Here is a 72,089-nt window from a genome sequence, read left to right on the forward strand (position 1 = left end):
ACATGGCTCTGTTTTGCTCCCATGATTCGTTAACAATTCGCCACTCCCTTCTTTGTAACTGGAATTATTGCATACTTGAAGTCTGAGATTATTTCGATTCTCTCACATATGCTACATACCAGGCGGAATTGTTTCTTTATGGTGTCTTCACTCCAACACCGCAATACCTTCGATCGAATGTCATCTGTTCCAAGGACCTTGTGTCGAATTCGCTCTTTCAGTTCTCCATAATCTTATATGAAAGTGAAATAGGGGCGATAAACGCCGTAGTCATACGTAGAATAGGTGAAATTGAAATGTATTACAGAAAGTGCTGGAGATTAGAAGGTTAGGCCGAGTAACTACTGAAGTGGAACGGTATCGAAAAAGAGAGAAAAGAGTTGGGTGACACAACTGAGAAGGGATATGTTGCTAAGACACGTCCCACTATACATAGGATTTGTTTTTGTATAGCTTCAGACTTGAGCAAACACAATTTTTTTTCTTTTTATTTAGACATTTTAGGCTGCAGTTGCAACATCATTAATGTTTTTTTTAATTTTCTTTACATTGAATAACTGGAAAGTTGTGTTTTGCTGTCTACGGCTGTAAAACACTCAGTTTCTAAAAAAAGTATTCACAAGTTTAAAAACAGACAGTTTTTTTATATACAGGATGGGCCAGAAGTCATGATGGGGAAGTATTCAAGAAAATTAACATGAAAGGTGAATCAGGAGGGAAGGCACATGCTTTGAGTGGCGTTAGTGATTATGGACAAAAAAAACTTCATATGGACGTGTCCCATACTCCAAATGGTTTCCGAGATAGAGTACATGTAATGAATGTACTTTGTTAATTATTTACTGCATAATTCAGACATTGTCTTTGTTTACAAATTACTACAGCAGTGAAGAGTGAGCTGAAGCGAACAGTACGATGATGGACACTTGTGGTCTGTCAGGTTGGGAAAATACCCCAGACTGGCCTAAAAGCCTCTCTTCTCTCCAACTATTAGTCCTACAGAAAAAATGGATAGGATCTTTTTCGTAAGAAATTTAATTTATTCTGTGTTTGTACTGCATTACGTTCTCGCTGGGAGATGAGGTTTTCGAGTTATTCAAGACGAACGTACAAAAGTCATATTTCTCAGAAACCACATGCCCATGTAAGTTTTTAGTTCAGAATCACTAATACTGTAAGTAGGCTGTTTATGTTTTCTTATTGGCAACGTTACGTAGCGCTCTGTATGAAAATCACTGGCTGTGCTGTGTGGCTAGTTTGCATTGTTGTCTGCCATTGTAGTGTTGGGCAGCTGGATGTTAACAGCGCGTAGCGTTGGCCAGTTGGAGGTGAGCCGCCAGCAGTGGTGGATGTGGGGAAGTGAGATGGCGGATTTTTAAGAATGGATAATCTGGAGGTGTGTCCATCAGAAACAGTACATTTGTACGAATGGATGTCATGAACTGCTATATATATTATGACTATTAAGGTAAATACATTGTATGTTCTCTATCAAAATCTTCCATTTGCTAACTATGCCTATTAGTAGTTAGTGCCTTCAGTAGTTTGAATCTTTTATTTAGCTGGCAGTAGTGGCGCTCGCTGTATTGCAGTAGTTCGAGTAACGAAGATTTTTGGTGAGGTAAGTGATTTGTGAAAGGTATAGGTTAATGTTAGTCAGGGCCATTCTTTTGTAGGGATTTTTGAAAGCCAGATTGCGTTACGCTAAAAAAAATATTGTGTGCCAGTTTAAGCACAGTCTTGCATAATTTTTCTAAGGGGACGTTTCAATACTATCACCCCTCAAAGCATGTAGCTTGACTCATCCCACGGATTTTCGTGGTTACAAGGATCTGCAACTGTAATACAGTTTGAAAACAATGTTTCTTATCGGTCTTCTGGGTGAGGTCATTCATATTATTACAATGCTGGCGTCACTCCATGAAAATTGGTTGCGTTGTTTTGCTTGTGGTTCTGGCGAATGATACGGCATGTGATCGTATTCTGTGTTAGACCGAGATAACACTGTTGTAATGATTTGTGTCGTAGTAGCGGATACAAGAAGATTCACAGCTGAAGAACATCATCCTCTTACGGTACGGGTGCATGAAAAGAAACGAACGTGTGAGACGTGCGAAGAAATTAGGGGAAATTTTTTTAATCGCTTTAAGAAACTAGACTTAGCGCAGCTAATGTTCATAAAGGCCTTTGCAACTGGGTCTGTGACAGATGCACCACGTAGTGGAAGACCGGAGAAATATGACAACAATAATGAAGTCACTGAACGCCGAAATGCATCATCGCATTGTTCATCAGCAAAATCGACAACCAAGACGGTCGGCGGAGATGAGCATCACCTACATGCGTCGTTGGATGAAGAAATCAGGTCACCGTTCACTTCGAGCTGGCAGCACCAACGAATTAAGTGATAACGATTTTAAGGCGCTACGTGATTCGTGCGAGCAGTTCCCTGCAGCTTTTCCAATATTAGCGGGTCGCCGAAAGGTTATGATGGCAGATGAATGTGCTGTGTACCTTAGCGCCCGGTCTCGAAATGTTTATCTCTGCGTTACAAAAACCCTGAGAATGATCACTACCGAAATGTTGAGCCAGACGAGCAGACACACGTGGCACCAAATCCAACTATGCGCCGAGAATGATGGCAAGCATACATAGATCGAAATACGCTGAGGTGGCACGAGTCATGCGATACCTCCTAATATCTTGTCAGACATCATTTTGCGTGGCGCCGGCTGCTGTGGCCGTGCGGTTCTAGGCGCTTTAGTCCGGAACCGCGTGACTGCTGCCGTCTCAGGTTCGAATCCTGCCTCGGGCGTGGATGTGTGTGTTGTCCTTAGGTTAGTTAGGTTTAAGTAGTTCTGAGTTCTAGGGGACTAATGACTTCCGATGTTAAGTCCCATAGTGCTCAGAGCGATTTGAACCATTTATTTTTTAGATGGCGTAGTGCAGTGACTCTACGTGGCATGGCCTCAACAAGTACGAGGGCAGTTCAATAAGTAATGCAACACATTTTTTTTCTCGGCCAATTTTGGTTGAAAAAACCGGAAATTTCTTGTGGAATATTTTCAAACATTCCCGCTTCGTCTCGTATAGTTTCATTGACTTCCGACAGGTGGCAGCGCTGTACGGAGCTGTTAAAATGGCGTCTGTAACGGATGTGCGTTGCAAACAATGGGCAGTGATCGAGTTTCTTTTGGCGGAAAACCAGGGCATCTCAGATATTCATAGGCGCTTGCAGAATGTCTACGGTGATCTGGCAGTGGACAAAAGCACGGTGAGTCGTTGAGCAAAGCGTGTGTCATCATCGCCGCAATGTCAAGCAAGACTGTCTGATCTCCCGCGTGCGGGCCGGCCGTGCACAGCTGTGACTCCTGCAATGGGGGAGCGTGCGAACACACTCGTTCGAGATGATCGACGGATCACCATCAAACAACTCAGTGCTCAACTTGACATCTCTGTTGGTAGCGCTGTCACAATTGTTCACCAGTTGGGATATTCAAAGGCTTGTTCCCGCTGGGTCCCTCGTTGTCTAACCGAACACCATAAAGAGCAAAGGAGAACCATCTGTGCGGAATTGCTTGCTCGTCATGTGGCTGAGGGTGACAATTTCTTGTCAAAGATTGTTACAGGCGATGAAACATGGGTTCATCACTTCGAACCTGAAACAAAACAGCAATCAATGGAGTGGCGCCACACCCACTCCCCTACCAAGAAAAAGTTTAAAGCCATTCCCTCAGCCGGTAAAGTAATGGTTACAGTCTTCTGGGACGCTGAAGGGGTTATTCTGTTCGATGTCCTTCCCCATGGTCAAACGATCAACTCTGAAGTGTATTGTGCTACTCTTCAGAAATTGGAGAAACGACTTCAGTGTGTTCGTAGGCACAAAAATCTGAACGAACTTCTCCTTCTTCATGACAACGCAAGACCTCACACAAGTCTTCGCACCCGAGAGGAGCTCACAAAACTTCAGTGGACTGTTCTTCCTCATGCACCCTACAGCCCCGATCTCGCATCGTCGGATTTCCATATGTTTGGCCCAATGAAGGACGCAATCCGTGGGAGGCACTACGCGGATGATGAAGAAGTTATTGGTGTAGTACGACGTTGGCTCCGACATCGACCAGTGGAATGGTACCGTGCAGGCATACAGGCCCTCATTTCAAGGTGGCGTAAGGCCGTAGCATTGAATGGAGATTACGTTGAAAAATAGTGTTGTGTAGCTAAAAGATTGGGGAATAACCTGGTGTATTTCAGTGCTGAATAAAACAACCCCTGTTTCAGAAAAAAAATGTGTTGCATTACTTATTGAACTGCCCTCGTAGTTGGAAGTACCCGGCAGAAATACTGAGCCATGTTGGTTATATAGCCGTCCATAACTGTGAAAGTGTTGCCGCTGCAAGATATTGTGCACGAACTGACTTCCCGATGACGTCCCATAAATGTTCAGTGGGATTCGTGTCGGGTGATCTGGGTGGCCAATCCATTCACCTGAACTCTTCAGACTGTTCTTGAAACTAATGGCGAACAATGACCTATGACATGCCACACTGTGATGCATAAAAATTCCATCGTTGTCTGAGAACAAGGTCCATGAATGGTTGCAAATTGCCTCCAAATAGTCGAACATAACTATTTCCAGTCAACGATCGGTTCAGTTGGATCAGAGGGCCCAATGTGCACCATGCAAACAGAGCCCACACCATCATGGAGCCACCAACAGCTTGCACAGTACGCTGTTGACAACTTTGTGCCATAGTTTCTTGTGATCTGCACCACACTCCAGTCCTACCGTCGGCACTTAGCAACTGAAATCAGGATTCATTTGGCCAGGCCACTGTTTTCCAGTTGTCTAGGGTCCAACCGATACGGTCACGAGCCCAGGCTGCCTGTTCTGTATCTTTCCGCCATTGTGTCCATTGTTTCGGTACTCTAGAGCACCGAACGTTCTAGTACTCGAATTAGAGCCCTTGCATTATACAGTATGCATTTCGGAAGCGATACCGTTCGGGACCAGAGAACCGAATCGGTGTTGTCGGTTTGCATCGCGCAAGCCAATCAAAAGCAAGCGGCCGCAGATCCGCGCACGCGCACAGCGCCACGAACACAAACCGGCTAGCAGACGACACAGACGTGCTATTCTTCGAAGTACCGAAAATTGTGTTTACGTTGCCATAACGTTATGGCATAATGCATGACGCCGCATTCCATCGAGCTAACGTGCCCGCCTTCTTCGCTCTTCCCTCCTCCTTAACATTATCAGGCGCAGTATATACATTGCCACGATTCTCAGCTGAAATGCATAGAATTTTTTACAGTTTCCCTGACAGCATGTTTCCTTGCGTGCATAATAACGATAGCGTATTTGCTGTATTCTGCAGATTGTCGTAAAAGCCACATTATGTCATCTTATTCTCATTCACACTGACATCGTCTTTTGCATTTTACGTTTCGGAAAATGAGATAGGAATAGTGTGTAGTACCACATTGTACTAATTCATCTATAAACACACCCGAGCCGGCCGAAGTGGCCGTGCGGTTCTAGGCGCTGCAGTCTGGAACCGAGCGACCGCTACGGTCGCAGGTTCGAATCCTGCCTCGGGCATGGATGTGTGTGATGTCCTTAGGTTAGTTAGGTTTAAGTAGTTCTAAGTTCTAGGCGACTGATGACCTCAGAAGTTAAGTCGCATAGTGCTCAGAGCCATTTGAACCATTTTTGAAACACACCCGAAAAATTGATTCTGAGAGTTTCAAAGAATAAGAAGATAAACGGAATGTGGTTATAACTCGCTCCTAGAGATCCAAATGATTAAGTAGCCCACTTCCCTATATGAAACGTGAAAGATATGGGTCTTAAAAACAAAATTTAAAAAATGCATTTTCGAGAGTTCCTGCAGTTCGTCCAAGTTTATAACACGCATCTCATGAATGGAAATATTTCGTATATGGTGCTACTGTCTAAAAATATTACGGCGGAGGTCTTTCATCTCTGTCTACAGTTGTTGAGGTTCCGATCGCAGATAAATACTTGTGACAAGCAAAATTATGAAGATGACTGCTGCTAGTTATATTCCCAGTAATTTAAGTTGTGCTCTTAGATTCCTGTCTAACCGCATAATCGGAAATCGCTACATATCCAGAAAAAATGGTGAATTACTTCCGACAAGAAAAAATATAAAGGTCACTGTGGGTTGTTTCACTCACAGCAATTTCATCTCCAGCAATTTCATATTTCGTTTTTTAAAGACAAAGAAATCACGAAATCATTACTGAGGAAGTGCGCTGTTACATGTAAGTAATAACGAATATTGCAAAAAATCTTAACTTACACTATTAACAATGTCTCAGAACGTGTTGCATATATGAAGAGGAAAAAAAAAAAATCTTTGACCCATCCGTGCGCGAACCCGAGTCCTTTCGTGTCGTATTCCCGCGCGCTAACCACTTCTTTTTTTTAAATTTCATTTTGTTCGTTTTTTATCCTTGCATCTGCTCGAGGCGGACGTCGCAAGAAAACCCTTTCAGTTCGTCGTTGATCCATTAACTCAGTTTTTTTTTATTACGGAGGGCAGCTAAACCTCTGACCGAACACGCCGTGCCGGCAACCACTTGGCAACACCAAACGACAGAATCATAATGTTCAATTCTTGTGTTATAAGGTAGAGGAACGTAGGCTGACTTCGTTGGCAAACGGTGCTGTGTAAGTTATAAATGCGTGATAGTTTGGAAGGTTTTCAATATCAGGCTTCACATGATTGCTTTCCAATGTTGCTTGGAAGTTGTAAACACGTTTCGATGGTTGCTAACTAAACCATTTGTGGGATAAAGTACACAAAATCACTAGTAACGTCAGTTGACAATCACGTAATATACGTAAGCGGAGTCGATGTCTTGATATTTAATGACCTTTAAACTTTAATTTGCATGAAAATGTTGAGAGAATATTGACCGAAAAGTTTTTATTTTCCTTGGATGTAATCATTCACAGTAACAACCTAACCTAACCGTATTTCTAACAGAGGCAAATAGTCTATTATGAACTCAGTTTCCAACTGGATGCGTCCGCTGGTGATCCTTTAGCAACGCAATCACTAAATCCAGAGCTAAAACCGCTAAATATATTTAAAATAACAAATTATTGTTGTGCATAAACCACTGCTCACCGAGCGACTGCCGGCCGAAGTGGCCGTGCGGTTAAAGGCGCTGCAGTCTGGAATCGCAAGACCGCTACGGTCGCAGGTTCGAATCCTGCCTCGGGCATGGATGTTTGTGATGTCCTTAGGTTAGTTAGGTTTAACTAGTTCTAAGTTCTAGTGGACTAATGACCTCAGCAGTTGAGTCCCATAGTGCTCAGAGACATTTGAACCATTTGAACCGAGCGACAGGGCCACACCGAAATCCAAAACCTCTCGGTACAATTGTCGTAAATCGGTGGGAGGACCGTTCGGTAATAGGTCTCAGAAGCTTACTGAATAGCATATTTTGGTAAGGAACCGAAATTGACGTCACTACCGAGACAAACCTACTACACCGATCGGTATGAACGATACAGAATAGGGCCACAGGAGAGGCGCTGGAGGCGATGTCGTGCTACCATCGGAGGCACGCTCGTCAGTCATCTGTTTCCATAGCCCAATAACGCAAAAGTTCACCTCACTGTCCTGACGAATACGTTAGTTGTACGTGCCAGTGTGATTTCTGTGATTATCCCACGTAGGGCTTGACTGTTAGCACTGACTACTCTACACATGGCGCGAAGGCCGTCGGCCGCTGATTCGCGCGTGGTAAGGGTTAATGTCTGAAATTTGGTGTTCTCGGCACACTCTTGGCACTGTGGATCTCGGAATACTGAATGGAATGTCTCAGTTTAGCTGCAACTACCATTCCACGTTGAAAGTCCGTAAATCCCGTCTTGCGACCATAATCACGTCGAACACATCAGTCACCTGAGTACAAATGACAGCTTCAGCAATACACTGCTCTTTTGTATCTTCTGTAGGCGATACTGTGTATGGCTATCCCACGATTCTTGTCTCCCCAGCGTATCTAAGAAGTATGTAAGAACATTCATTTCTTTATTATTCCATCCTCGCAATTACCTTTTTCTGTTAGTTATAAAATTTCTGCTAGTTGTTCATGTTTCTACCTTTCATGTTTCTTTTTGATTGAATTCAGTAACATTAATCATTTCCGACCCTGACTTTTGGCCTAATCTGTACGCTTTGCTACCACATGCTGTGGTTTTCGTGTTTTGCTGTACGAGTATTTTGCGTTACAGTTGGTTGTCTTTCACAGTTTGTCATCTGCAAACATAGAGAAGTTATTGTAGAAAATTGTTTTGCTCGAAAATATACGACGGTCGTGTGTGTGTGTACAACATGTCTCCAGGAGGAAAAGCAAGTGAGCTTCAAGTACAACTTGAGTATCCAGGAATAATCTGTTAATTTGTTAACTAAGGGAAGTGTATGGTATGAATATTGTAGAAGGAAGCCTGGACACGAATAGAGCAAGCAGATGAAGTGAACATTGTTTTTTGCAGCATATGTGGAGAGATTCTAAACCTCTCAAGGAACACCTGAGTTGTAGCACGTAACTTTAACGCTGGAACCTAAAGACTATTGAAGAGACGGCTCAGTGAGTGAGTGTGTGATTTCTACCGGAGACGGGGACAGTTATGTACGACAGCATCACATGGGGAGAGGGCTTACCTTTTCCGGAACGAGACACGTGTTGTTCTCAGAGGACCTCACACGCACAGCGAGAGGTTGAGCGCTGTAAGGGTGATGAGGTTTCCACTTACCGTGGGAAGTGCTGTTATGAAGGACACCAAGTGCAGTGTCTGCGTTTGACGCCATCAGTCTTCCGAACGCCGCCAGCTCTTGAAGCAACACGCCGCGAGCGAGAGGTGGGGGCGTGCCTTGTAAGAGTAAATCTCGGTACAGGGAACGTGTTTGTCGTGTGAAGTACCCGCGACGTAACAGCCTCGGGCACTCCCTGGGATGAGCCCACCTGGCGGGCAGCGAGACGTATGGCGGACACCGCTCACAAAGCTGTAATTCCCGCCGACTGCCGCGTGTCCAGGCTGTTGATGCAGCCAGGGCTGTAGCGAGAGTTCGCCTGGTCGGTGGCAGAAATGGGGAAAACTGACCAGTTAAAACCGATACTGCTATTTTAGTTCTGAATATCGTGCATTTTTCGGTATTTGTTTGGTCTCTCTCTTTTACAATATGTGATCAAAAGTATCCGGACACCCCCAAAAACATAAGTTTTTCATTTTAGGTGCATTGTGCTGCCACACAGTTTCATATTAATGTGAGTCACGTCTGTGTCATTAAAGAGATCCTTACACAATTGCAATTAAAAGGAATCCTCTTATTGATGAGATTTCCACTCTGCAGCGGAGTGTGCGCTGATATGACACTTCCTGGCAGATTAAAACTGTGTGCCCGACCGACACTCGAACTCGGGACCTTTGCCTTTCGCGGGCAACTGCTCACCATCTGAGCTACCGAAGCACGACTCACGCCCGGCACTCACAGCTGTCTTTCAGGAGTGCTAGTTCTGCAAGGTTCGCAGGAGAGCTTCTGTAAAGTTTGGAAGGCAGGAGACGAGATACTGGCAGAAGTAAAGCTGTGAGTGCCGGGCGTGAGTCGTGCTTCGGTAGCTCAGATGGTAGAGCACTTGCCCGCGAAAGGCAAAGGTCCCGAGTTCGAGTCTCGGTCGGGCACACAGTTTTAATCTGCCAGGAAGTTTCTTTATCCTCACAGTTTCAATGCAAATCACAGTATTACTGTAGCGTCAAGACTTGCTCTACTGTGTGAACAGGTAGTTGCAGTTGCCTGGCTACACAGTAACTCCTTTTGATAAGTGTCGTGGCGTAACAAGCTAGCTACGCCACATTGAGAAGGGAGCCGAAAGGCACGCGTACACACACGCCGACTGGCGTCAAGTCTGGAACAGGATAACTATTGAATGGTAGCAAGAAAAGTACGTAACTGCTTTATACTTAACTTTTAATCTTTGTTGGTTTACAACGTTCTTCTTGAGACATTTATACGATAACTCTCAAAGTAGGTAAGGCTAATGGCGCCTTGCTAGGTCGTAGCCATGGACTTAGCAGAAGGCTATTCTAACTGTCTCTCGGCAAATGAGAGAAGGCTTCGTCCGTATTGTCGCTAGCAATGTCGTCGTACAACTGGGGCGAGTGCTATATCGTATCTCGAGATCTGCCTTGTGGTGGCGCTAGGTCTGCGATCACACAGTGGCGACACGCGGGTCCGACATGTACTAAATGGACCGCGGCCGATTTAAGCTACCACCTAGCAAGTGTGGTGTCTGGCTGTGACACCACAATAAGCAATTGAAAATAAATTGTAAGGGAATTAGCTGCACATCGATTACTTCCAGGTCGATGCAATTAAACATTTGACATAGGGTATGCGATCAAAAGTATCCAGACACCCCCAAAAACACACGTCTTTCATATTAAGTGCATTGTGCTGCCACTTACTTCCAGGTACTCCATATCAGTGACCTCAGTAATTAGACATCCTGAGAGAGCAGAATGGAGCGCTCCGCGAAATTCAAGGACTTCGAACGTCGTGAGGTGATTGGATGTCACTTGTGCCATACGTCTACACGCGAGATATCGACACTCCTAAACATCCATAGGTCCAATGCTTCCGGTGTGATAGTGAAGTAGAAACGTGAACGGACACGTACAGCACAAAAACGTACAAGCCGACCTCGTCTGTTGACTGACAGAGACCGCCGACAGTTGAAGACGGTCGTAATGTGTAATAGGCAGACATCTATCCAGACCATCACACAGCAATTCCAAACTGCATCAGAATCCGCTGCAAGTACAGGGTGTTTCAAAAATGACCGGTATATTTGAAACGGCAATAAAAACTAAACGAGCAGCGGTAGAAATACACCGTTTGTTGCAATATGCTTGGGACAACAGTGCATTTTCAGGCAGACAAACTTTCGAAATTACAGTAGTTACAATTTTCAACAACAGATGGCGCTGCGGTCTGGGAAACTCTATAGTACGATATTTTCCACATATCCACCATGCGTAGCAATAATATGGCGTAGTCTCTGAATGAAATTACCCGAAACCTTTGACAACGTGTCTGGCGGAATGACTTCACATGCAGATGAGATGTACTGCTTCAGCTGTTCAATGGTTTCTGGATTCTGGCGGTACACCTGGTCTTTCAAGTGTCCCCACAGAAAGAAGTCACAGGGGTTCATGTCTGGCGAATAGGGAGGCCAATCCACGCCGCCTCCTGTATGTTTCGAATAGCCCAAAGCAATCACACGATCATCGAAATATTCATTCAGGAAATTAAAGACGTCGGCCGTGCGATGTAGCCGGGCACCATCTTGCATAAACCACGAGGTGTTCGCAGTGTCGTCTAAGGCAGTTTGTACCGCCACAAATTCACGAAGAATGTCCAGGTAGCGTGATGCAGTAATCGTTTCGGATCTGAAAAATGGGCCAATGATTCCTTTGGAAGAAATGGCGGCCCAGACCAGTACTTTTTGAGGATGCAGGGACGATGGGACTGCAACATGGGGCTTTTCGGTTCCCCATATGCGCCAGTTCTGTTTATTGACGAAGCCGTCCAGGTAAAAATAAGCTTCGTCAGTAAACCAAATGCTGCCCACATGCATATCGCCGTCATCAATCCTGTGCACTATATCGTTAGCGAATGTCTCTCGTGCAGCAATGGTAGCGGTGCTGAGGGGTTGCCGCATTTGAATTTTGTATGGATAGAGGTGTAAACTCTGGCGCATGAGACGATACGTGGACGTTGGCGTCATTTGGACCGCAGCTGCAACACGGCGAACGGAAACCCGAGGCCGCCGTTGGATCACTTGCTGCACTAGCTGCGCGTTGCCCTCTGTGGTTGCCGTACGCGGTCGCCCTACCTTTCCAGCACGTTCATCCGTCACGTTCACAGTCCGTTGAAATTTTTCAAACAGATCCTTTATTGTATCGCTTTTCGGTCCTTTGGTTACATTAAACCTCCGTTGAAAACTTCGTCTTGTTGCAACAACACTGTGTTCTAGGCGGTGGAATTCCAACACCAGAAAAATCCTCTGTTCTAAGGAATACACCATGTTGTCTACAGCACACTTGCACGTTGTGAACAGCACACGCTTACAGCAGAAAGACGACGTACAGAATGGCGCACCCACAGACTGCGTTGTCTTCTATATCTTTCACATCACTTGCAGCGCCATCAGTTGTTGAAAATTGTAACTACTGTAATTTAGAAAGTTTGTCCGCCTGAAAATGTACTGTTGTCCCAAGCATATTACAACAAACGGTGTATTTCTATCGCTGCTCGTTTAGTTTTTATTGCCGTTTCAAATATACCGGTCATTTTTGAAACACCCTGTATTATGACAGTTTGGCGGGAGGTGAGAAAACTTCGATTTCATGGTCGCGCGGCTGCTCACAAACCACTCATCACGCTGGTAAATGCCAAACGACGCCTTGCTTGGTGTTACGGAACCTTAACATTGGATGAGTGAACAGTGGAAAAACGTTGTGTGGAATGACGAATCACGATACACAATGTGGCGATCCGATGACACAATCTGAGTATGCCGAATGGCCGAAGAACCAATGCACAGCTGGTGGTCTTGCGGTAGCGTTCTCGCTTTCCGCGTACGGGGTCCCGGGTTCGATTCACGGCAGGGTCGGAGATTTTCTCTTTTTCTCTGCCTCGTGATGACTGGGTGTTATGTGTCTTTCATCATCATTTCATCATCAGTGACTCACAAGTCGCCAAAGTGGCGTCAACTTCCGGCCAATGCCATACGAGAATTTCATTTCATCATCTGAGAGTATATGTAGTGCCAACAGTAAAACTCGGTGGTTTTATGGCGTGCTCGAGTTTTTCATGAAGGGGGCTTGCACCCCTTGTTGTTTTGCGTGGCACTGTCACAGCACAGGCCTACATTGATGTTTTAAGCGCCTCCTTGATTCCCACTGTTGAAGAGAAATTTGGGGATGGCGATTGCATCTTTCAAGATAATCGAGCACCCGTTCATAATGCACGGCCTGTGGCGAAGTGGTTACACGACAATAACATCCCGGTAATGGACTAGCCTGGACAGAGTCCTGACCTGAACCCTATAGAACACCTTTGGGATGTTCTGAAACGCCGACTTCGTGCCAGGCCTCACCGACCGACATCGATACCTCTCTTCAGTGCAGCACTACGTGAAGAATGGGCTGCCATTTTAAATGAAACGGCTACTCACGAGGAAAAATTAATTAATTAACTTGCTTTTTTACTTTTGTCTTTGACAAAGATAAGGCACTTAGTGCGTTAAAAAATTCTCTTTTGAAGTTTTTGCCTAAATGCAAACAATGTAAAATTTTTACCTGTCTAATACAAATAATCTGTGAAAAAATTTGACTATAGATGAAAGTGTTTTCTTCGTGACTGCTGTAAGGAGAGAACAGGTTACGTACAGGATGAGTTGGCGGTCGGAGGTTTCTGCTTCTTCGGTTGTCAGAGAACGCCAGCAAAGTCGGAGAAAACTGCTACAACTCGCGATTAAAACGCCGTCTCCCTTAGCAGCTGCAATATTCACAGTCGCCGGAAGACTGTCTTTCTCTGGAAACACTTTCAGAATGAGAAGGTTGAGCAACAGTGGCAGTATGATATATTCTGACTAACAAACTGGTCGCTTCGGGAACGTCTTGAACACACAAGCTGACGGCGAAATATTGCGCGTCGTACGGACCGATTAGCAGATTCGCCCAGTATTGTTAATTCGCGAAGAAATCACTACGCACTGTACTGCTAAACACATAATAGTCCTATATGAAGGTCCGAGGATTCATCTTCAAATAAAGGTTCGTAAACGGTACTTACCTTCTTTTTTTCCACAAATTCTATTTTTATTCTTGATAATCGCGATTACATGTTGACCTTGTAACCTCCCCACCGTAATTTTATAAGGAATGAAAATGACAATACTCAATACAAATGGGAGCCGAGTGTAACCTCCCCACAAAAATTTGAAAGAAAGAAACACGACAATATTTAATTATCAATGCTAATGGACATTGCGCTAATTGTAACCTCGCCCACAATGAGAGGTATTGAAAATGGCAACAAAAAATGTGAAATTCGCAATCTGACTCAAATATAAATCCTTCAAAAAATTAAAGTCCATTCAGTGACAAAAAATTCAATTAAACCGAAATATCGGTCTTTGGCCCTGTGTAAAACAATCAGAATTAAAGTCTTACCTCAGAATAAATCAATGTCACATATCTGCTCTTGTTGTTGCGCACCGCTTGGAGGAACTGCATTGCAAATAATAATATTCTCTTTTTTTTTTTTTGTAATTCTAGTGAAATTTTTCTTCAAAAGAAGTGGAATGAAATGGGGAGTGCAACGAGATCTTTAGTTCAATAAAAAATTAAATTTGAAAAAATGCTTTTGAAATAAAAATTATTATTGGGGAACTTGTTGGAGAATAATTACAATAAATAAATTTTTACATTATCTAATGATTATATTAATTAATGGTATACCTTATTCCTCATCTTGACCAGTGTTGCCGACCGCCTACATCACACAACCGCACTGGGCTGCTACTACTGACCGACCGCTCTGCATGACGACTACAGACTGAGTACTGCTCTCAACTAGACAGAGCTACAGACTCGCAACGACAGACTAACTGCTACTGACAGACTGAGAACCGCTCGCAACACTCGCGCGGTCAAGCGCATACTCTCTGGTCACAGATGCTACAATGCCTCGCCATCGCTGCTGCGTTACATACGTGTTTCATAACCCTCCACTGGGGGGGCAAAAATTTGGCAGCGATGGTGAGTCATTTGGACTTGCCAATCGCGGCAAAATTTTTCTTTAATTAACAAAATCCTACAACTTACAGAATATTTAAATGTTGTGCACACGCACTAAGTACAAAATATATCAGACAAAGACAAAATGTGAGTACAAAACATAGTAGCAAATCAGAAAAATGTATATACAAATTATTTGACAGATAAAGTGCACAGGCACTGAAAAATTCTTTAGCATATTCATAACAAATAAACAGACTGGCAAAAAATATTATGTTGACAAGTGACATAAGTGTACTCGCATTGGAGTTTAGCGAATCGAAAAATGTATAACCTATGAACATAAATGATGTTACCAAAAAATTTTTCTTTATGTGACAAGAATCAGGATAGGAAAGGGAAGGATTGCATCATGGTTGTAGCACTTTAGATTGCACACAGCTGCTCTGAAAGTCCATATCTTTCCACAGAAGTACAACACCAAGTGACACAACTTGAAGATCTTTTCCCATCAGAATTTATCAGTGTAGCAAAGACACTGAACTGTCGTAGTAATGTTCCATGTTTTCATTTTGGCAGTACATTAGGTACACCAAACAGTGGGACCATAATAACGTCTTCATTGCTCACGGTGGTGGACAGCATGTCGTGTCAACACCACACTCTTACAAGGCACACCAACGTAGAATTAGTGCAAAACCAAATATAGTGCTCCATGATCACTGGGATAAACAGGACAAATGGACATTGCAGTAATTCAGGGTAGTCAGCTTATGAGGTGAAGGACATCAAGTCACATAATATTGACAATTACAGACTTAATTAGTAGTTTGTGGCATTCATAGCCCAGTTATTGAACATTTCTGTACCAAGTATGTAGTATTACAGAAAAATGTTCATTAATTGTTGTACATAGAATCAGTAGCCTTCTTTTCCTGGTTACAAAGCATTATGAAATAATCGCATTCTTTTCAGTTACAGAGTATAATCAAGAATCATTAACCTTCTCCTAATTACAGTTAATTAATCATTTGTCATTCCAATAATCATTAGCCTTTGCCTAATTACAGTTAATTAATCATTTGTCGTTAATTAATCATTTGTCTAATTACAGTTAATTAATCATTTGTCTAATTACCGTTAATTAATCATTTGTCGTTAATTAATCATTTGTCTAATTACAGTTAATTAATTGATCATTTGTCATTTCAATATAGTAAGAATTATTAGCCTTAATTAATTACAAAGCATTATTAAACAGTACCATAGTTAATTAATTATGTGTCATTCCAATCTATTAAGAATCATTAGTCTTTTCCTAATTACAAAGCATTATGAAACAGTCACATTCATTTCCAACAACAAAGTATGGCATCGTTAATTAATCATTTGAAATTCCAATATATTAAGAATTATTAGCCTTCTCCTAATTACAAAGCATTATTAAACAGTCACATTCATTTCAAATTACAAAGTATCAACATTGGAAACAAGAGCTAATCAATGGCATAATTAATAACAATTCGTGGAGTGACATTAATTATTGGCACTCAGTGGCCAGCAAGTATTGAATAAAATCATCATTCAGTATTATTCAGATTATTACGAAGTTATTATTAAAAATCAGTTAATTACAGTCATAGCATTAATAATCATGGGCATTACAAGTACTCATTACAATAAACAGTGTTCCTCATTCAGTAGTATTCAGATCATTACAAAGGCATTATTAAAATCAGTTAATTACAGTCAAATCATTAGTAATCACAAGCATTATAAGTGGTAACATTACAATAAACAGTGTTCCTCCTTCAGTAGTATTCAGACCATTACAAAGTCATTATTAAAATCAGTTAATTACAGGCAAATCATTAATAATCACAGGCATTATACGTAGTATCATTATAATAGACAGTGGCAGTTATTAGCTAGTGACAAAGCATTATTTTGAATATAGTCTCATTAAGAGGTCATTACTCAAGTGACATGCTATTCAGAGTTGATCAGTATTATTCAGAATTATCATAAACTAGTGACATTATGTGGGACTGGTAATACATGTTTTTTGTTAGCAATGCATTGCGTTGGGATCGATAATTAATTGCTGAGGCTTAACACTTTTTGCTTTTGACCTATTGCTGCAAATGAGGATAGGTAACGTCATTCGTCATGAGTCAGCTGTAGCAAGATTATGTAACAAGGCAGTACATGTGATCACATTTATAAATGATAAACACAAATGGGTAAAATACAAAAAAATGCAAGTACTAGAACAGGTATAATAAGTAACAGGTTTAGCAAGTATCATGAAAAGCTTCTCCTGAAAAAAATACAAAATGGATTATTGACCTGAAAGAAGAAACGCACACTATGCTGAAAAGTAGTGAACTTCGAATTAACAGGTAGTGAAATGTGTATAAAAATGTGTTCCATAGCTGTCCTTTCCAAAACTTTCCGTCATCCTACTATGCAATATAACACCTGCTGTCAAAGCAAACTGCAACAAATACTTAAATAACTACATAACATAAATACATAACTTCAACATTATCCTCATCTGTAAAGAAAACTTCATTATCCATATCATCATAACTTCACTATTATCATCATCTGTAAAGAAAAACTTCATTATTCATAATACCATTTCCTTCATCATTATTCATCAGTATTCATTATCATCTGCAAAAAATCACTTCATTACTCATTACATAACTATTCCTTATCTCTAGCATATTTCATCACTAAAACTAAGACGTGTAGTTCTCTCTGACAGCCTGCATCAATCACCTTGTATTCTGAAAGAAAAAATTAGTTAAGACTGCTATTCTTCGATGAGTATAGTATATTCTTGTTAATGCCTGTTAATCCTGATCCATTTACTCTTCCTCATAAAGTTATTGCATCTCCTTTCGTTTATTCCGTAGGTGAAATTCCCATTTCTGTTGAATTTATTTCTTACATACACCATTTCTTTCTGAAATTGATGACAGAGATTAATGTCTTGCATTTAAATCATATACCCACTAAATAATGACTGGTTTATGGTGACACAATTAGCCATACAGCATAACATGACAGAAAACGTAATATGTCAAAAACATTGACAGTGTTCAAAAACAAAATTATACACAGAATAATACAATGCAGCAGCAAAAAAAAATGTGAAACAGTCACGATGTTGAGATGTCATAAGGCAAAAAAAAAAATGTCAAAGTCGACTGGTGTGTGTTATATCTTAACTATTTCATAGTGCATACAAACAAAACTGGAGTACAATCATACACACAAAAAAAAATGGAAAATGTGCACGGTCTGATGTGTAACGACAAGAAAAGCGACCTGCTAACCTTACCTTGCCGGGCACTTGCCAAGAAAAAATACGATAATCATCAGTAATTAGTCACGTGAAATAATTGCATTAGTAAATGACATCATAGTGTGTTGAATCATACAGTGGTTTCACTCAATAAACGGTTTAATGTTTGATATATGGTGATTGCCTTTCGATTTTCTGGTTCTCAAAGTTTCGACGTGTACAACATTGGGGTGAGGGATACTGCGAATCCGATATGGACCTGTGTATAGAAGTTCAAATTTACTGCACTTACCTTTTAATTTGCTGGATAAATAGTATGTACGTACTAGTATCTTCTGTCCAACGTGAAAGTATCGGCGTGTACAAACCTGTTTTTGCTGTCTTCTCCGGCGCTCTGCGGCACGTTTGATGTTCTTCAGCGCAATGTCAATTATTTCGTGGTGTCGTAGGCGACGACTTTTGGGAAATTCTATTAATTCTTTAATTTTGTTCGGTGGTTCAACGTTTTTCAGTATAACAGTCGGAGATAGCATAGTGGATTCATTTGGAATGGAATTAATTACATCTTGGAATGAGAGTATGTGTGTATCCCAATCAATATGTCTTTTGTGGCAGTATATTCGGCCCAGTTTACCAATTTCTTTCATTAATCTTTCACAGGGGTTCGAAGAAGCGTGGTACTTGGATATATAAATCGGAGAAATGTTTCTAGCTCGTAACATGCGTGTCCATACGCTACTACGAAATTGAGATCCATTGTCAGAAATTACTTTTATTACATGCCCTACATGAGATAGAAAATGTTTTACAAATGCATTTGAAACAGTTTTAGCAGTAGCTTTGCGTAACGGAGTGAAAGTAACAAATTTTGAAGTGAGCTCAACAGCGACAAAGATGTAGCAAAAACCTCTGTTAGTTCTCGGAATCGGACCAAAAATATCTACTGCGGCCATGTGTCTTAATTTAACAGGTATAATGGGATATAAAGGAGGAATATGTGAAGTGGTGTCTGATTTAGCTTTCTGGCAAATTTTACAAGACGCTAAAACTCGTCGTATACGTTTCTCCATGTTGGTAAAATAACAGTTCTGTCTCAGTATAAGAAAACATTTTCGTGCTCCGTAATGTGCGTAACTTAAATGAGTGTACCAAATTAGTTTGTTAACCAGTTCGTCAGGAATGCATAATAACCAATTGTTGCTATCAGGATGAGAGCGGCGAAACAGAATGTCATTGCGCACAGTGTAATGGTTCCTAATCGTAACATTATTCCTATCTTGCCAAAGGTGTTTAATTTCTTTCCACACGTTGTCTTTATTTTGCTCTTTTGCTATGTCCTGTAATGACGATGAAATAAAGTTTTCAAATACAACTTGCTGAATGTACATGACACTGAAATTTGTTTTGCAGAAGTTGGTTGCTATGTCTTGCTGATTGTTGCCGAGAGAACGCGATAGTGCGTCTGCTATAACATTTTGCGTACCGGGAATGTGAACAATCGTAAAATTAAATTCCTGTAAATAAAGTTTCCATCTACTTAACCTGTCGTGAGTAAATTTAGCCGAGAGTAAAAATTGTATCGCTCTGTGATCTGTGTAAACTGTGGTATGTCTGCCATAAAGAAAGTGCCTAAATCTCATAAAAGCCCATACAACACATAATGTTTCCAATTCTGTAACGGAGTAATTTCGTTCAGCAGGTGACAAAAATGCGACTTGCAAATGCGATGTTTTTAATTACTATAGAACCGTCTTCTCCGATTTCCTGGAAAATGTGTACGCCTAAAGCGGTGTTGGAACTGTCAGTGGCAATGGAAAAATTTCTGGTGAGATCTGGGTGCGATAATAGTGGAGCATTCAACAGAGCATTTTTCAAATAACATTCTCGTGAGCAAAATTCTGCGTGTCAAAAGTAATGTTTGCGTTACTGTAATATAAGACCTGTACTGTGTCTGGTGAAATTCTGTCGTACGTACTATTATTTACGGGAGGATGCTGTGGCATTTCGACTATTTGAACTGCTCTGTTATTTCTTACTGACGTATTACGCTATCGATGACACCTATTGTCTGTTTCATTCGTGATTATTCGTTGTTGCTGATGTTGTAGCTGCTCATAAGATCGACTGTTATTAAATGTACGCTGAAAATTGTGCTCGTTATTTTTACGTCTGTCATGATAGTAATTTCTATACGGAGCATTGCGATACGAGTTGAAATGGTGTGTTGTCTGGACGTAGTTATTTTTTTGCTGCCATGCGTTACTATTTGTTATACCAGGGACTATACGTGCACGCGGCGAAACATTAAAGTTTGGTTGACCTTGTAGACTGCATTGTTGGTTACGTATGCTAAGCGGCTGACTTTCATGCTGTTGTGGTGAAAAGGTCTATTGTTACCAAAATGTGGTTTGCTATTGCTGATAATTTTACACATACTGATGATTACGATTTTATCTGTTATTAAAATTACAGCGGTAGTTGTCATTACGGGAGTGCCTACTGAAAATTGTTACATTCGGTAAAAGATTTGTCATATCGGGTTTTCATTACAATGTTTCTTAATTCTAGGTAGAGCAATAGTTAAAGAGCAGTTTTGATAGATATAAAGGATAGTAGAAGAAAAGGCAGCAGTGCAGAAAACTAAAGATGAAACAGCACTACTACAGCTCGGGGCCCTATGCTCGCTACGGCACATATTCATTAAAGCGTAATGAATCCCCTGAGGTCATTTACGCACTGCAAATCAATTTTAGCTTTTGCGTTGCAGGAAATGGCGGTAAAATTCCAAAGGCAAATTGTTGTATCCGTGCTAATTCAAGTTTCCTCATTACACGCAACGCTGATGAAAATGCAATAGCAAATTGTCGCATCAGGTTCAAAGCTAGCTTCTGCATTACAGGCAATAGCGGTGAAAGTACAAAAACAAATTGTCGTATATAGCTCAAAGCGTGTACCTGTGTTCTGTCATTATTAAATTCTTTAGATTTTCTTACAAATGCAAACTGCTTATTATCAACATTCTCGTCACTGAATTTGAGAACACGTTCAGGATTGTGTGAAAGTCTGTTTGTCTGTGTCATTTCGGATCTCAAGCTACATAGCTTTTCAGATTTTAAGTCGCGTGGCTTTTCGGATTTTAATTCGCGTAGTCTCTGTAAATTGCTCACATTATACGCGCTGCGTAAGTCTGACAAATGTTTGCAACGTGGCGGGTTCTGTGACGTATTGGTGACTGAAATAATTGTTAATTCTGTTACTTTAATACTTTCGTCAATCTGGTTGTTGTGTCGTTCACTTTTCTCGTCAGCCTCCGTATTCGGAGTGTGTGAAACTTCCACTGACTCCAAATCATCGCGAAACTGTACTGCGTTTTTAGGGCATTGTTCGGTGACTGCATTAATTTCGTGTATCTGTGTTTCGTTCGCCAAACATTGTTCAGTGATTGCATCAATCTTGTCTTTATGTGACTCTGTTGTGCCTACACGTGTGCTACTTAATTCTTGTGCAACAGTGCCAACTTCTTCATTACTGTTATTAGCACAAGTCTTAGTATCCTCACGTAATTGTTCTTTACTGTCCTGACATTGTACGGTAACAGCTGTAATCTGCTCACTAACTTGTTTGTTCTGTTCTTCATGATCGTCTTGTTTTTCGTTTGTGAATTTGAAACTTTTATCAATTATTTCGCTAAGTTGTTTGTAATGGTTGTCGAGAATTTCACTGACTCGTAGTAAAAATGCGATAGCTTGAGCCTCAGTAACATTACCCATTTGTTGTGCCAATACTCTAATTTCATCCTTAGTAACATCACCTACTATATTCTCTGTGCTGTTTAGTGGTGGATCTGGAACTTTCTCGCTTACTGTAACCATTTGGTTATTCTGAGCAGTCGGATGTACACTGTCAGATATTATTTCGGAATTAAATAAATCCGTCGTACTTTCAGTATCCTGTTCATTTTCATTAGACAAATTTGTCTGTACATTACTTGGATTTTCTAAATCGGGTGTGTTAAGCTCGGCAGCGCTCATTACAATAGAGCGTCCCGCGTCATTAATTGTCGTCAAATTAACAGACGAGACAATTGAGTTCGTTTGTTCATCATTAAGGTAAAAGTCATCACTAGTGGTTGGAATGCACTGATTGTTAGTGAACGCAGGATTGTCATCATTACACTGCGTGTCACATGTCCTATCGGTAAAGTCGTTTGAGCCGGTAATTTCGTTCGTAATACCTCGCGATACACTATTCACAGTCTTTCGCGGCATTTTTACAATAGTCACAATTTTTCACAAAATAAATAAGCACAATGCAAAAGCAATACACAAATGCAACAGAGCAACAAATTGCCGTTGACCTGTGGAAAGAAAGTCACAAGATTAGTAAAAGCGTTGCGCCAAATCCTAATTATACTTAAGCAAATAAGAGCAGATATCTGACTGTTGCTCAAAAGACTCTCAACGAAATACGATCCTGGACTGGGTGTCGCCAAGTGTAACCTCCCCACCGTAATTTTATAAGGAATGAAAATGACAATACTCAATACAAATGGGAGCCGAGTGTAACCTCCCCACAAAAATTTGAAAGAAAGAAACACGACAATATTTAATTATCAATGCTAATGGACATTGCGCTAATTGTAACCTCGCCCACAATGAGAGGTATTGAAAATGGCAACAAAAAATGTGAAATTCGCAATCTGACTCAAATATAAATCCTTCAAAAAATTAAAGTCCATTCAGTGACAAAAAATTCAATTAAACCGAAATATCGGTCTTGGGCCCTGTGTAAAACAATCAGAACTAAAGTCTTACCTCAGAATAAATCAATGTCACATATCTGCTCTTGTTGTTGCGCACCGCTTGGAGGAACTGCATTGCAAATAATAATATTCTCTTTTTTTTTTTTTTTTGTAATTCTAGTGAAATTTTTCTTCAAAAGAAGTGGAATGAAATGGGGAGTGCAACGAGATCTTTAGTTCAATAAAAAATTAAATTTGAAAAAATGCTTTTGAAATAAAAATTATTATTGGGGAACTTGTTGGAGAATAATTACAATAAATAAATTTTTACATTATCTAATGATTATATTAATTAATGGTATACCTTATTCCTCATCTTGACCAGTGTTGCCGACCGCCTACATCACACAACCGCACTGGGCTGCTACTACTGACCGACCGCTCTGCATGACGACTACAGACTGAGTACTGCTCTCAACTAGACAGAGCTACAGACTCGCAACGACAGACTAACTGCTACTGACAGACTGAGAACCGCTCGCAACACTCGCGCGGTCAAGCGCATACTCTCTGGTCACAGATGCTACAGTGCCTCGCCATCGCTGCTGCGTTACATACGTGTTTCAACCTTTGCACTTCAGATTACTTCTACACTCCTGGAAATGGAAAAAAGAACACATTGACACCGGTGTGTCAGACCCACCATACTTGCTCCGGACACTGCGAGAGGGCTGTACAAGCAATGATCACACGCACGGCACAGCGGACACACCAGGAACCGCGGTGTTGGCCGTCGAATGGCGCTAGCTGCGCAGCATTTGTGCACCGCCGCCGTCAGTGTCAGCCAGTTTGCCGTGGCATACGGAGCTCCATCGCAGTCTTTAACACTAGTAGCATGCCGCGACAGCGTGGACGTGAACCGTATGTGCAGTTGACGGACTTTGAGCGAGGGCGTATAGTGGGCATGCGGGAGGCCGGGTGGACGTACCGCCGAATTGCTCAAGACGTGGGGCGTGAGGTCTCCACAGTACATCGATGTTGTCGCCAGTGGTCGGCGGAAGGTGCACGTGCCCGTCGACCTGGGACCGGACCGCAGCGACGCACGGATGCACGCCAAGACCGTAGGATCCTACGCAGTGCCGTAGGGGACCGCACCGCCACTTCCCAGCAAATTAGGGACACTGTTGCTCCTGGGGTATCGGCGAGGACCATTCGCAACCGTCTCCATGAAGCTGGGCTACGGTCCCGCACACCGTTAGGCCGTCTTCCGCTCACGCCCCAACATCGTGCAGCCCGCCTCCAGTGGTGTCGCGACAGGCGTGAATGGAGGGACGAATGGAGACGTGTCGTCTTCAGCGATGAGAGTCGCTTCTGCCTTGGTGCCAATGATGGTCGTATGCGTGTTTGGCGCCGTGCAGGTGAGCGCCACAATCAGAACTGCATATGACCGAGGCACACAGGGCCAACACCCGGCATCATGGTGTGGGGAGCGATCTCCTACACTGGCCGTACACCACTGGTGATCGTCGAGGGGACACTGAATAGTGCACGGTACATCCAAACCGTCATCGAACCCATCGTTCTACAATTCGTAGACCGGCAAGAGAACTTGCTGTTCCAACAGGACAATGCAAGTCCGCATGTATCCCGTGCCACCCAACGTGCTCTAGAAGGTGTAAGTCAACTACCCTGGCCAGCAAGATCTCCGGATCTGTCCCCCATTGAGCATGTTTGGGACTGGATGAAGCGTCGTCTCACGCGGTCTGCACGTCCAGCACGAACGCTGGTCCAACTGAGGCGCCAGGTGGAAATGGCATGGCAAGCCGTTCCACAGGACTACATCCAGCATCTCTACGATCGTCTCCATGGAAGAATAGCAGCCTGCATTGCTGCGAAAGGTGGATATACACTGTACTAGTGCCGACATTGTGCATGCTCTGTTGCCTGTGTCTATGTGCCTGTGGTTCTGTCAGTGTGATCATGTGATGTATCTGACCCCAGGAATGTGTCAATAAAGTTTCCCCTTCCTGGGACAATGAATTCACGGTTTTCTTATTTCAATTTCCAGGAGTGTATATGCAAACCTATCTGACCTCAAAAAAGCACAATGTTCAATCGGCATCTCTCATCTTGAATAATTACTAGAAAGCATAGATGCCCCTCTTTTTTTTCAGCAAAGAGCTTTGTCGTCAGACCAAAGAGCGTTGTAGTATCAAATTACGGTCGTGCATCATCGTTGGTACTCGCAGCTGGAATATTGTATTAATATTACATTACTTATGGTCATAATATTTAATTTTGTTTATACAACTTTCAAAATTAAGAGAAACATTTTATATGTCTTCATTGAAATTAAATTGTATTTTTTGGCATTTCTGATTATCGGCTGGCATGAATAATATTACTACCTCTTTTGGGAATGGTCCGTACAAGGGAAAATAGGTCCACCCACTTCGGGCGCGGTTGGTGAAGGAAGCACGAGATCAAAACATTCTATTAGGTCTCTCCAGACCGGCTGTAATTATATTTAGCAAAACAGCATAATTTTGAATCAAACATGTTGGTTTTCAGCATGTATAGAAAAAGTTACACATTAAGGTACCAAAAAAACAGAGAAAATCGCTTAAATGTTCGCAGAACTGTATAGAGTCTTTGAAAATGGAGTTATTCACACAACACAAGATTATGGATATTATGTCGACAGTCCGGTGATAATGGTACGACGTCGACGGCGCGATGCCGATGGTACAGCAGGATGTTTAGAAGCTGCAAGACATCGGGATGGAGTGGTGGTCGGTGGTGATGGCTGTTCAGGTGGTTAGATGGGAAGCTGTTAGTGAAGTACTGGAGACTGGGGTGGAACGAACTGCTGAGGCCTCACTGCGCCAAGACAGTTCTCGCGACATGCAGCAAGGTACAAAAGAATGAGCGAGGACAAAAACGCGAACTACAGCGCCTATCTGAAATAAAACGGGTTAGCGTTCAACTCTACCCAACTCGCTGCTGTGTATAAACAGTCCACTTCGGTTCGTGTTTGTACTTGCAGTCCAGAGTGTACAGCAAACAATAAAAAAAGTCAGATCACGGTGAAAACAAAGTAATCCACAGTTACATTCAAAAGTGACACTAAGAGTTCTTCAGAGAAGACTGGTACACACAGTCACACGTGAATGAGCGATTGAGCAGGATGGATCACTGACTTTGCATAGTAACACTAGTCCGCCTAAAACCACAACATAACTGTCAATGGACGATACTTCCATTGAACTTTCATTGTCAGACAGGACACAGACCTAAAACAATTCACAAGAACGAATTTCATTGTCTTCATATCGCTGAAAGCGATTTCACACAAAATCAAGCATGGTCAAGTAACCATAACTAAACCACATAGTTATATCCCTATATCTCGATTGAAAGTTCACTCAATTTAGAACACCAGTTCATGGCATACAACGGTGGCACATTATCAACACATATCATAGGAAACAAATTACATAACTTAAATAATTACTATTTACAGGCATATAGTTACACAAATCATGACATACATATAAAAAATACACAGAAATATTTGTAGAACATTTTTAAATCCTTATGAGGGTACACACCCTTTATTTTCAATGTCTTTGAATATGTTAAAAGATATGCACCTGGATGTGGCAGTTTTATAACAACATATGATCCATGGTATATTCTTTTTCACTTCTTGATCCTCTTCTCCAGAAGTGAAGATCATGAATGAGATCTCAATTGTACCAAATCTCCAACATTTTATCATATTGTGTTCTCTTCAATCTCTTGTCGTGTCTCTTCCTTCTCATAATAGCTTTCTCTTTAATGTTGAGGTAGGCATCACCTACTCGTATTTTTCTTCCCACGAGATCCGATTTCGGGGTATCTTCGTTAATGCCTGCACCCACTCATTATTTTCTTCGGTATTTAGGAGTATTACCAGTAGTTGTATGCGGTAGGATATGTACGATTGTAGTGAAGCCTTGCAACAGATCAATCCACTAGGTTTGCTTCGTTGAGCAGTAGGTTCTCATAAAACCATTTAACTCTCTAAATACACGTTCGATGGGTCTCGCTCCGGGATTGTAACATGACGTTTTGACATGTGCAATATTTGCTTCCCATGAAGTGTTCTTCCAAGTATAACACGTCAAAATGTTGCACTGTCTGCCATTATCGTTCTTGGCTTCCAAACAGATGGAATAAAATCAGAAAACAATTTCTTGATGACGGATTTGCTGGTGTCTCATTGAATTGGGTACAACATTACATACTTAGAAAACGTATCCAAAAATCCAACCATTTATTTACTACCTCTTCTTTCCCCCGGGACTGGTCCACAAATGTATACAGAGATCAGATCTAAAGGCTTATGTGGAATGATTGAGTGCAGCCACGCGGGATTAACCGGGCGTTCTAATGCGCTGCAGTCATGGACTGTGCGGCTGGTCCCGGCGGAGGTTCGAGTCCTCCCTCGGGCATGGGTGTGTGTGTGTGTCCTTAGGATAATCTAGGTTAAGTAGTGTATAAACTTAGGGACTGATAACTTTAGCAGTTCAGTCCCGTAAGATTTCACACACATTTGAACATTTTATTTTAATTTTTTGATTAAGTGCATCTCATCTTGTGTACTTTATTCAGGCTTAGTCAGCTGACAAGCTTTGCGGGATGAGCCTTTCCACGTGATCTGGTATACATACACACCACTTATCTGAAGTATCAGACATTCTCTAGAACAAAACATTATCAACTACTTTTAAAAATCTGCGGAGCTGCCCTTGGTTCGGCTGACACAGGTTATTCAAAATTATAGACCAATGACCATCTCGTTGCTGGAGGACAGATAGGTTACTACACATGTATAAATAATATCTCCTGGATTCCAAATATTTCATCAGCAAAATCCTATGTTCCTTCTCCTCATCTTACACAGTGGTGGTGTTCTCCAAACCTTCAGGCAGTCTAGATAAAGCATCTGCGATCTGGTTATGTTGTCCCTTTATGTATACAATTCTGAAATTATATTCTTGTAAAGCCAAGGTCTAGCGTGATAGACGAGCGTGAAGTAGTTTGCGTTGTTGCAAGAATGTGAGAACTCGATGATCACAGTACACGGTAGGGCGTGCTCCAAACAAGTAATAGTGGAATTTTCTAAACGCCCACACAACCGCCAAAGCTTCCAATTCTGTAGTTGTGTAGGAGCGCTCGCAACGTGGTAACACATGACTTGAGTGAGCTATGGGACAGAACGTTGGCTGATTATTGATTTCCTTGGTTTGAAACAAACAGCAACCTAAACCAGCGCTCGATGAATCAGTCATCAAACCAAACTCCAAAGTCATATCTGGGTTGTGTAAAAGTTTTTCATCCGCAAGAGGGTCTTTGATAAGCTGGAATGCTACTTCACAGTCATTTGTCCACCTCCACGGTACGTTTTTTCGTAGAAGGTCTCTGCATTCACCACCTGTTTGTTTAAAAATCGCCTATAGAAGGTCGTTATTCCTATGAAAGATTTTAACTGCTTCTTGTTTGACGGTGTGGGAAAATTATTGATGGCACTCACCTTTGCTGAATCTAGCATTGTTCTCTTACTGTCTGTTATATGCCCAAGGAAACGGATCCATTAGAGTGAAAAATGATATTTTTGCAGGTTAGCTGTCACGCCTGCTTTACTAAGTACGTTTATGACTCTGGCCAAGAGATTAATTTGTTCTTCCCAAGAAGTTGTAGCCATGAGAATATCGTCGACAAAAAGCGTAAGTTGACTACGCAGTTCAGGTCCTAAAACAGCGTCAAATGCCTGGATAAACACGCAAGAGCTAACATTTAGGCCAAATGGAAGAACCTTAAAATGATAGCTTCTCCACGGATAAACAGATGTTGTGTACTTCCTCGATTCAGGACTTGGCATTATCTGCCAGTAAGAACTTCTGAGATCACAAGTTGAAAAGAATTTCTTGCCAAGAAACTTCTCTATAAGCTCATCGATATTTTCTGGATGAGTGCGGACAGGAACTATGATCTTATTTATCTGTCTTGCGTCAGAAACTAGTCCAACCTTGCCCTCTGGTTTAGGGACAACCAATAACGAACTACAGTATGGGCTTCTTGTGGATGGCTCAATCAACTTCCAATTCAACATTCGTTGCAGTTCTTCATCGACAGATAGTCAAGGTCGCCAAGGTATAGGATAAAAACTTTGGTAATATGTACAGGATGTACATAAAGTCTAGGAAGACTTTCAATTATTTGTTGCACAAGAATTAAACATTGTACAGATGTCACACATATTGCATTTTGAAGAGAAACTTTGAAAGTTTTTTCTACAAACATTCGATGTACTAACCATGAGCGACCCGGCAGACGTCCAATTCTGCCCATACCCGTCCCAGCATGGCATCGTCGACTGTCGCATTCGCTTCCCATATTCTCTCCCGGAGCTCTGCTACATCACGTGGTGAGGCAGTACATGCACCAGATCTTTAATGTGCCCCCACAGAAAAAACTCAAACGGAGTGATATATGGTGATGAAACAGCTGTCTCCTTCTGTAGAGACGTGTCTATGTCGTCGTCATTGAGCTTCTGCTCTAGCTTCAATCTGAGTGGTTTCATAGACAGCTTCTATGGCAGGACTTTCCACACTGACTTTGAAGCCATTTCGAGTTCACGGGATGCATGACGCACCGATTTCTTTGGACTCCTTATGAATGTCTCTCCTACGCGCTCTACATTCACTTCACTCACACTGCGGCGTCCGCTTCTCTTTGCCGGGCATAAGTAACCCGTCGTAACGAATTTGTTATGCCAGTGGTAAATGGCCTTCCTTGTGGGTGGTTTCTTACCGTACTTGGTTCTAAACATCCGTTGAACAGCTGTAGCATACTTGTTTCTGTCGAACTCCAACACTCAGAAAGCTCGATCCTCATCTGAGCTCGCCATGTTTGCTACCAGCGCTGACTATTGCCAAATTACCAAACTACGCTGTGGAGATATATACGCAAAAAAAACTTTCAGAGTTTCTCTTCAAAATGACATTTGTATGATATCTGTACAGAGTTTGGTTCTTGTGCAATAGCCGGCCGGAGTGGCAGTGCGGTTCTAGGCGCTACAGTCTGGAGCCGAGTGACCGCTACGGTCGCAGGTCCGAATCCTGCCACGGGCATGGATGTGTGTGATGTCCTTAGGTTAGTTAGGTTAAATTAGTTCTAAGTTCTAGACGACTAATGGCCTCAGAAGTTAAGTCGCATAGTGCTCAGAGTCATTTGACCCATCTTGTGCAATAAATAATTGAAAGTGTTTATAACACTACACTGCATCGCGTTTTGCTATGTCAGAATGTAGATAATACGCAATTTTGGTATCTGAATACAGTAAAATGTTACCCTCTGGGAGGATTTAAGTAAAACTGACCGTGAGTTACCTAATGGGTTTGGCTTATCGGATCTGACTATCAATGTTACTTAAGGATATAGAAAGTGACAAATCCAGTTTAGAAAATGTTTTAGCTAATCACGTTTACTCAAATGAAACAGAATACGATCACCAGCCTAATTAGGTACAGAAATATGAAACATTTCTGTTAAATAAACAGTAAATAGTTTTGATAGAAAAACACAACCTATACTTCTTTCTCACAGGAGTGCAACGAACCCTTTTACAAACAGGCAAGTGATATAGTGGATGTAACCAGTTTCAGTAGGAAATGCAAGTTCTCACAAACACATTTGCCACTTTATCACTTATCAACAGTAAATACTTTACCTGGTAAAAGTTATTTCATCAACAATAAAAGTGGAAATCAATGTTAAACTAAAAATGAACATGGACTTAGTTCTATTCCATCAGATACATTATAGTATTTTAAACATAGCTGCGCAACAGCAACGGTTCCACGTAATAGGATTAAAAACAGCCGGCCAGTTGCAAAGGATAAAGTAATCTTTACCTAGGTTTCGATAGATTTAAATCACATACACCTTTGCCTTTAATCCAAATGAATACAGACTCATTTACAGATATTTTTCTCTTACTACGGGTATACAAAGACAATGCAGAAGGTGAAATATACACAGATTTACCAGAGTCCTTATTTGCAAGTTCACCAATATGATAAGTACGGTAGGCGATAATGTCTCTCTCTACAAAACTTTCAAGGCCAAGCACGTTAGGAACTCCAGTACCAGATACATTACAGCGCCAGATACATTATAAACAGCACAAATTCAACTGAAATTCACTTGCAGTAAGATATACACATTCCTTAATAAGTAATGTTGTAAATGTTTTCATGAATAAGGGCACTCATAGTAACTTCATCTTCAATAAGAGAAAAACAGTAAGGGGGGCTCACAAGCTGATATTACACTTTTCATCACACAATGTACACAAAAGCCAACATTAACTTCAAATGAGTTTAGTATATTCATCAATCAAGTAAATTTATGCATTTTGAGCAACTTAAAATAGGGGGTCCCTTTGTCTTGACTGTCTCCATAACACAACCTAAACACACTTTTATCAACAAACTACAGAAAGCAAACTTTGGAAATACTCTTTTACAACTTTCATTCACCTTGTATGAATTTTATGACAGCTAATGCAGAAAATCTTTTAATTCTCGTAACACTGACACTTTGAACTAAGGAAATTCAATTACTAGGGAGGCTTTCAAAAAAGCAACATTTACTTCCTCCCTCAACTTCAATAAAATCCTCAGTAATTTTAGGCAACTTTTTAGCACTCAGGTTTAAGCAAAAGTAATTAAACACTTGGTTTTTCACCAGTTCTCATAATCAGGATAATCGGAAATCACTGTTTAAGAGGAGTGGATCCTAAGACGTATCATGATGGGAAACAAATCAAGGTTGGTACACAAATTTAGCATGCGTTACCCTATATTTGCACATACTTTAGTAAATGTGCTAATCCATACACTTAACAAAAGATCTGACTTCACCTCTCTTCTGAAGTGATTACGCAATGTTGGTGGTGAATACATAACAACAGGTGGACTTCCCGTTGTAAGTAATTTGCTCTGTTATTATCTTCTTGGCGATGACCATCAACTTTTATGGTATTTTCCAGAAACAGAGAAATATTTTAGAGGCGTTTATCCACCCGAGGCTTTTACGTAATAACTCCAAGTACTGAAAGCTTCACTCGGCACCTGTGATGTGCACTTTCCAGTTACTAGTTGGGCGCGCTAACTCACTTTCGTTGCAGAGGGGAAGTAGACCAAGTTCTCATTTATACAATTCAAAAGTCCTAAGCGTGAATCAGCATGTACATAGTTTTATATTCATACCTTTTACAAAATCCTTTCATTTACACATATTAGCAATTCAACAAAAAATACATATTATTAAAGTCATTCTCCTCCTAATGAGGTAAAGTGTTTAAACGGTGAAGAGAAAACATTATACACCTTTCTACATCTTTACAGCATATAAAAGATTACATATCGAAGAAAACATACTTTATACAAAGCATAATTAATCAGAAAACAATTATTTCGTATCTTAACTATGGTGTTCCAGGAGTTTATGCACACCCTGTACTATGTGGGTACACTTGTAAATTACACACACAGAGTTTCACTATACCCGGTTTTTCACTAAAGACATCGATATTCTGCTACAATAAGTCTGCCAATTGTTTTCGCTGTCGAGCGTCCAAACAGTTACATTCAGACGTCTTTTCAGATATAACATCACTTAATGTGCATACTTGATAAAGGTCTTCTGCATTTGATCTCCGATTCTTCTTGAAACACCTTAACAAGTTTAGTTGTTGATCCCCGACAATTTCTTCCGTGGCTACAGTCTTCTCTGATCAGCTCCACACACACATTCTCATCTTAAAAGAGGCACAGCCCGCAGAGAAGTCAAATTTTACGTCCTTCTCCCAGATATTCTCAATACCCTAAATACAGTCCTCTATCAATTTATTTAATGCTAGAAACGTGCATAAAGTTGCTACGTTTCCTATTCTTAATTCAATAAGAGTCTTCTGTGCGCTGGTACCGATTGCACCTATAACTTTGCAATTACTCACAAGGAAGTCTGGTAGTTTCCGGTGCCGCGTGAACCTCTCAAACCGTGCTGCGGAGATTGCATTGACATTTGCTTCTGTATCAAGAATGACTTTAATGATATGGCCATGGACTTCTGCATACGAGGTGTGGCTAGAAAAAAACCGGACTAGTACTGGTGAAACAATAAAACGAATGCAATAAGGCTGAAAGTCGCGTGGCCTGTCACGTGACTCTCGCTCCGCCTACTGCTCGAGTTTCATCTACCTCCTGCACTCAGTCTGCCCGTGGCGTCTGTTTTAAGTAGTTGACGTTTTGTCTGTGCGTCGGAAAATGTTGAGTGTACAGAAAGAACAGCGTGTTAACATCAAATTTTGTTTCAAACTAGGAAAATCTGCAAGTGAAACGTTTGTAATGTTACAACAAGTGTACGGCGATGATTGTTTATCGCGAACACAAGTGTTTGAGTGGTTTAAACGATTTAAAGATGGCCGCGAAGACACCAGTGATGACACTCGCACTGGCAGACCATTGTCAGCAAAAACTGATGCAAACATTGAAAAAATCGGTAAACTTCTTCGACAAGATCGCCGTTTAACAATCAGAGCAGTGTCTGAGTTAACAGGAGTTGACAAGGAAAGTGTTAGGCAGATTCTTCATGAAAGTTTCAACATGAACAAAGTGTGTTAAAAAATGGTTCCAAACTGTCTCAAAATTGAACAGAAGGAACGCCGAAGAATGATTTGTTCTGACATCCTGGAAAACATTGAAAGTGATCCCACCTTCTTACAAAATGTTATTACTTGCGATGAATCGTGGTTTTTTACTTACGATCCCGAAACTAAGCGCCAATCGATGCATTGGAAAACTCCTGGTTCTCCACGACAAAAAAAAGCACGAATGTCAAAATCGAAATTCAAGGCAATGATGATTGTTTTTTTGACATCAAAGGGATTGTGCACATTGATTGGGTACCAGAGGGACAAACAGTGAATCAGCATTACTACATTAGCGTCCTGGCTACCCTACGTGAGCGAGTACGGAGAAAACGGAACGATTTGTGGAGAAAAAAGTCATGGATCCACCAAGACAATGCCCCAGCTCACAGTGCGTTGTCAGTGAAGACGTTTTTGGCAAAACACAACATTCCCATCTTAGATCATCCACCCTACTCACCTGATTTGGCCCCCTGTGACTTTTTTCTTTTCCCTAAAGTCAAGTCAGCTTTGAAAGGAACTAGATTTGAGACTGTTGAAGCAGTAAAAGAAAAAGCGACGGAAGTAATGTATGGACTTACCGAAAATGATCTGCAGCATTGCTATGAACAGTGGAAAATTCGTATGGAGCGGTGTAGAGACCGAGGAGGAGAGCACATCGAAGGAGATAACATGAAATTGTAAATAATTGTAAATAAATGTTTTTTCCAGCATCAGTCCGGTTTTTTTCTAGCCGCACCTCGTATATCGCCGGTATAGCAACGGTCGTATGCTTTGCTGTACAGTGCTGGAAGCCATGCGTAAGTTCATCTACTAGTCTCTGTCCGTCATTGAACAGGAACGTGACAACTCTCTTGTCAGAGTCCCTTTCATCACATCCGACCATTTATCCGGGGCACGATCCGGTCGTCTTTAGTGTAACGGATGGGTTCTGGGTTCGTCAGTGACATCCGTAATCACTGACGGTTGCACTCTCCAGTCATTTATACTTGAAGATTGCTGGTTAATATTTTGTGGTTGCCAATTCGGGTTATTCCCTTGGATTTGGTGATTATTCTGAATATGTAGGTTGTGATTATTTTGATTCGTAGTTTGCATCGGGTTGAATCTTCGCTCTTTAGGTTTATTTTTCACCCAGCAAGGTTGCAAATACACCGCATTGGCATTCAATCTTTGGCTGTTATCATGCCGAGCTTCGAAGCCTGAGCTGTGCTGCACTCTACTATTATTATTGCCGCTCGGTCCTGGGTGGTATGCAAAGTTCTTGTTTACATTAGTCGACGACCCATTCCCATGATTTGAAGCTCTTAACTCTTCGTTTAATAGGTCGATGATGTCGACGACAGAGAGAGAGACTTCGACATTGCCTTCGGGAGCATACATGAGCTTTCCATGTATCTCGACCGGTCGCTTTTTGCCTTAATAATCTTCGAAATATCTACCTGTGGGACTGGAGAATCCTAATATCTACTTTTATTCAAAGTACCGACGCAAGTTTCCACTCTTGACTGAAAATTGTTCTGGATTATAAACCTCTTTTTCCCGTCGTTCTTGAATTCCTACTCAAGAACGCTCGCTCAAAATCCTCGTAGGTGCCACAGGTTTCCGTAATATCAGTGCACCACAAACTATCTTTCCCTTGTATGTAGCCACAAAAGAAATCTTTTGTGCGTCAGTCCATGCACAGGGTAAGACACCTCGGAACGCGCGAATGAAAACGTCGGGGTTAACAGTTTTCTTCTCCCGACAAAGGGCTTGGAATTGCCGGTGCATTAGGAGCTTCTACTCCATTAACATTTGGGCGTATAAACTGTTGGGTGGTATATTGCCATAAATAGAGACAGACACCGCATGTGCACTTTTCGTAGTAGGCGTCGGGCAACTCGTCACTCACGCCCAATTCATCACGTTTTGCTTCGGTTCGTCGGAAAATGTGACATGTGTGTCAGAACCACTCGCACTTATTTCCTTCAGTGATTTAGAACACTCCTCAAGCGATCTGGTTATACTGACATTCCACTTCGAGAACTCTTGACCAAATTGTTGGCTTATCAAATCATTATCGATCTGGGTCATTGTGGAATCTGATACATTAGAGAGGTTAAACGTTTTGTTGCAATTTTTCATTAACACATTGTGTCACCCTCTCTTCTATAACTGCGAGTTAAACTGATTTAACAAGTTCCAATTTGGATACAAGATAATCTACTGTTGTAGTAACATCTTTTACTTCGGTTTGGATTTTGAAGATTTCCTCAGGAACTTCCTCCTGGGATAGCTTAAGATTTGCCATTTTCGTAGCTAGATAACTTCGCATCTCAAACTCTCAACATCTTGTTTGGTTGGCAGTGACTCAACCATAGCAATATACTGCACAGTTAGCCTGATATTGGCTTGTTCAGTTACTAGTGCCTCCTGCTGCTTAACGAGACCGTCTTGTTTAGCAGAGAGACTTGCCTGTTCTATTGCTACAGTATGAACTATAGTAGAAGTTTTGTCTTGTTGTGCTGTGCGGAAGCTTTCCTAGACTGTTCAGTTGCTATAGATTGCACTTTGGCAGAGATCGGTTGTTGATTTGCAGTTAACGTCTGCACCGCTTGGGATATACCGTGTAGCAAATCTTTAATGTTAGCTGTGGTCATTACAGGTACTGAACTATCAGTGGAAAGAACTTCCTCAACTGATTGAGTATTGTCCGTTGTATTCTGTACCCGTTCCATTCTCGACTGGGCGCGTGTCCTAACCATAAATCACTAAACAAAAAGTCTTCACACGACCCACATAGATTCAGAATACACACATAAAAGCAGTACATATCTACACATGCATTTTTTAAAATTGCGCGTCGTTCGGACCGTGATAGTAGCAGATTCGCCCAGTATAGTAAATTCGCGAAGAAATCATTACGCACTGTGTTGCTAAAAACACTAATGAAGGTCCGAGGATCCAACATAGAATAAAGGTTCGTAAACGATATTTACCTTCTTTTTCCCACAATTTCAATTTCTGCTCTTGATAATCGCGATTACATGTTGACGACTGCACTTCAGATTAATTCTATATGCAAGGTTATCTGACCTAAAAAAAGGACCATGTCCAATCCGCATTTCTCATCTCCAACAATTACAAGAAAACGTAGATGCTCCTCTTTTTTTCAGCAAAGAACGTTGTCGTCAGAGCAAAGAGCGTTGTCGTATCAAATTACGATAGTGCATCATCGCTGGTACTCGCAGCCGGAATATTATAATCATATTACATTACTTAGGAGCATCGTTCACACTCCAAGCCGACATCACCCCTGCCCTGGCGTTGCCACTCCTTCACCTGCCCATGTTAGGCAAAATTCTTCTGCCTGACTCATGCAGTACTATCACCGTCAGAGGGTAGTACGGGACCACAAGTCCCACCGCCACACCTTCAAAGTGAATTGCTCCAAAGTGAGTTGCAGTGACGGAGTCACTGCCCTGTGGAAATTTACTGCCTCACCAACACAGTTAGACCGCAATAGACCGGTGATGCTGTATTGTAACATATCACCCCGGAATACAAGTCTCACACTCCAAGCATCCCACCCCTGCCCTGGCGCACGGGACTACAAATCCCACCGCCACACCTTCACCTGCCCATGTTAGGCAAAATTTTTCTGCCTGACTCGTGTAGTACTATCACCGTCAGAGGGTGGTACGGGACTACAAGTCCCACCGCCACACCCCCAAAGCGAATTGCAGTGACGGAGTCACTGCCCTGTGGAAATTTACTGCCTCACCAACACAGTTAAACCGCAATAGACCGGTGACGCTGTATTGTAACATATCACCCCGAACTACAAGTCCTTAAAAAAAAAAAAAGTAAAATAAAAATAAAAAAAAAACAACCACACTCCAAGATATTTTCAAGCACCTTATTACATACTAGCCTGCGAGAGTAAAAACTGTAATCGAAGATAAATGAGGGACAACATTAAACTGATTTCCAGTATTACGGGTAAAAGCTCCACGGACCTTTTCGTCCAGATGTTCGGATAGTTTTGATCACATAGTGTATAACAAGTTTTCATTTGCCCAATTAACCAGGCCGTATTTTTAAATAAACCTTTATTATAGAATGAGTAATTTGTAATCGTAATATTTGCAATGCTTTGAAATATTGCGTTATTATAGGATATGGAAAAGCGACCAGTGGTGTTTTAATGAGAATACCGACAGAAGCGAGCAACAAACACATGGTATAAGAATTGGTACAGCATTGCTGAGACAATGATGTACCTGCTACCACGTGACGTGGCCTCTTAGACGATAAGCGCGTACATGCAATGTGCAAGAGTTGCCCCCGTTTAGTCTACATGGTGGTTCATCACTGTCATTGTTGGACATCATTTGAATAACAGAACAGCACCATCCCTAATCTGGAAGTTTTTGCGGAATACTGTATCAATGAATTACAATGCTACACTCGTTTTAAAATATCAAAAACTGGAGAAGCCACAACAAACTTGTGACTTAATATAAGCAGTAAACTTATAACTTGACAGTTCCGTCATAGTTAAGAATAAAAATAGCAACCTGTGTATACTTTGCCTTGATCTGATTGTAGCCGTTGAAAATTGACAAACTAACACGAAAAACAGGGTTTTTCAACCTCGTTTTCTTCCTTTAACAAGCTGAATAAAAACCACTGCAACTGTTATAAATCCTTTATCGAAGTGTTTACAACACCTGCAGTGGTTTTATTCGACATGCAAAGGTTTGGCTGTGGATGCCCATACAGTAAACTGTTAGGAACGCCGTTTAGCACTTACTTTTCGTAATGCCCAAATAGAAGTATGATACCCGATTACACCATGATTTTTGAGCGTCGTTTCAAAACATTTTGATTTCACTGGCAATTTTTTTTCTGTAAGTAAAGCGCTTATCACTTTCGAGGAATACAGTGAACTGTGGATGGACTGTATTTTTTTTGCCTATTTAATTATTTCCCCTATGTATATAGAATTTGGGCGAGTCAAAATTTTTCAATATTTGTACGATTTCTACGTTTGCTACCCGAATTAATAACAATAAAAAACGGAAAATCGGATGTTTCAGGAATCGGTTATTTTGAGCTGTTTTAACTGATCGGTTAAACTGACGTTGAAAAAAAGAAAAAAGATGTGACCGAAAACCGGTTGTTTCAGCCATAACCGCCCCGCTAGGTAGCCCTATGCCGTGGTTCGCAAAATGCAATGCGGCACTTAGTCTGAATCGGCAGATGATAAGCTCTGTGTTGGATAGACCAGTGGTATCATTAGTTCACTTACCTCCCACAGACGGAATCTCACGAAAAAAAAGAAAACAAACGAAAAATATCTTTTCCCAGCAGGTCCATACTTTCCATGGCCTTCTGTACATTGCCACAGAAATTATCAGCCAATACTTATACATACACTGTCTAACAAAAAAAGTGAAACACTCAGAAAGGAAGGAGGAGTCGAATTGAAACTTCTCAGATTGATTGGATGCTTTATGTGATTTCAGAGACAGAGGCAGAGAGAGAAAGAAACAGAGAGAGAGAGAGAGAGAGAGAGAGAGAGAGAGAGAGAGAGAGAGGGAGGGAGAGGGAAAGTGGGGGGCTAGAGAATGAAAGAGAGATAGTCAAACGTACAAAGCACTTGACAGTTGAGCATAACCATATGTTAATCTTTTTTCTTGTTTTTCTTGGGCTACTAGTATTTGCACCAACTATCATGAATTAATTATGCACTGAGCCATTACTGAGAAGACTTTTTTTGTAAAATATTAGGTTGGTGCATAAGTTCGTAGTGTTTTTGTTTTGTATGTTGGTATTCCATTTGCTATTGGTTTATTTATCGATTACCATTTTTTATTTGTATTACACTGACTCCGTTTGACTGAAACTGTCATTTCGTCTTTCGGAAATGGTGAGTGGAGCTATGGATACTAGAAAATGGAGTACGAAGTGCTCAAATCGGAATCCGAGATATTCATTTGTTTCAATTCAATAGAGCGATGACAGCAGCGGAGACAGACAGAAACATTTACGGCATGTGTGTGGATAATGCCACTGGACATATCACAACAAGAACCTGGTTTTCTCGTTTTCAAGAGGACCGTTTTGGCATTAGTGACTCTCCACGTTCAGGGAGACCGGAATTTGATGAAGATAGTTGTAACGCGTTACACCATAATGAGTGTGATCGAGAACTGGCAAATGTGATGAACTGTGACCATTCCGCCGTCGTACGATATATGCATGCAATGGGAAAGGTTAAAAAAATTGGATGTATGGGTACCGCATACTTGAAGCCAAAAACACAAAAATCAATGGATGACCGTATGCACATCTACACTACTGGCAATTAAAATTGCTACACTAAGGAGAAATGAAGATGATAAACGGGTATTCATTGGACAAATATATTATACTAGAATTCACATGTGATTACATTTTCACGCAATTTGGGTGCATAGATCCTGAGAAATCAGTACCCAGAACAACCACCTCTGGCCGTAATAACGACCTTGATACGCCTGGACATTGAGTCACGCAGAGGATGGATGGCGTGTACAGGTACAGCTGCACATGCAGCTTCAACACGATACCACAGTTCATCAAGAGTAGTGACCGGCGTGTTGTGACGAACCAGTTGCTCCGCCACCACTGACCAGACGTTTTCAATTGGTGAGAAAGCTGGGGAATGTGCTGGCTAGGACAGCAGTCGAAGATTTTCTGTATCGAGAACATGCCGTCATGCATTATCCTACTGAAATGTAGGGTTTCGCAAGGATTGAATGAAGGGTAGAGCCACGAATCGTAACACATCTGAAATGTAATGTCGACTATTCAAAGTGCCGTCAATGCGAAGGTGACGGAGAAGTGTAACTGATGGCACCCCATACCATCACGCCGGGTGATACGCCAGTATGGCGATGACGAATACACGCTTCCAATGTGCGTTCACCGTGATGTCGCCAAACACGGATGCGACCATCATTATGATGTAAACAGAACCTGGATTCATCCGAAAAAATGACGTTTTGCCATTCGTGCACCCAGGTTCGCCGTTGAGGCGCTCCTGTCTGTGATGCAGCGTCAAGGGTAACCGCAGCCAAGGTCTCCAAGCTGATAGTCGATGCTGCTGCAAACGTCGTCGAACTGTTGGAGCAGATGGTTGTTGTCTTGCAAACGTCCCCATCTGTTGACTCAGGGATCGAGACGTGGATGCACGATCCGTTACAGCCATGCGGTTAAGATGCCTGTTATCTCGACTGTTTTGGGATCCAGCACGGCGTTCCGTATTACCCTCCTGAACCCACCGATTCCATATTCTGCTAACAGTCATTGGATTTCGACCAACGCGAGCAGCAATGTCGCGATACGATAGACCGGAATCGCGATATGCTACAATCCGACGTCTATCAAAGTCGGAAACGTGATGGTACGCATTTCTCCTCCTTACACGAGGCATCACAACAACGTTTCACCACGCAACGCCGGTCAACTGCTGTTTGTGTATGAGAAATCGGTTGGAAACTTTCCTCATGTCAGCACGTTGTAGGTTTCGCCATCGGCGCCAACCTTGTGTGAATGATCTGAGAAGCTAATCATTTGCATATCACAGCATGTCCTTCCTGTCGGTTAAATTTCGCGTCTGTAGCACGTCATCTTCGTGGTGTAGCAATTTTAATGGCCAGCAGTGTATGTTTGGTCGTCATCAACTGGGTCGTGAGCAGCACCGGAGATTCCTATCTTCCGTCGTTACTGGTGACGAGAAATATTGTCGTTATGCTAACATAACGAATGGTTGAGCCAAAAAAATGCAGCAGCTCCGGGTGCAAGCACTAGCGCGCATGCACAAAGGACAACTTTACGCATCCGGTGGAAAGGCGACTGTGTGGTGTACTACGAATTGCCTCCCTGAGGTTTAACCATCAATGCTGAACTTTATAGTCAAAACGAAGACAGAAGACGCAGTCCCAGAACAACCACAAGACTGACAAAAAACACTACACAGGAGTTGGTTTGGGAAGTCATTCCGCACCCACCTTGTTCACCTGACGTTGTGCCCCCTAATGTTCACCTTTAACACTCTCTATTGAACAACCCTTAAGGAACTTCCTTTTCCGATTAAAATGCACTCCCAACATGGCTCGACGAATTCTTCGCCTCAAATCCACGTGGTTTCTACAGTCGCGGAATCGCAAAGCTATCCCAGGGCTGGCAGACTGTTGTAAACAGTGAAGGAGAATACATTATCGATGACTAAAGTCTCTGTGTATATGTCGCGTTTACTACACTTACGGCACAACGCTTCAAAGTTACGTACGAATCCAATATTAGTTCATAGTGTTTCAAAATCTGGAGGAAGGGGTAAAAATTACATTACCTCATTGACGCAACCTCAGTCTTTGTATTTCTTGTTCTGTCACTTGCTCCGTTATCGTTCGTACTCCTGGGCTTGTATTGTAGCCGGCCGCTGTGGCCAAGCGGTTCTAGGAGCTTCAGTCCGGAACCGCGCTGCTGCTACGGTCACAGGTTCGAATCCTGCCTCGAGAGTGGATGTGTGTGATGTACTTAGGTTAGTTAGGTTTAAGTAGTTCTAAGTCTAGGGGACTGATGACCTTAGATGTTAAGTCCCGTAGTGCTTAGAGCCATTTGAAGTTTGTACTGTTATGACGAACATGTTTATATCAGTTTCGTTAAGTGAAACTAGTCACTCTTTTTTGTCCAAATATTGTCTAACTGCCTTCCGTTTATACTAATGTTACCCTTTGTATGTTTTAAACAGGTTTTGTAACGAAATATGGGTGAGTCTTTCTGTGTGAACGGCAATAACCGACTTGCACGAAGTATACGTGGCCGCCACTAGGGCCATATCACTAATAGAACCACGAACTGTAGTGATTGAGAGCCTACATATAATTTCGTTAAAAAAGTCCGACAGTCCAGTGCAAATCAAATTAGCACACTTGAGATTTTCGAAATCTTCAAGGTAGCGAAAATACGAAGCCAAGCCGGTTATTCTGAGAGAACGATATTTTCTCATATAATTTTAAAGCCGGTTCTAAATAGTTATGATGAATTAAACTTGCGACCGTTCGTAGGACTATTAAAATAGATCCTGAGTGTTTTGAATATGTAATTTTATTCCAAAATATGTATATTTCATTACTATTAATTTATTTTTCGTATTGACGTACAGTCAATCAGGGTAACTTTTTACCAGTCAGGGTACCTTTGTACCACTTACAACTTTTGTTTGAAATCGCTGCTCCTCCTCCTACTTGCATTACTTTGTACTAGTAGTAACAGTTTTGTTACCTCTGTGGTTTCTAATTGATATTGCAGTTGTCTTTCCAACTTCCTACAAGCTCTTAAGCTTGGAGTTATCCTTTAAGTGCGTTGGTTGTGAAGAGAGCTTCTAGCGACGGTTAAGTTGAACAATCCCGAGTCCATACAGATATCTCGATATTTCAAAGTAAACTTGCAGTGTGGAATTAACATTGCGATACAGATATCTCGATATTTCGAAGTAAACTTTCAGTACTGTATTAACATTGCTTGTTTGTACTTGTTATTAACACCTGATTTTCGTCTGGTAGGTTCCAAATCTACCCAGACCATCAATACGGTTTTTTTTCTTTTTTAAGGCTAATCTAAAGTTATGCTGAATGACAGTGAAACTTTTTACTAGTATTGAAATTGAAATTTTACGGTGTACGGCACAGTTAGTACACATATTTATTTCCCCAAACACTCAATAAATATAGATGTAAAATGTTACATTGTCGATTGTGATGTGTGTGTAATGGTAAAAATTGTTACCAAGTTACCCTAACTGACTGTACATATTAATATTAAAAAGTTCATAAAAATTAAAAGGGAACGAAATTTTACTGAAAAGCAGCAACAGATTTAAAGAAATGAATAAAAAATAATACACTCAATAAATTCTTGTGAAGATATTACTAGCCGGCCGGGATGGCCGTGCGGTTCTAGGCGCTACAGTTTGGAACCGCGCGACCGCTACGGTCGCAGTTTCGAATCCTGCCTCGGGCATGGATGTGTGTGATGTCCTTAGGTTAGTTAGGTTTAAGTAGTGCTAAGTTCTAGGGGACTGATGACCTCAGAAGTTAAGTCCCATATTGCTCAGAGCCATTTGAACCATTTGAAGATATCACTATTAGCAGCTGCATCACAAGTAAGATAATGTACCGCTCACTCCCCCTAGTTCTGCTTTCTGTAGCTCTGAAATCTCTTTATTTGAGGTTTTAAAAGTAGAAAATGGAGTGAATGGTGAAATATGTAATTATAATGTAATTATTGCACATTTTGTAAAAAAGGTCACAACATGGCGGGTATCCATAATTAGGAAAGCGCAGCGTTTAATAGCGATTGGCATTTGTCTCTCTAAGAAGCCTTCAGTGTTGGGCTGCGCGCAAATACCATCTGTAAGTTAACAAGTCTGCTTCCGGCGCCACAGCAGTAAGAGCAAACAATATGAAAATTGCGAAGAAAAATGCTCGGAACATAAAAACCTGCTTACGTTTCGTAAGTAAAGTTACAGTACAATCTTCAGCATGTGACCATATAAAAAGAAATTCAGATACAGTGACCAGATGAGAAGAAATGCGGATACCAATCAAAAACGCGAAGAATTGTAAGTACCGACTTATTTACGTGAAGAACGAGAGGTGAAATGTTTTATAATCTACAAACATAGTGATCAGCCAGAACATTATGACCACCGACTTACTATCGATATAGACACGTCCAGGCAACAGCAGCGTCACGTGGCGAGGAACGCCTGCTAGTCAGACACACGCACGGTGCATGTAGTATCAGTGAGCTTGATGTCCGTGTGTAGAATGGGGAAGGTGTGCGATGTATCTGTGTGTGACCGAGGGCAGATTGTTGACGGTCCGGAGGTTAGGCTCGAGCAGTCGGATGTTCGAGGAGTCCTGTGATGAGTGTCTTCAACACGTGGCGAAACCAAGGAGAAACCACGCACAGACGTCGTGCGGTTGGGCAGCCTCCGCTCATCACAGATGTCGGACTTCGTAGGCTGGGAAGACTGGTGAAACAGGACAGGCAGCGAACTGTGGTGGAACTAACACCAGACTTTAATGCCGGACAGATTACAAGAAGGTTGTAGTGTCCCTTTTGCAATATTCACCCTTATCGAGGTGAAACATAAATAAAAATGGCTGTATGTGACCGAAAATGAACTGCAAACATCGATTTATCTGCGAAAGGTAATAACACTAACTGTAAAAATATACAATGTAGATCGTTAGATGCAGAAAAGACATTATTTTTAGTGTATGAGATTATAATGTGTGAGTAATTAAAAGAAGTATTATCAACTCTGTAAGAGTATAAAACAAAATGCAATGTTCATTCTTCTGTCTAGTCTGTTTTGTTCTGTTCGTTCTGGTGTCAGCTGGAATAAGGTACGGAAGCTATTGTGCTGCGCTAGCATTTGTTTCTGTCGTAACGTAATTGCAAATATTTAATGGTGTAAACTGTGTCCTAGTAAGAATATATTAGTATAAAGTGATCTCCGTGTGTTATTTCAAGAACCTACGCCACATTTATCTTATGAAAAGAATATTTAATGAAAATTATTTGGCATGTTTCCAGCTGCTGCGGGGCGAGTAACAGTGATCTCTGATTGTTAACAATTAGCCGCCATTACGCGGTACATTTAAAAATATTTTTTCACAGCACAATGTCTGATAGCCGGAGCGGAAGAAATTATGTAAAAATATTCAGTGAGATTAATTGAAGTAATCCAGTGAAATAAGTTTATTAAAACTTGTCTATTTTCTGTGATAGTGAACTGGATCTGAGTAATACTACGCTATTGCATTTACAGTAATTTGTAGGGAGCCCGGCGCTCGATAAAACCAGATATAATACGTAATTGGCAACCTACGAAATTCATTATTTTGCTTATTATATCTCTTTTGTATTTTTTTGAAAGCTAAAAGTAAAAACTATCTCCACTAAAAATCAGTAACAGATCACGATAAATCAAAGGACAAACAAATTTACTAGGAGAATGTTTCCTCTAAATAAATAGTTACATTACTATTTTTAAGAGGTACAATGTCCGAACGCATACTGCACCGAACACTCCTAGCGATGGGCCTCCACAACCGACGACCCATGCATGCGGCAATGTTAACGCGACGACATCGGCAACTGCGACTGATATGGGCACGTGACCATTGGAACTGGACGTTGGCGCAGTGGCAGAGCGTTACATGGCCTGATGAATCCCGATACCTTCTTCATCATGCCGATGGACGGTGCGACTGTGTTGTCTTCCAGGGGAAGAGCTCCTTGACAGCTGTGCTGCGGGATGGGTACAAGCAGGCGGCAGCTCCACTGTGCTCTCAGGAACATTCACGTGGGCATCCATGGGTCGAGTTGAGCTCGTGCAAGGAAATGACGCGGCCGAGGAGTATCGTACACTGATTGCAGACGAATTACCTCCTTGCATGACGACGGCTGTGGCATTTTTCAGCAAGATAATGCTCCGTGTCACAAGGCCAGGAGTGTGATGGAGTGGTCCGAGGGACAAAGTGATGAGTTCCAATTTGTGTGCTGGCCGCACAACTCTCCAGATCTCAATCTGATCGAGTACATCTGAGATGTGATTGAACGTGGCCCCCATACCCGGAATTTGTGGGAATTAGGTGCCTTGTGTGGGCAGACATGATGCCAACTCCCTCCACCAAGGCCTCACTGCTTCCATGCCACGACGCGTCGCCGCTGCTATCTGTGCCAAAGGGGGACATGATGTTCTGGCTGATCAGTGTATTACAAATGAAAAAAAACTGTATCGTTCTGGATCCCACTGAAGATGCCTTTACGTAAAAGGAGAATGCGTATGGAAGAAATAAAACACGTTGCAGCAAGGAAAGACGGTTTTAATTTACAAAACGAACATATCTGTAAACTGTTTACGTACATGCCGCATCGCGACTAGCAAAAGTTCCCACAAACTATTATGTACTGTACATAAATATAATTACAGCGAGAAATCAGCTAAATATGATTGCTTGAGTAAATCCAGAGACTGAATTGGATCAGGTGGGGGATGGCGAATTAGACACTAACAACTCAAGTAACGTTACAGCTGCGACTAGTGAAGTTACGTCGCCGACTGCAAGTGAAAGTATTGGTTCAAATGGCTCTGAGCACTATGGGACTCAACTGCTGAGGTCATTAGTCCCCTAGAACTTAGAACTAGTTAAACCTAACTAACGTAAGGACATCACAAACATCCATGCCCGAGGCAGGATTCGAACCTGCGACCGTAGCGGTCTTGCGGCTCCAGACTGCAGCGCCTTTAACCGCACGGCCACTGCGGCCGGCAGTGAAAGTATTGCTGGATCTGATAAAGGAGCACAAGTTCCTATCATGCAGTTATTCTAGGAACTAAAAAATAAAATGACTACTGTGAATCAGAGACAGAGAGGAACGAAGCGGCAAACAAGGCGATTTGACCTGTCAGATCTGGCTGCCAGTCAGGTGATCAAAGAGTTGCCACCTCAACTAGAAACCGTAACTCAGGAGAACTCAGACTTGATAACTACCATTAGAAGTATAGTCCTGAGTCTATAGAAAAATTGACGGGAAATCTTAGTACCTTGCAATTACAGCAAGAAACTTTTAAACTTACGCTTCAACAGGTAGTGGTAGTAAGCCAAGTAGAGGATCTTTGTAATGATCATGAAAGAAAACTGGATGAAGTTTCAAAGGAAAAACGAAGAGTAAATTACAGAAATATTAGAATCAATTTAAAGAAAGTCGTACAGCACTTTATTACCAAAGTGTATTCCGAACACTGACATCGCATCAAATCAGCCAGAAGAATAATGACAGTGCCGGCCGTGGTGGCCGGGCGGTTCTAGGCGCTACAGTCTGGACCCGCGCGACCGCTACGGTCGCAGGTCCGAATCCTACCTCGGGCATGGATGTGTGTGATGTCCTTAGGTTAGTTAAGGTTCTACGTTCTAGGGGACTAGTGACCTCAGACGTTAAGTCCCATAGTGCTCAGAGCCAGCCAAGAATGAAGACAGATAGCTGTGAGTTGTCATGTTTATCATAGTACAATACCCAATGATGAATCGCACTGTAGCAATACGTCGCCACAAAACCATACAAATATGGTTATGGGGGGTGGAGAAGTTTTGACTGTAATAATAATACTGATTCTCTGGCTGATAGTTTTTACAAGTCTGGGAGGCGACTCGGTGCTTAGCTAGCGTGGTGGCCGCTAGATGGCTTTGGTGCTGCTCCATGCAAATCCTACTACTCGCCAACAGTCATGGGAATAAAGTATTGTTTCAAGTCCTCGCCATATATTAAAAACTAAACTCCTCCCGCACAGGCCATGAAGGCCCAAAAGAACCGACCGATCGCCGTGTCATCCTCACCGACAGGCGTCACTGGATACGGATATGGAGGGGCATGTGGTCAGCACACCGCTCTCCCGGCCGTATGTGTTTACGAGACCGGAGCCGCTACTTCTCCGTCAAGTAGCTGCTCAGTTTACCTCACAAGGGCTGAGTACACACCCGCCTGCCAACAGCGCTCGGCAGACCGGATGGTCACCCATCCAAGTGCTAGCCCAGCCCGAGAGCGCTTAACTCTGGTGATCTGACGGGAACCGGTGTTACCACTGCGGCAAGGCCGCTGGCCCCTCGCCATATTAAACACTAAATAATTGGTATGAAGAATATTAATACATGATACACTCGTACCAAATAAAATTTCGTGACGGAGGTTCATATTATTCTATACATCTACAGATACGCATTGAGGTACAAAATTCATGGGCTACCTCCTAATATCTTGTCGGACTTGCTTTTGCCCGACTCAAGTGCAGCAACTTGGTGTGGCATGGACTCAACAAGTCGATGGAAGTCCCCTACGGAAATATTGAACAATGTTCCTTTATAGCCTTTCATAATTTTCAATGTGTTGCTGGTACAGGATTTTGTGCAGGAAGTGAGCTCTCGATTTTGTACCGTAAGTCTTCGATGAGATTCATTTCGAGTGCTCCTGAATGGCCAAATCATTCCCTCGAAATGTCCAAAATGTTCTTCAAACCGTTCGCGAACAATTGTGGCTCGGTGAAACGTCGCATTCTCATCCATAAAAATTCCATAGTTATTTGGGAACATAAAGCCCGTGACTGCCGATTACTGGTGTCCAAGCAACCGAATATAACCATTTCCAGCCAATGGTTGGTTCAGTTGTATCAAAGGACGCGGTTCACAGCACGTAAACACCGACCACGCTACTACGGAGCCACGACGAGCTTACACAGTGCCTTGTTGACAACTTGGGCCCATGACTTCGTGGAGTCTGCGCCACACTCGTACCCTACCGCAGCTCTTACCAACCGAAATTTGGACTCCTCTAACCAGGCCACGGTTTTCCAACGCACTCGCGTCGGTCGTCTGCTGCCAGAGCCCATTAACGCCAGATTTCGCCACACTATCCTAACAGATGCTTTTGTCGTACGTCGCACACTGATGTCACGCAGTGTTGCTTGTCTATTAGCACCGACAAATGCAGCTACTCTCGGTCGTTAAGTGAAGGCCATCGGCCACTGCCTTGCCCGTAGTGCGAAGTAATGCCTGAAATCTGATATTTTTGGCACACACTTGACACTGTGGATCGCGGAATATTGAATTCCTTAACGACTTCCGAAACGGAATGTCTCACGCGTCTAGCTACAGCTACTGTTCCGCTTTCGAAGTCTGTTAATTCCCGCCATGCCGCCATAATCAATTCGGAAACAGTTTCACCTGAATCACCTGAATACAAATGACACCTCTGCCCAGGCACTACAGCCCTTTTATATCTCGTTTACTGCCATGTGCATACGTGCATATCGCTATATCATTACTCTTACGTCACCTCAGTATACAGTCCGCCCCCGGCGTTTTTTCTGTTTGTATGGGCAGATTAGCAAGGAGTGGGAGCAGCATACATCCAAGTGCTCAGGAAAATCTACGAGAATTCTTCAGCTTGTGTTAACGTCGGCGAATCAACTCACGAAGTCAGTATCATGAGAGGTGTCAAGTAAGGCGATCCCATCTCCCCAAAACTGTTCTCTGCTGTATTGGAAATGGCTATGTCAGAGCTGAGCTGGGAAGGTAAGGGAATTAGAATTAATGGAAGAAGGCTTACCAACTTGAGATTTGCTGATGATATTGCCTTACTGGCCAAAGACTTCACAGAGCTCCAAAATTTAGTTACAGATCTTGCATCGGAATGTCAGCTGGATGGCTTGAACATGAACCTATCCAAAACAAAAGTAATGTCCAACAAATGGGCCCCAGCTGAAGATCTGAAAGTCAAGGACGGTCTATTAGAAGAGGTCAGTGAGTATGTCTATCTTGGACAGATTATAAATAAGGAGACATAAGGCCAGAAATCTATCGACGCATCAAGCTTGGCTGGCAAACATTTGGAAAGAATTCAACAGTATTCAGATCAAAAATGCCAGTAAATCTGAAGAAAGCAGTATTTGATCAATGCATTCCTCCTGTGATGACGTATGGCTGCGAGACATGGACACTGAACTCATTTACAAAAGGAAACTTAGGACAGCACAGAGAGCCACGGAGAGATCAATGCTGGGCTATACAAGAAAGGACAGGAAAAGGGCAGATGACATCCGGTCTGTGACGAAGGTTAATGACATCTTAGAGACAGTAGGTTCCTAGAAATGGCAGTGGTCTGACCACGTCGCAAGAAGAAAAGACAACAGATGGACGAAGCTAGTACTGGAGTGGAGTCCGAGAGAGAACCGGAGGCCTAGAGGAAGACCACCAGACAGATAGGACAAAGACATCAAGAAGATCGTTGGTAACACTTGGCAGAGAACTGCCCAAGACCGTCTCACTTGGAGAAGACTGCTGAAAGCCTACTTGAATCTACGACTCGAAGAGGCCACATCATTTAATGATTGAATTGGCTTATGATGATGACGATGATGTGATGATGATGGGCAGATTAAACTCAGATACCTCTGTAGCGATTTTGATACTGTTTTCACTAATAGATTCCGACTGATTCATTACGAAGGTTTGTCTAAGCTGAAAACTTAACACAGACATGTTTTCGCTGGGCTATCGACAACACATCAGATGTGCGGAATGTCGCTCCTTTCTATGATTTTCCAATGCGTAACGCTGATATTATAAACGGGAAAGCCTTTTCTTAGTGCAGTTTAATATTTGCTTAGGAGTGCCTGCTGCTTTTCAACTTTTATATTAAATGGATCTTGAGTCGATTTTTGCTGGACTAATGCAGTTATGTGTCTACATGCTATACTCATAAATTCGAAACAGTTCGAAGTATGAAATATTACAGATCTAAGCTTCCTCCTGTTGTACCTAGGCTAGACAAGGCATTTCCATTCAGTTATGAAAATTCGATGTACGAGGGTTGGAACTTAAATAGTGGCAACTATTTATTCACAACCGTTATAAAAGAGTTGCATGTTTGCACCTGTTACTGTCCTTCGAAGTAGCCACCAACGTTGGGTAGAACCCGTTGCCAGCGATGTGGAAGGCATAGTATACCGTTCACAGAGCCTGTTCTGTTGATGTTGCGAATGGAGCGGTCTACTGCCTGTCGAATCTCTGGAACAGAGGGAGTTTGAATATGGTACGATCTATCTGCAAATCACTCCGCATGCGCAATTTCCGCGCCTGCGCATTCTTTGCGCACCAGTTGTAGAAATGCGATCGATGTGCGGATACCGTGCGGATACCGTCAGCTGGTGGCAGCAAGGTTGAACCACCTAAAGAAGTTGGACAGTTATGTCAAGGAAATATTGTGGAATTTGCACAACGTGATCCGGCGGCAAACTCGTGAAGACTATTTACCACATATCCGCCGGGATAGCTTAAAGAGTCACAGTGTCTAGATATGCCACAGAACGTAACTGCAAAATTATATCATTGTACGAAACATAGTTTAAGAGTTGATGCGTGGAAAATTAACTGTTTTAGACACGGGAGACGAAATATTTTTAAAATCAGGGGTGCGGGTTGCTGGTTTTTAAATTATTAAAGCAGTCGCTGGTAGATGAGCACGTATTCTAAAATTCTTACAATTGTAAACTCGATATAAACTCACAAGTAGCATTTTTTTATTTTTTCTTACATAAAATTACTAATTTATATGTTTAAATGAAATTTAAATGTTCTTTTGTACGAAACCATAAATCTTGGAAAGTTCTTCACCTATTTCTTCGGAATTTCGACACAACGTTGCGTACAAATACGGACTTGTTTGTATGTACCTATTTTGTAATAGATAAAGGGGAAATGTTCTTACCAGAAATCTCGAAATGTTCTTGACCGGTTCATTTCTAATTTTTACACCATCCTGTAATGAACATTCCGACGGACGTAGGAGAGAAACGTTGCTAGCAGACAGGAAAGTTGTATTTGTAGCTCATCGTCGTGTAATTAGAATATTATTGCAGAACCTCAATTACCTATAGCAACAAACAAGGCCCAAAGTCAGAGAGAGGGGGAAGAAGAGGTGACAGAGTGGTGGAAGGGAATGAACAGAAAAAGTGGGAATAAGAAGATACAAGTAACAAGACGAAATGTGAGGAGGAGGGGAGGATGGATATAGAAAAGGGGGAGAAGGTGGCGGACAGAGGTGGAGGGGGAGGGAGGCAGGAGGAGATGGAGAGAGAGAGAGAGAGAGAGAGAGAGAGAGAGAGAGAGAAGAGAGGAGAAGGTAAACATGCAAAGTGGGAAGGAGGAAATGGACAGAAACAGGAGAAGATGGAGAGGGAGGGGGAGGAGGAAATAGAAAAAGGACAGAGGAGGCCACAGACAGAGAGAGGGGGGGTGTGGGCAGGAGAAGATGGAAAAAGAGGGGAGCAAAGATGGACGCAGAGAGGGGGGGGGGGGAGAAAGTGATGGACAAAGGGAGGCGAAGGCAGAGACGATGGACGAATGGTGGGGAAGAGGAAATGGACAATGACAAGGAGGGGGGGGGAGGGAGGGATTGAGATATGGGTGATTTTTCTTTTCTTTCTTTTCCACTTAACAAGACTGACACTTGGCCGGAAAAACTATTTAACAAATGAGAATGTTAACTGACAAACATTGAATCATGTCTTTTTTTAAATAAAAATTAATAATGGCATGAACATACGATGATTCATAATGAATCAAAATTTGATACATCAATAGCGCTTTTCTATTTCTAGAGACTAATCAGTATTATTTATTTATGAATTTGTCTTGTTTCACAAAAACTCATAGCGCACGTCCGCATAAAATTTTGATTTATTTTCGAACGACAAGTAATTAAAAATAAAAGATGTTATTTTTACATGAAACAAGGATTTAATATTTGTTAACTTTTACAATTGATAATAAATGTAGAACTGAAATAAAAGTAGAAAAAGAGTCGCTACTACTAAGTTTAGAGCCAGTGGATTTACGATTAGAAGAATGTGAAGCTGCGCACTCAGCTACCGGAACTACCGGCGACCATGTCAACAAATAACGAATGTTTTGCACTTGACAGTGCTCAGAAATCTTCAAATTTACAAAGGTAATTGATTTGGACTTTATTTTACAATTGCATTGTTCTGCAATCAAAAACTTATGCCCGAGCACTGAGCTTTATAAGTTTGATGAAAAGGCAAGATGGACAGTCTGCTTTTGGCCAGAAGGCCCATCGCATTTTCAAACCTTTACTTTCGAATCTTTTTAATCCTGGAATTTCCTTTCAGCTTTTTCAGTGTTTCTTCGACACCCGAGATAAATAACAATAGAAGCTCCCACACTTCTTTATATGAACAGCTGCTTTTTCATTTCCCAGTTTCATTACGTTTGCGAGTCTCAGCATTTGTGGTATGTCCTTCCCCACGGAAACAGATGTTCTGACGCGGAACATATCCAACACGACAGCATCGTAACTTGCTGAAGACTTTTCTCACTCGCAAGTAATGCTGTCGGTTATTAGCATTTTCTCCCTTTTAGTACTTTTTGCAAAGAAGATGCAGTATACATTAACATCAACGCTTACTTTGTCTTTAGTAGACTTACGCGAGGTTATGGGTCGAAGCTCCTACAGTTAATCTCCTGAACATCTCACGCAATAAATGCAGTTACCTACGCGCTCCGTGGAACCGGATGGTGGGGAATAAATTCAGCGCCTAAGCATCATGTCCGATTCGTAAATTACGTCTGGGGCGTCTATTAGCGCTAGAGAGCTAGTTAGCTAGAGGAACGCAGACAGTCTGGAACCGAGCGACCGCTCCGGTCGCAGGTTCGAATCCTGCCTCGGGCATGGATGTGTGTAATGTCCTTAGGTTAGTTAGGTTTAAGTAGTTCTAAGTTCTAGGCGACTGATGACCTCAGAAGTTAAGTCGCATTGTGCACAGAGCCATTTGAACACAGCCAGTATTCTATTCTATGACTTGGGGTTGACGCAGAACCTCACAGGTAGCTTGGGCCAATTCCCCAGAGCAATAAAGTGCCGCGTTCCACCCTTCGCAACCTGGTAGCTAAACTTATATTGACATGTACAATAGCTGCCGTCATAGTCGTGTTGTACACGGAGGACCGTAGCAGTGGAACATGTCGAAAAATTGAAGTAATGTGAGATGAGTGAGACGAGTGTGTGTGTGTGGGGGGGTGGGATGGGGGTGGGGGGGGGGGGGGGTTGTGAGGCCACGTTGCCAACATAGTGACCATGTTGGAAGCCGCCGTCTTGGCTGCTACTCCTACTTTCGTCATCGTCATGTTGTTTCCAAAGATTCTGCTATAGCACATTTCGAAGTTAGTAACAAAATCATTCCCTTCTTTTCCGAGATCTTCCAGTATCTCTTTTAAGATCCGCTTTGTAGTGCAGGGTCTTCTGGCAAATTCTATGACCTGGCATTTTCGTGAGATATTGTCTCAAATTTTCATGATATTTTTTGAATTTTTTCATGCATGTTGAAAATACTTAATTATGATTTAACTTTTTCATTTCTAGTTATGTCTATTCTTGTGCAGCGCTTCGTCCCCCAGCTTCATTTCTCCTGTTTCAATTTCCTTTTCTTTTCTTTTCTTTTTTTCTATGCTAATCCAGCTCTCACTTCCATAGAACAATACAGGAACCACTATCACTTCATAGAATTTCAAGGTGGTCTCTTTTTGCACTTGATGGCTCACGTTCTGCTAATGGTACCACAGATTGTTTGGACTTTTCTGTCGCTTTAAAAATCAAAACTTTTTTCACAGCGGAAGTAGGAGATGCGAGACGTTCTAAAACTCAGTTATCTAAAACAATTTTTGATGTACTCGGTATTTTACTTATTATGCTATTATTTTCGTTTTATTATTAGAAATTTTATATTGTATTTCTTGTATGTTTCATTGAGCTGATATACTAATTTCTCATCCACCTGCCAACAAAAGCACATTCAGGTACTCATTGTTCGCCATCTTAATTTCATTGGGGTCTTTCCATGTCAAGTCATTCAGGCCATTACACGTGAACTGAGATTTTGTGTACTACTTTTGTATCTAATATCAGGAACTTCAGCCAATTTTTATTGCTTTATATACATTATGTTGGTAGCAATTGCTGGAAGTTTGATGCTATGCGTTACTTCAAGGCAAACTGTAAAAATTTGAAAGTTGGCTGCAGTTTATAAGCAAAATACGGTTATTTCCCTGAATATCCTTACAGACATGTAGTTTCTGAAAACATGTTAGAATTGTCCAATTAAACTTTTGTAAATTAATTTTATTTAATTTTATTATTAAATTAGAAAAAAAATATTTTGGAACACACTGAAAAAATTAGAAAGTGATCTACAAATAATAAAGTTTCATCACAAAAAAAATCAGTTTTGAGAAATGAATAGCGCTGGGGAAGAGAAATTATATATATACTGGAGAGAAATACAACTACTAGCCAAGAGACATAAACAAAGTAAGTACACATAACAATATCCAAATTGAACAAAAATTGAAATATATGAAACAAAATGACACACTATAAAATATAGAGCAACTTGTACATTACATGACATATGAATACTTTGTTACCTCTGCCATAGCCAAATTAATTCACTGTAAAAATACATTGTATTTTATTTATAATATTTAAGCATGTTGACAAAAGCCAATATTGTCAACAATTCACAAAATTCGGAACTACACATGTGACGAGACACTTTGATGCTCAGATAATATTTTTTTGTATGAGAACCACTTTTCTTCCACCAACTTTGAGGACTCTTTGCTCAGAGAATAAGTATGGCCTGTTGCTGTGGTGATATCAGCTTCACACAGAATATAAGACAAAGAAACATTACAAACATGTTTATAATGCCAATACAAGGACGGGTACGGTCTATGACGATGGGTGAACCTTACTGTAACATCTTCTTCACAATTCACCTTCTCAACAATTTCCGAATGCCAAGAAGAGTCATATGCAAACGCAACATAGCAGTTGGGTTACACAGTGCCTTCTGGCATTAGTGGCGGAAGTGCATCTGAGAAATCATACATGATACTAAAATCCGTATCACAACTCAGCACTTTTGCTCGAATCTTGGTTGATGGTACTTGTACAATGTGATGTAGAGATCGTGTTCCAGGAATTGTTTTTGCACTTGTGAAGTGCTGAGAAAGATAATGTCTGACTTGTACCATTTCATATTTTGAAACAAAGGCAACTGAAATGACTTGCAGGTTCTCGCGACAGAATTCAGATGCCTGCGAAGCTGTAAGTATTTGATCTCTGTAAACTCTTTGCAAACTTGTTTTTGTGACAGGTCTTTTAACAGTGCCACCAATACCATCACAGTGAGATTTGCCATGGCTGGTAGCAAAAATGGATCAGCTGTACTTTATGTTGAAGTCGTGTTCGTGGTAGCAGATATTTCTGAAATTATTACAATTTTTGTATTGTGCAGCATAACAATCAGTGAAATATTCAACATATGCAAGATGAATTTCGGGAAAGTCACACTTAAAATAATTCAGTACAGTCTTCTGAGTCTGATACACCAAGGCAACATCGTTTTCTAGATCATCAGAAACAATACAAATACTTTTTGCATGCAACTGTTTGTCCTTTCTGTAATATATATGGACAGTGTGAAGCGTGCAGCTACCATTGTTCCGTTGGTACCCCTATACTTAATCTTGAACAACAAAATTGAGATTTTCACTGAAATCCAAAAAAAAAAAAACATTGACACTGATCTTTCATCAAGTGTTTCCTTCTTCATTTTCAGACAGTCAGATTGTGATTGAGAAACAAAAGAGTGTGGAATAATTTTTTTCAATTTTCTTAAATAGTGTGTCACAGAATTCTGATAGAGAAGTGATTTGAACACAATTAATACCCATTGACTGTACTGGACCATCTCATCAGGATCATAGTCTTCTATTTCATTTTCTAAGTGGGTTTGAAGCAGTGAACTGTTGGGGCATTTTTCACACAGACGAAGCATACAAGTTAGGTTATTTATATCACATGTTATTATTTTAATTAGATCTTTAATGGAAATGGAATTTAGAAGCAATTTAACGTTTTGGTGGTAAATGCACACACATACTCTATGTGTTACTGATGATCCTGCAAGTATGCACTATTTTGGTAAAGGGAAGGAAATTTTGGCACAAGGTTAAGTAACTGCATTTTTTTACGATTATTTGCATATTCAATTTTCTGTTTCATTTTGTCTATGAGTTCATCATGAAGTTTTGCCTTTTCTCCCTGTTCTGTTAAATTACTGTCAAGGATAGTGCTTGCATCAGAGGCCAGCTCAACTTGATATGTATGTGAAATTTTACTTTTTCAGAGCACCAGCAGCTGATTCCAATTTTCACTTGGCTGCTGCATACCAACTACGCCGAGCAACTGAATGCAGCTTTGCAGGAGATACTCCTAGGCTTGTACTGAGCACAGATTTTTCAAGAGTCTGCATCTTCACATTACTATCTTTTTTATAGTCTGGTGATGAGTCGTCACTTACTTGTTTTTCATTAATAAGTTTGATACAGGTTGGGCACATTTTCTCCCCAGGAATAACGCTAAACCCTCTCATTTTGAAGGTGTTTGCCTTTCTTAAACAAATTTACAGATGAAACAGATGGTTTATGGGTGCTCGAAGAGATCACAGCAAATTTTCTGGTGTAGGGAGAATCTGCGCAGGTGCCTGCCTTTGTGTTAGCGGGATACTCACCATTCTAGAGAGCTTTGTTTCACTATTTTTGCTGGCTTATTGCTAGGTGTTTTAGAGCTATTTCTCAGTCAACATTACGAACCCATTTCACTGAAAACTCACTTTCTGTCATTTTTGATATTGCGGTGTGCGTACTGTAAGACTTTCAGTACACACACCATCAGATTATATGACTCGTCGCTCTAACGAAGTAGGCGAGTGTCAGCAATATGTCTCGTGGTCTTATTGTGGCGTGTTTATCTTCTGCCGTTAGGTCAGACGACAGAAATGCCACTTGCTCGCTTAGAGTAGCAGATTGACAGTGACCAACTTTAAACACAACTTAATTAATTTTCACACACATTTATTAAAATAATAACCACATAAAATTACTTAACTTGATTCTGGATGCTATTTACAATTGACAATCTGAAGTTCCTTTGGTCTTGGTACATTAATCGTATTCTCACATATCTCTGATACTTGACAAAGTGTCTATGCATTTCTCTTCATGACTATGTACAGGAATATGATAATCTTATTAAGCGCAGACTGAAACTTGACTATACACTGGTACAGACAAATGCAGACTAATGCAGACTGATGCAGACTGACACTCATTATAATACCTCACGCGTTCAGGTATCACTGTGCGAGTGTGATCCATGAGGAGAAAAGGTTCTACGTTAGCAGCAATCTCATTGGCTGCATTACATATTAATACGCGGATCGGCGGAAGCAGAATTTGGTCCGTCTCTAAGACAGCGCCATCTCGTAGTGTGGAGACGGACGGGCGCTGGGCCTGCGCCGTTGTGCTTAGCGGGGCGCGCTCTAGTGGGAAAGTTGTGTACGCGCTGACCACGCGGAACTATGTACACAACAGACGTGGTATATGTCGAGATGTTAAAATAAATGACTTATTAAACTTAGACTTGATTTGAATCTCAGAACCGAGCTTTTGCTCTAAAACTGTTTTTCGTTAGGCGACCCTTTAAAAACAAATATGACCACTGTATTCCTAATTTGCCTGTTTCATAACCCCTGCATTACAAATTTACCAGTCTCATTGTGGTGATGTTCCACTGCAAAGTAGGTGCCAACCCTTTTGGTGTAAATATTAAATATGAGAGTCCTTTGATCATCGGTTATGACTTACAAGTATCTTCAGACTTTACGAGTATCTCACTGATCTCCCTACAGACGTAGTAAAGGCATGTTAGAGAGACTAAAGTAAATATAGGCAGTAGGCGTTAACTGTTCAACGTTTGACATTAATTAATATAGATGTAATAATTTATTATATATATTTGTTATTTGATTAATAACTGAAGTATTCACTTTGGCAAATATTGATAATTCAATGGAAAGCGTTGCTGCAAGGAATTTGCGGCAACGGCGTACTGCATGTTTGTGTAGGTAATACAAGAATCCACTGATTTCTTTTTGAGTTATACCTGTAAGTCACCTTGCTGGTTTGATACCACCGGCCACTAATTCGTTTCTTGCACTAACCTCTCCACGTAAAAAATTTGCAGTCTCTTTCCTCGCTCATTATCTTACTAGTCCACCTAACTTTGGACTTGGTTTGCAACACCACGTCACAAACGCTTCGTTCGCCTTTTTTCGCTCCCAACACATTATGTTTAATTTCCGTAGAATGCTGTGCTCCAGATGTACATTCCAGAAATGTCTTCCTCAAATAACGGTCAGTGTTTCATGCTAATAGACTTCCTTTGGCTAGGAATACAATCTTTCTCTGATCTAGCCTGCTCTTTATATCCTCTTTGCTTCATCCGTCACATGTTGTTTTCGATCCATTGTAGCACAGTTTTTTAACTTTGTCTAATTCGCAGTCACAGGTTTTGGTGTAAACTTTATCGCCAAACTCGCTACTGATATTCCTCACTACTTTCGTCTTTATTCGTTGCTCATCAGAATTTTCATTTAACGGGTCCTGCAGTTCTTCTTCAGTTTCATCAGCTAACCATATCATTGATATTCTTCCACCCAGAATATTAATCCAATCCAAAACTTTAAACTTTTCTTTTATTTACGTCATTGATTCTACTGTATATAGGTTCAGCAGGAGGAGCGAATAATGACACCTCTGCCTTGTACCCTTTCTAGTGCGAGCGTTTCATTTTTGGTCTTCCATTCTTATTTTTTGCATGCTGGTTCATGGATGTATTTTACATGACCCGTCTTTCCATACAGCTTTCACGTCTTTTACTGATGTTTTTGAAAGTGTTGCACGATTTTACATTTTCGAAGACTTTTCCCAGGTAGACAAATCCTGTGAATGTGTCTTGGTTTTTCTAAATTTTTGGTTCCATTGTTAACGTTAGACCTACCTCACAGGTACCTTTACTTTTCCTAAATCCAAATTTATCGTCATCTATCTGCTTCTAATTTTCTTTTATTCTGGGTTAGATAGAGCAGCAATCAGTCGTAGAATTAAGTTGCTTTAATATGACATTTATAGTCACAACGCAGATCAGATTTCGACCTGTGTCAGGTCATTATCAATGCTAAAACAAATACAAGAGTGTATATTACAATGTGATTCACAAAATTTATAAGTCCATCACATCGTTGTCTTTTAATGTTAACATTACATACCAGTGCGGAATTGTAGCAGTTGTTCGTGCTCAAGTGAATGCTTACACAGTTCAACCATTTCTGTAGTAAGATTATATGTTGGTTTCACAGTACACATAGGTTTTGCGTATGGCGCCCTCTATGAGCCGCGCCTGAAGTTTACAGTTTTGACGACATTTTTTGTAATATTTATGTTGTATAGTAACATGAAATTATTATGAGTAAAACTATGTAAAATTACAATTCTTACTTTTTCTCCTGTCTGTAATGTGCTAGATGTTTAAAATTACTATAGCACGTAACGCTGACAGTTTACGCCTCATGGGCTAAAATTAATCATAAAACTGATATGGCTACATAAAGTACGTTATAGGAAGTATTGCATATTTTGTCGTGTTGGGACCTGTCTTAACCTAATTAGTTGTTACTTGACAAAAGATATAACGTGAAATTTATTTACAAAATGCACTTTGTTGGTGCTAGTAGCGCTTGTAGGCATCATTTCAATATGTCGCACTTAGTGGCCGAGAAATAAGAGGAATATGAAAAAGCGTGAGCTTTTGAACACTTATTTTGAAAAATGACAGTTTTACGTATTAATTGTTTCTAATTGTTACCCTCATGAATTTGTGTGTTATTCTAATGCAATAAGTTATGTAAATATAGTGTTATGAAAGTGGTACTCGTTTAGATCTTATGCAAGTGGCTGCTAGATAATGGCGTGAGGTTGCGACTGATCTTCACTGCTTTCAAGTAGGCAGTTTTCAAACAAATCCTAGAAATTGGCATTTTTCATTATGACTTGATCATTGATCAGGTTACACTTCGCATTTCTTTGGTGGCAAAAGATCTACATCTTCTCAAAAAGATCGAGGAGTCCACCCTTCTCGCCTCTATGTAGCAACCTTTTTATTCCTCTGTGGTTAATCTTCATTACTTTCGTCTTTCTTCGGTTCACTCCTAATTAGTAATGTGTGTTTATTGGACTGTTCACTCCATTCGATAGGTCTTGTAGTACTTCCTAATTTTCACCGACGATAGCAACCTCACCAGCGAGCTTGTTTTAGGTATGGTGTAATTTCTGTGTATGGCTGCTCCTAACACAAAGAATAAAAAGTTGTAGAGATACGTTTGTAGTTTCCTATGCAGCTAGATAAGCACCTGTCGTCCGGGTGGTTTCCTGAGCTGTTGAGTCTGCTGTACTGGTGGGCGCCGGCGGTTCCACTGTTGTTAACCGCCTCATTTGTCTGTCTGGCGCAGATAAGACTCGCCGGTGCTGTTGCGCGGCCCGTGCTGTACCTGGTGAGGAGAGTGGAGGTGTGGTACACTCATTAGCCGTCAGACGGATGCTAACAGCGCCCGCAGTGACAGCCACGAGCCTTATCCGCGCCGCATCGGACGCCGGAGGCTGCATCTCAGGTTTAAGGCACTGCCCACCCGCCCAGAGAGAGCCAGCAGTGCAGCTGAGGGCGGCACCTGGCTACTGTGTTTACAAACTGTTCTCTAGTAACATAGCATGTCGGTTGAAATGGAGAGGCCTCGTCAGAAGCGAAGCTGGCGTCCAGCTTTCCTCAAGGCACTTTGCTAGGGCCGCTGCTATTCGATATATCTACCTACATACACTCTTCAGAATCCACTGTACGGGTTGTGGTGGATGGTATTTCTGACACAACTGTCACTCCTGCCTTCTGTGTTCCATGCTCGAATGGAGCGTGCGATGGACGACTGGCGATAATCCTCATGCAGAGCAGACTTTTATCGGATTCATTTTCTCGTAGGAGTACTTTCTTGAGACGTAGGTGGGAAGTACACCATGGAACTTGGGTTGCATACTCAAAATGGTTCAAATCGCTCTGAGCACTATGGGACTTAACATCTGGGGTCATCAGTCCCCTAGAACTTAAAACTACTTAAACCTAACTAGCCTAACGACATCACACTGTTGTGTACATAGAACCACATAGTCAGCGCATACACAGCTTTCCCACTAGAGCGCGTCCCGCTAAGCACAACAGCGCAGATGCAGCACTCGTCCATCTCCGCACTACGAGATGGCGCTGTCTTAGAGACGGACCATATTCTGCTTCCGTCGATCTGCGTATTAATATGTCACGCAGCCAATGAGATTGCTGCTAATGTAGAACTTTTCTCCTCATGGATCACACTCGCGCAGTGATACCTGAACGCTTGAGGTATTATAACGAGTGTACAGACCTCTGAACAGTCAGTCTGCATTAGTCTGCATTTGTCTGTACCAGTCTATAGTCAAGTTTCAGTCTGCGCCTATTAAGATTATCATATTCCTGTACGTAGCCATGAAGAGATATGTATAGACACTTTGTCAAGTATCAGAGATATGTGAGAATAAGATTAACGGACCAAGACCAAAGGAACTTCAGATTGTCAATTGTAAATAGCATCCAGAATCAAGTTAAGTAAGGTTTATGATAGTTATTATTTTAGTAAATGTGTGTGAAAATTAATCAAGTTCTGTTTTAGTTGGTCACTGTCAATCTGCTACTCTAAGCGTGCAAGTGGCATTTCTATCGTCTGACCTAACGGCAGAAGATAAACACGCCATGATAAGACCAAGAGACATATTGCTGACACTCGCCTACTTCGTTAGAGCGACAAGTCAAATAATCAGATGGTGTGTGTACCGAAGGTCTTAAAGTATGCACACCACACACACATCCATGCCCGAGGCAGGATTCGAAGCTGCGACCGTAGCGGTTGCGCAGTTCCAGACTGAAGCGCCTAGAGCCACTCGGCCACACTGGCCGGTTTGCATATCTCAAGAATATAGGTAGTTTAACTTGTGTCATCAATCTTCTGATGGATTTAGGAGGCCTACCACGAATTCCTTTCCTGTGCCAACCTCTTCATCTCAGAGTAGCACTTTCAGTCTACGTCCTTTCATCTTGTCCCTTCTCCTTGTCAGTGATTTCCACATATTCCTTTCCTCTCCGATTCTGCATAGAACCTCTTCGTTCCCTACTTTGTAAATCCACCTAATTTTCAACATTCGTCTGTAGCACCACGTCTCAAATTCTTCTGTTCTCTTCTGTTCCGGTTTTCCCACACTCCATGTTTCACCACCACACAATGCTATGCCCCAGACATACATTCTCAAAAATTTCTTCCTCAAAGTAAGGCCGATGTTTGATAACAGTAGACCTCTCTTGGCCAGGAATGCAATTTTTGCCTGTGCTAATCTGCTTTTGATGCATCCTTGCTCTGTCCATCATTGGTTATTTTGCTGTATATATAGCACACTTCCTTAAATTCATCCTCATGTTAAGTTTCTCGCTGTTCTGATTTCTGCTACTACTCATAACCTTCGTCTTTCTTCGGTTTACTCTCAATCAGTGTTCTGTACTCATCAGACTGTTCATTCCATTCAGCATGTCATGCAGTTCTTCTTCACTTTCACTCAGAATAGCAATGTCATCAGCGAATCGTATAATTGATATCCTTTCACCTCGAATGTTAATTCCACTCCTGAACCTTCCTTCTATTCCCATCATTGCTTCCTCGATGTACAGACTGAACAATAGGGGGTGGAGAAGACTGCATTCTTGTCTTATACTCTCTCTAATCTAAGCTTTTCGTTCCTGGTCGTCAACTGTTATTATTCATTCTCGGGTTTTTGTACTTATTGTGCAAGGGTACAGTGCTGCCCGACATACAAAATATGAACAACAACATACTTGATTGTTCTTGTCAGAACAGCATTTTTTGTATAATAACATCATTTTATTTAATACACTGAAGCCTGGATATCAATGTAGGAAAGAAGGACAATTTATACACTCCTGGAAATGGAAAAAAGAACACATTGACACCGGTGTGTCAGACCCACCATACTTGCTCCGGACACTGCGAGAGGGCTGTACAAGCAATGATCACACGCACGGCACAGCGGACACACCAGGAACCGCGGTGCTGGCCGTCGAATGGCGCTAGCTGCGCAGCATTTGTGCACCGCCGCCGTCAGTGTCAGCCAGTTTGCCGTGGCATACGGAGCTCCATCGCAGTCTTTAACACTGGTAGCATCCCGCGACAGCGTGGACGTGAACTGTATGTGCAGTTGACGGACTTTGAGCGAGGGCGTATAGTGGGCATGCGGGAGGCCGGGTGGACGTACCGCCGAATTGCTAAACACGTGGGGCGTGAGGTCTCCACAGTACATCGATGTTGTCGCCAGTGGTCGGCGGAAGGTGCACGTGCCCGTCGACCTGGGACCGGACCGCAGCGACGCACGGATGCACGCCAAGACCGTAGGATCCTACGCAGTGCCGTAGGGGACCGCACCGCCACTTCCCAGCAAATTAGGGACACTGTTGCTCCTGGGGTATCGGCGAGGACCATTCGCAACCGTCTCCATGAAGCTGGGCTACGGTCCCGCACACCGTTAGGCCGTCTTCTGCTCACGCCCCAACATCGTGCAGCCCGCCTCCAGTGGTGTCGCGACAGGCGTGAATGGAGGGACGAATGGAGACGTGTCGTCTTCAGCGATGAGAGTCGCTTCTGCCTTGGTGCCAACGATGGTCGTATGCGTGTTTGGCGCCGTGCAGGTGAGCGCCACAATCAGGACTGCATACGACCGAGGCACACAGGGCCAACACCCGGCATCATGGTGCGGGGAGCGATCTCCTACACTGGCCGTACACCACTGGTGATCGTCGAGGGGACACTGAATAGTGCACGGTACATCCAAACCGTCATCGAACCCATCGTTCTAGCATTCCTAGACCGGCAAGGGAACTTGCTGTTCCAACAGGACAATGCACGTCCGCATGTATCCCGTGCCACCCAACGTGCTCTAGAAGGTGTAAGTCAACTACCCTGGCCAGCAATATCTCCGGATCTGTCCCCCATTGAGCATGTTTGGGACTGGATGAAGCGTCGTCTCACGCGGTCTGCACGTCCAGCACGAACGCTGGTCCAACTGAGGCGCCAGGTGGAAATGGCATGGCAAGCCGTTCCACAGGACTACATCCAGCGTCTCTACGATCGTCTCCATGGGAGAATAGCAGCCTGCATTGCTGCGAAAGGTGGATATACACTGTACTAGTGCCGACATTGTGCATGCTCTGTTGCCTGTGTCTATGTGCCTGTGGTTTTGTCAGTGTGATCATGTGATGTATCTGACCCCAGGAATGTGTCAATAAAGTTTCCCCTTCCTGGGACAATGAATTCACGGTGTTCTTATTTCAATTTCCAGGAGTGTATATTTAATTATTCAGATGTGCACTTCCTTAAAAATAGATCCCTACATCCAGTTTGGCCATTGCGAATTGGATGAATGGCTGGTCGTCTGTTGACCACAGATAGTGAAGATAGATTCTATAATCATCTTCGAGACAGTCCTCTGGTCACCTCTGGCCGACCCAAAGAGAGGAAGTGTACCAGAGCACTAGCTGAACAATACAGTGGCAAGGTCCTCCCCCACCTCTGCGGAAGTGCAGGATGACCGGATGAACGGCCATGTTCCAGCACTCTGTCGCTGGTTCCTGAGGTGTGAAGACTTGCTTTATGTGTGCTCCATAAAAACAAAATTAAATGAATGTGGTATGCATGTGGAATATTTAAGAGTAGATAAAAATAATGATTTCTCTTTTCAGAAACTTTTGGTGTGAGGCTCATGTGAATTGTAGGGAAAAAGATAGGCAGGTAAAATTCGTGGGGAACGTAGGATTCTTCGAAAGTGACCAACTGTGGTGTGCATACTGTAAGACCTTCGGTACACACACCATCAGCTTATTTGACTTGTCGCTCTAGCGAAGTAGGTGAGTGTCAGCAATATGTCTCGTGGTCTTATCGTGGCATGTTTATCTTCTGCCGTTAGGTCAGACGATAGAAATGCCACTTGCACGCTTAGAGTAGCAGATTGAAGGTAACCAACTTTAGAAAGAACTTGATTAATTTTCACACACATTTATTAAAATAACAACAAGCATAAAAATAACTTAACTTGGTTCTGGATGCTATTTACAATTGACAATCTGAAGTTCCTTTGGTCTTGGTACGTTAATCTCATTCTCACATATCTCTGATACTTGACAAAGTGCCTAGTCATTTATCTACATGGCTATGTACAGGAATATGATAATCTTATTAGGCGCAAACTGAAACTTGACAGTAGACTAATGCAGACTAATGCAGACTGGTGCAGACAAATGCAGACTAATGCAGACTGACTAATCGGAGGTCTGTACACTCGTTATAATACCTCGCGCGTTCATGTATCACTGCGCGAGTGTGACCCGTACAATGAAACCACGCGTTGTAATTATAAGATGAAATACTTTCGTGTGGTAATATTAAGATGAAATACTTGCGCGTGCAGAACTTGAATTAGAGACAAGCAGTTCCACATGTGAGTACAGTGTGAGTCTCAACCAGACTATGAGACAATAAAGAATCAGAAGTACTTGTCCAAGTTTTCAGTCGAGGATCCGTGTGTGAGATAATTAAGATACCAAAAATTTCCATTATGAGATACATTCGTGTGACGCTAGCTTGATATTCTGCTACTCTGAGAGAGAATTAAGGTGAGTCAGCCATCTACCCGGCAACATCATGTGGGCTGCATTGCACAGGGCGATGTGCATAAATCCTCCAGAGTTTGTGGCAGGGAAATTTGTTAAGTGGGTCAGTGACGCGTGAATCTGGGATGACTATTGATTGATGTGGGAAAGCAGAACGAGTAGATAACCAAACGTTTTATTTTTGAGATGTGTTTTATACTGCCAATGTGATTTATTTTGTATATTTAATCTGTGTCATTTGTATGAGACAGTAGCGAATTAATTTCAGATACAGTGGGTCAAGCACGATTTTCCGTAGTACAGCCCGACAGTCAATAAATTCGTCATGTTGCTAATGAATGAGCTTATGAGAGTATGGGAGAGGATGAAATAGCGAAAGATTCCTTACCAATACAGAAATTGCACAGTAGCAATAAACAGAAACATTAGAAGACCATAGAGTAGTAAAATGTTTATGTAATGTCATGCCCATTGGGTGGAGAATCCCTTGTTTAACTATTGTGTTTAAGTGTAATGCAAGAAATTATGCATCATTAGCGTGAAAGAATTTATTATAATAAAAGAGGAGATATATGAAACAAATGGTGGTCTTGATTACTGAGTTGTGGGTAGCCATTTTGTTGAGGCATTATACTATAAGATCCAATTTTTGCTAGTATGCCCAAGCTTTGGTTAAAATATATGCCACAGAAAGGAAATGTCGTCTTGCCAGGGTGGAGTGAGTCCATCAGAAATGTGCACAAGCTATTAATCAGATGCGTTATCAATTCCGTTGCGTTAAGAAGTAGAGGCGAGAATAAATTATAGCTTGTTACGTACTAGGGCTCTAATTTCAAGTATAGTTGCAGTGGGTATGATAATCATGTAAATATTTCTTATGTACGAATAATAAAAGCACTCGCTCGGCAGGCCACTCATCTAGTAGGCCTGACTACTAGATGCCACAGATGAGGGTAACCTCCCAACTGTACGTATTACCCGTTTCACCCTGTAGCTTACCCCTATTTTTCTCAGAATTTCGAACACTATTTTACACTGTCGAACGCTTTTTCCAGGTCGACAAGTCCGATGAATGTGCCTTGATTCTTGCTGCGATTATTAACCGCAACGTCAGAATTGCCTCTCTGGTGCCCTTACCTTTTCTAAAGTACAACTGATCGTCATCTAGCATATCCTCAATTTTCTTTTCCATTCTTCTGTATACTGTTCTTGGCAGCAACTTGGATGCAAGAGCTATTGTTTGTGCGATAATTCTTCTCAGCCCTTGCAGTCTTCGGAATTGTGTGGATGATATTTTTCCGAAAGTCAGATGGTGTGTCGCCAGGCTCATACATTCTACACACCAACGTGAATAGTTGTTTTGGTGACATTTCCCCCAATGATTTTAGAAATTGTGATGGAATGTTATCTGTCTCTTCTGTCTTTTTTTGAGCTTATCTCCTTCAAAACTCTCATAAATTATAATTCTAGTACTGTATTCCCTACCTCCTCTAAATCGACTTCTGTTACTTCTTCTTACATCACATCAGACAAATCTTCCCCCTCATAGAAGCCTTCAACGCACTCTTTCCACCTATCAGCTCTCTCCTGTGTATTTTACAGTGGAATTTCCGTAGCACTCGTAATGTTCAAAGCCTTTCAATATTGGTCTAGAGGCAACTGCGGATAGAGACTGACGTGTTGTGATAGAGATCGAAAATGCAGCTAAAAGTACTAAAGTGCTGTTTATGGAGGTGGACCAGGATGAACTGTGTCGTGCAAAATCACATTAAGCAGCAGTTGAGCGCTGAGTATCATCTGAGCCGTCCTCCTCAGAACATTTACTAAGCTGTTCTAACTCTATCCTTTATAAGAGTGTACAATGGTATCGGGTCACACATCCATTTATCTACAGCACTCCACCGTTAAAAACTCGATCTGCTAGGATGTTATCCATTGCGCTGGAAAGACGCAACAGGTGGTTGACAAGTGCTGAAGCTGTGTTTAGAGAAATTGCAGAGTATCCCCGTGTGTATGTAGACGACTTCGAACAGGGGGTGAATAGGTGCCAAAGAAAACTAATGTACTGCCAAAAAGTTTGAGAGAAATACATGCTGAAAGAACCTGTTGATGTAGTGTGCCCTGTGTATGATTACTGAATAAAAATGTGTATAACTATGTATGTGTTTTTTATTTCTTACCTCAGATTATATTGCAAGAACTAAAGCAATTGCCACCAGTACTTTCTCTGTAAACATGCAACAGTAGAAAATTGTGTCATTTAACTAAATTCTCCAAAAAAGCCCTTTGCGCACTAATACCTGACGTGGAAAGGCATAACGGTCAGTATTTTCTATGATTATTTGTGAGAGGATATTGTGGTGTAACCGCCAGACACCACACTTGCTAGGCGGTAGCCTTTAAATCGGCCGCGGTCCGTTAGTATACGTCGGACCCGCGTGTCGCCACTGTCAGTGATGGCAGACCGAGCGCCGCCACACGGCAGGTCTAGAGAGACTTCCTAGCACTCGCCCCCGTTGTACAGCCGACTTTGTCAGCGATAGTTCACTGACAAATTACGCTCTCATTTGCCGAGACGATAGTTAGCATAGTCTTCAGCTACGTCATTTGCTACGACCTAGCAAGGCGCCATTACCATTTGCTATGAATCTTGTGATGCATGTACCAGCAGACCGATGTTCACCAATTATGGATTAAAATTAAGTATTCAAGAAGCTAAGTACTTTAGTTGCTAGTATAATTACTTTACCTGTTCCAGACCTCACACCAGCCTGCGTGAGCTTTAACGCGTGCCTTTCGGCTTCCTCTCCTAGTGACTTGGCTGTCTTGCCAATCGATCCATTCGTGTGAGCCACGAAGATACACTACTGGCCATTAAAATTGCTACACCAAGAAGAAATTTAGATGATAAACGGGTGTTCATTGGACAAATATATTATATTAGAACTGACATGTGATTACATTTTCACGCAATTTGGGTGAATAGATCCTTAGAAATCAGTACCCAGAACAACCACCTCTGGCCGTAATAACGGCCTTGATACGCCTGGGCATTGAGTCAAACAGATTTTGGATGGCGTGTACAGGTACAGCTGCCCATGCAGCTTCAACAAGATACCACAGTTCATCAAGAGTAGTGACTGGCGTATTGTGACGAGCCAGTTGCTCGGCCACCATTGACCAGACGTTTTCAATTGGTGAGAGATCTGGAGAATGTGCTGCCCTGGGGCAGCAGTCGAACAATTTCTGTATCCAGAAAGGCCCGTACAGGACCTGCAACATGCGGTCGTGCATTATCCTGCTGAAATGTAGGGTTTCACAGGGATCGAATGAAGGGTAGAGTCTCAGGTCGTAAAACATCTGAAATGCAACGTCCACTGTTCAAAGTGCCATCAATGCGAACAAGAGGTGACCGAGACGTGTAACTAATGGCACCCCATACCATCGCCCTGGGTGATACGTCAGTACGGCGATGACGAATGCACGCTTCTGTAAACAGAACCTGGATTCATACGAAAAAATTACGTTTTGCCATTCATGCACCCAGGTTCGTCATTGAGTACACCATCGCAGGCGCTCATGTCTGTAATGCAGCGTCAACGGTAACCGCAGCCATAGTCTCCGACCTGATAGTCCATGCTGCTGCAAACGTCGTCGAACTGTTCGTGCAGATGGTTGATGTCTTGCAAACGTCCCCATCTGTTGACTCAGAGATCGAGACGTGGCTGCACGATCCGTTACAGCTATGCGGATAAGATGGCTGTCATCTCGACTGCTAGTGATACGAGGCCGTTGGGATCCAGCACGGCGTTGCGTATTACACTCCTGAACCCACCGATTCCATATTCTGCTAACAGTCATTGGCTCTCGACCAACGCGAGCAGCAATGTCGCGATACGACAAACCGCAATCGCGATAGGCTACAATCCGACCGTTATCAAAGTCGGAAACGCGATGGTATGCATTTCTCCTCCTTACGCGAGGCATCACAACAACGTTTCATCGGGCAACGCCGGTCAACTGCTGTTTGTGTATGAGAAATCGGTTGGAAACTTTCCTCATGTCAGCACGTTGTAGGTGTCGCCACCGACGCCAACCATGTGTGAATGCTCTGAAGAGCTAATCATTTGCATTTCACAGTATCTTCTTCCTGTCGGTTAAATTTCGCGTCTGTAGCACGTCATCTTCGTGGTGTAGCAGTTTTAATGGCCAGTTGTGTAAAATTGCATCCACATTTTGGTTTTCACTCTTCTGTTCAGACGTTCCGGAACTACAGTCTCCACACTTAGTCAGTGATACTTCTCTCTATAAGGACAGAAATTACTGAAACGGCTTCATTCGAATGAGCTGTACTACCAGCGGCTGCTGAAGCCAAGAGCAGTCGTAGCTGGGACTCACTGGTGTCGTCGTAAGATCTGTACTGCGGGAGTCGATTGTTCACTCTTTTGTGCTGAATGTCAGTACCATCACCTCAGCTGCTTTTTCCATCAGGCAATATTGGTTTTATAATGGACTTGTATTGCAATTTGTTTCGGCTTTCGTGTTCTTATGCAGATCAGTCAAAAGCAGTATTTCACGATGCATTTACAGATCTTTAGGCGAATAATTTACATTTTTGTGGGTCTTAGGAAAATAAAGTTCTGTAGACCGGGCCTTGGGAGAGCCAGTCCTGACAAAACTCTACCATTTGGTGAGCAAGATGTATGAGACAGGCGAAATATCCTCAGACTTCAAGAAGGATATAATAATTCCAATCCCAAAGAAAGCAGATGTTGACAGATGTAAAAATTACCGAACTATCAGTTTAATAAGTCACAGCTGCAAAATACTAACGCGAATTCTTTACAGAAGAATGGAAAAACTGGTAGAAGCCGACCTCGGCGAAGATCAGTTTGTATTCCGCAGAAATGTTGGAACACGTGAGGCAATTCTGACCATACGATTTATCTTAGAAAATAGATTAAGAAAACGCAAACCTACATTTCTGGCATTTGTAGACTAAGAGAAAGCTTTCGACAATGTTGATTGGAAT

At 41.9% G+C, this 72,089-nt stretch overlaps 1 pseudogene; it reads right to left on the bottom strand.

Annotated features, from left to right (window-relative positions):
* Positions 1-48,260: 48,260 nt before the first annotated feature.
* LOC124717618 lies at positions 48,261-48,378 on the bottom strand (annotated as a pseudogene).
* Positions 48,379-72,089: the final 23,711 nt, after the last annotated feature.

Source organism: Schistocerca piceifrons, chromosome 9, assembly GCF_021461385.2.
Source record: "Schistocerca piceifrons isolate TAMUIC-IGC-003096 chromosome 9, iqSchPice1.1, whole genome shotgun sequence".
Taxonomy (NCBI): Eukaryota; Metazoa; Arthropoda; class Insecta; order Orthoptera; family Acrididae; genus Schistocerca; species Schistocerca piceifrons.